The sequence below is a fragment of the Haliotis rufescens genome, unplaced genomic scaffold (assembly GCF_023055435.1).
Source record: "Haliotis rufescens isolate VD_foot unplaced genomic scaffold, xgHalRufe1.0.p SCAF_18, whole genome shotgun sequence".
In the NCBI taxonomy this organism is placed as follows: Eukaryota; Metazoa; Mollusca; class Gastropoda; order Lepetellida; family Haliotidae; genus Haliotis; species Haliotis rufescens.
This window is the reverse complement of record NW_025963868.1, coordinates 12,298,217-12,370,305: the sequence shown is the minus strand read 5'-3', so window position 1 is coordinate 12,370,305 and position 72,089 is coordinate 12,298,217. Positions and strand designations below refer to the sequence as shown.

The following is a 72,089-nucleotide window of genomic DNA, read 5'->3' as shown; positions in this document are numbered from 1 at the left end:
TACTACTGGTGAAAGTCATTGTCACTAGGGAGAACGATCCACAGTACTACTGGTGAAAGTCATTGTCACTAGGAAGAACGATCCACAGTACCACTGGGGAAAGTCATTGTCACTAGGAAGAACGATCCACAGTACTACTGGTGAAAGTCATTATCACTAGGGAGAACGATCCACAGTACTACTGGTGAAAGTCATTGTCACTAGGAAGAACGATCCACAGTACCACTGGGGAAAGTCATTGTCACTAGGAAGAACGATCCACAGTACTACTGGTGAAAGTCATTATCACTAGGAAGAACGATCCACAGTACTACTGGTGAAAGTCACTATCACTAGGAAGAACGATCCACAGTACTACTGGTGAAAGTCACTATCACTAGGAAGAACGATCCACAGTACTACTTGGCAAACTCATTGTCACTAGGGAGAACGATCCACAGTACTTCTGGGGAAAGTCATTGTCACTAGGAAGAACGATCCACAGTACTACTGGGGAAATATTATCACCAGGAAGAACGATCAACAGTACTACTGGTGAAAGTCATTGTCACTAGGGAGAACGATCCACAGTACTACTGGTGAAAGTCATTATCACTAGGAAGAACGATCCACAGTACTACTGGTGAAAGTCACTATCACTAGGAAGAACGATCCACAGTACTACTGGTGAAAGTCATTGTCACTAGGGAGAACGATCCACAGTACTACTGGGGAAAGTCATTGTCACTAGGGAGAACGATCCACAGTACTACTTGGCAAAGTCATTGTCACTTGGAAGAACGATATACAGTACTACTGGGCAAAGTCATTGTCACTAGGAAGAACGATATACAGTACCACTTGGCAAAATCATTGTCACTAGGAAGGACGAATGGCAATACCTAGTTCAGAAAGTTTTCCGTGGTTAAAAAGTGTCATACAATGTTGTTTTAGTTATAAAGTTTTTCAACAGTACTACTGGTGAAAGTCATTGTCACTAGGGAGAACGATCCACAGTACTACTGGTGAAAGTCATTGTCACTAGGAAGAACGATCCACAGTACCACTGGGGAAAGTCATTGTCACTAGGAAGAACGATCCACAGTACTACTGGTGAAAGTCATTATCACTAGGAAGAACGATCCACAGTACTACTGGTGAAAGTCACTATCACTAGGAAGAACGATCCACAGTACTACTGGGGAAAGTCATTGTCACTAGGGAGAACGATCCACAGTACTACTTGGCAAAGTCATTGTCACTTGGAAGAACGATATACAGTACTACTGGGCAAAGTCATTGTCACTTGGAAGAACGATATACAGTACCACTTGGCAAAATCATTGTCACTAGGAAGGACGAATGGCAATACCTAGTTCAGAAAGTTTTCCGTGGTTAAAAAGTGTCATACAATGTTGTTTTAGTTATAAAGTTTTTCAACAGTACTACTGGTGAAAGTCATTGTCACTAGGGAGAACGATCCACAGTACTACTGGTGAAAGTCATTGTCACTAGGAAGAACGATCCACAGTACCACTGGGGAAAGTCATTGTCACTAGGAAGAACGATCCACAGTACTACTGGTGAAAGTCATTATCACTAGGAAGAACGATCCACAGTACTACTGGTGAAAGTCACTATCACTAGGAAGAACGATCCACAGTACTACTGGTGAAAGTCATTGTCACTAGGGAGAACGATCCACAGTACTACTTGGCAAAGTCATTGTCACTTGGAAGAACGATATACAGTACTACTGGGCAAAGTCATTGTCACTAGGAAGAACGATATACAGTACCACTTGGCAAAATCATTGTCACTAGGAAGGACGAATGGCAATACCTAGTTCAGAAAGTTTTCCGTGGTTAAAAAGTGTCATACAATGTTGTTTTAGTTATAAAGTTTTTCAACAGTACTACTGGTGAAATTCATTGTCACTAGGGAGAACGATCCACAGTACTACTGGTGAAAGTCATTGTCACTAGGAAGAACGATCCACAGTACCACTGGGGAAAGTCATTGTCACTAGGAAGAACGATCCACAGTACTACTGGTGAAAGTCATTATCACTAGGAAGAACGATCCACAGTACTACTGGTGAAAGTCACTATCACTAGGAAGAACGATCCACAGTACTACTGGGGAAAGTCATTGTCACTAGGGAGAACGATCCACAGTACTACTTGGCAAAGTCATTGTCACTTGGAAGAACGATATACAGTACTACTGGGCAAAGTCATTGTCACTAGGAAGAACGATATACAGTACCACTTGGCAAAATCATTGTCACTAGGAAGGACGAATGGCAATACCTAGTTCAGAAAGTTTTCCGTGGTTAAAAAGTGTCATACAATGTTGTTTTAGTTATAAAGTTTTTCAACAGTACTACTGGTGAAAGTCATTGTCACTAGGGAGAACGATCCACAGTACTTCTGGGGAAAGTCATTGTCACTAGGAAGAACGATCCACAGTACTACTGGGGAAATATTATCACCAGGAAGAACGATCAACAGTACTACTGGTGAAAGTCATTGTCACTAGGGAGAACGATCCACAGTACTACTGGTGAAAGTCATTATCACTAGGAAGAACGATCCACAGTACTACTGGTGAAAGTCACTATCACTAGGAAGAACGATCCACAGTACTACTGGTGAAAGTCATTGTCACTAGGGAGAACGATCCACAGTACTACTGGGGAAAGTCATTGTCACTAGGGAGAACGATCCACAGTACTACTTGGCAAAGTCATTGTCACTTGGAAGAACGATATACAGTACCACTTGGCAAAATCATTGTCACTAGGAAGGACGAATGGCAATACCTAGTTCAGAAAGTTTTCCGTGGTTAAAAAGTGTCATACAATGTTGTTTTAGTTATAAAGTTTTTCAACAGTACTACTGGTGAAAGTCATTGTCACTAGGGAGAACGATCCACAGTACTACTGGTGAAAGTCATTGTCACTAGGAAGAACGATCCACAGTACCACTGGGGAAAGTCATTGTCACTAGGAAGAACGATCCACAGTACTACTGGTGAAAGTCATTATCACTAGGAAGAACGATCCACAGTACTACTGGTGAAAGTCACTATCACTAGGAAGAACGATCCACAGTACTACTGGGGAAAGTCATTGTCACTAGGGAGAACGATCCACAGTACTACTTGGCAAAGTCATTGTCACTTGGAAGAACGATATACAGTACTACTGGGCAAAGTCATTGTCACTTGGAAGAACGATATACAGTACCACTTGGCAAAATCATTGTCACTAGGAAGGACGAATGGCAATACCTAGTTCAGAAAGTTTTCCGTGGTTAAAAAGTGTCATACAATGTTGTTTTAGTTATAAAGTTTTTCAACAGTACTACTGGTGAAAGTCATTGTCACTAGGGAGAACGATCCACAGTACTACTGGTGAAAGTCATTGTCACTAGGAAGAACGATCCACAGTACCACTGGGGAAAGTCATTGTCACTAGGAAGAACGATCCACAGTACTACTGGTGAAAGTCATTATCACTAGGAAGAACGATCCACAGTACTACTGGTGAAAGTCACTATCACTAGGAAGAACGATCCACAGTACTACTGGTGAAAGTCATTGTCACTAGGGAGAACGATCCACAGTACTACTTGGCAAAGTCATTGTCACTTGGAAGAACGATATACAGTACTACTGGGCAAAGTCATTGTCACTAGGAAGAACGATATACAGTACCACTTGGCAAAATCATTGTCACTAGGAAGGACGAATGGCAATACCTAGTTCAGAAAGTTTTCCGTGGTTAAAAAGTGTCATACAATGTTGTTTTAGTTATAAAGTTTTTCAACAGTACTACTGGTGAAATTCATTGTCACTAGGGAGAACGATCCACAGTACTACTGGTGAAAGTCATTGTCACTAGGAAGAACGATCCACAGTACCACTGGGGAAAGTCATTGTCACTAGGAAGAACGATCCACAGTACTACTGGTGAAAGTCATTATCACTAGGAAGAACGATCCACAGTACTACTGGTGAAAGTCACTATCACTAGGAAGAACGATCCACAGTACTACTGGGGAAAGTCATTGTCACTAGGGAGAACGATCCACAGTACTACTTGGCAAAGTCATTGTCACTTGGAAGAACGATATACAGTACTACTGGGCAAAGTCATTGTCACTAGGAAGAACGATATACAGTACCACTTGGCAAAATCATTGTCACTAGGAAGGACGAATGGCAATACCTAGTTCAGAAAGTTTTCCGTGGTTAAAAAGTGTCATACAATGTTGTTTTAGTTATAAAGCAAATTTTTTTATTAAACATGTACACACAACATGAATACTGTTAATACAGATTGGAAATTACAAAGCTTTTCACGTTCCACGAGATCAATTCACAATAAGCACATATTTGTGTCTTTTATGTCACAACATCAATACACAATTAGCTTGTAGTAATAGGTTCTTTCTTATTATACGATCAATAAACACTCACCGAACCATGTTGTCAAATTTTACATTAAAAGATCAATAAACATTTAGTGTGTCATTGTTCCTCTTACATTACAGGTCCAATACACAGTTAGCGTATGTTCACATTGTCTTTTTCACGTTAACGATCAATGAACAATTTAACCAAGCCTGACATTGTTGCTTTTGTTTTCGTCTCATTTTTGTATACTACGTGTGGAACCAAGAATACACTATTTTTGGATTCCTATTTGTTTCTGAATTCATGATAAGTCGGTGCTATTACATACGGTCCAATAGAGTAACGTGTATATTATTTGCTGTGTGTAGGCTGGGAAGATAGTGATATTACTGATATCTCCCCCCATAAACTGGTACACCATGATATAACTAAACAACTAACTGCACGAAACTCACAATAACCAAATTATCCATTTTCTAATGATATAGTACCTTACGTTTTCAAATTATTTAACGCTTAAACTGGTGTTAAATCGATTCACATAAATCGAAAAACACTGGGAATCGAGGAAGACAATAACCAACCGTGTAGCTGGTTGGAATGGAATAAATGGAATATAGACCTATTCTACCCATGAAGCCCCAATAATTAAACAATATCGGACTAAACCAAGGATGGTCCTCAAACAAAGATTCCTTCCACAACTGCGTCTGAATGAGCTGGGTTTAACGCAGGTTTGAACACTATATATGTCAGTTATATCACGGCCTGTCAGCTTCATGTTGAATGAAGATATGATATAATTAGACGTTTACCACTTCGGTGAAACCTACGAGTGCGGTATGGTGCCAACAAACCTAGAAACATAATCTTGGATTGGAACCCACGATCATAGGTTTCAGGCAGGCCTAAGAGGCGCAAGTCTGCAAATCGAAGTCCTGCGCCTCAAGACAACGGGTGTCCCCTCTCCCCTGACTCGACCAACCATCTGCCCTGAGGATTAGGAAATTAACATTTGTTTGTTTGTTTGTATGTTTTCTAACGCCGCATTACTCGAGTTACATGACCTGTTAATAATCGAGCCTTGACTATAAATTGGTAAGGTGTGCAACGATCCACGCCTTCGAGGTAACCTGATCAATTGCGTCGCCTTTTATGACCACACAGGGTGCTGTGGAGTTGTTCTAACCCGGAACACCAACGGGGGTCAACATTTAACATGAATCATGAAACGTTACCAGTCAGTTCGTTAGCAATGATGTCGAGCTCTGTCGAGTCTCAAAGTGACGGATGTCAGATTAAAATAAAAAAATGAAGCAAACGAGGGTTTGGGTGATCCTTGCACAGTCAGGCTGGTTAGCCTCATCATCGGCTCAGGGCCCTTGCCCCATCTACACGCAGCCCAGACAACGGATGGGGCTCTCCCAGGAAGCGCTGCCTAGTCGAACCCACCCAGACCGTTTCGAAGAATGTGAAGAGTCCACAACACTGCAGCCTTTCAGAAGGGCTGTATTCCTGGTAGCAAACCCGGGTACTCTCCCAATGTCAGACAACAGATTTGGAGGTACCAAACCTAAGGCACCGAGAACAAGGGGGAGTCGGATAACTCGGTATTTTGGATGCAAGCGTGATATTTCGAAAGCGAGGTCCGCATATTTACCTTGTTTTTCCTGAATACTGCAAATCACATTAGTGTCAAAAGGGACAGAAAGTTTAATGATACAAATGATTTCATTGGATTTATAAAAAGAAGAAGATCAGGTTTGTTGGCCTGATTTGTTTGAGGCTGTATACGGGCCTATTTCAAAGAATTTTGTATTTCTCATTTTCCATGACGCCCTCTACATATTCAGGGTCGTACCATGGACGGACCTCTGTGTCAAAACCACAAGCATGGCGACGACGGTAATAAAAGAACCGAGCCACTCCATCGTGTCGCTTAAGATACTGTGGCATACACTGACAATGTGTTGGACAGTCTCATTAAATTTATTGCATAATCTACATTTCATATTCAAATTTTGATGCAAAATCCAACATTGACGGTTTCGAGTGGGAAGTGACTGGTCCTGAGCAGCAAACAGATAAGGACTCTACAGGGTTGCTGATCTTCTCAACACACTGCACATAAACTCGATATGAAAGGTATAAAAGGGCAATATAAACACGGCGATAAACTCATCTCACTTCCTTTGTCTCTCCTCTATTTGCATTTCAGGGTCTGTCGAAACCGTTGTTTTAAAGATAACTATTCCACTCAAGACATAGTTTACAAAACTGGACTAACTGTAATAAATCCAAGGCAGTTAAATGACTTGAGTAAATGTGGCCTTTGATGCCTCAGTCATAAGGATGACAAAAACTAGACTGTAATTACAATATCAAAAAGCAGTGTCCTATATCTTATATCATGCAAGGAAAACAGAATCCGCCTTGCATTGTGTGACCAGAATAGTACACTAAACACTGATGCAGTAGGCACCACATAATAAAACAAAACTACAATGTATGTGCAAATATGTACAAAACAAATTTGGAGAATTGAATTCCTCTTTACGTAAAAAATGGGATATCAAATTAGGAAAACCATCCACGGATGGTTTTCCAGAGATTTTTGAAGAAATTGGCCAATTTCTCCCAGAACGATTTTGGTAGGTGTTCAATGTCTTCGCCAAGTTTCATGATGAATCTTTCAGCATCTGTACGAGATCCGTGATTGCTCTGTCGGTAGTCATCCAAAACGGTACGTTCATAGTTTCCCACATCGGTATTACATATTAGTGACACGGCGCCACTAGACATTGACACAACACTACATACTGAATCCACAAAGGCACAAAACTGTCCGCATGACTCAAAGTCGCTAGTACATTCTCTGACGGCAGTGTAGGCTCCGCACCCAACTTCCTTGATGGCCTTCAAAACAAAACGTTTCTGCCTTGTATGCTCTTCGTCTGAAGAAAAAAACACACATTAAGAAAGACAAGTAAAATACATAGCTCAATGAATCAGCTTGCTTTCACGAGGTTTAATTATTCAACAAGGTGTCAGCTTCATATGGTAAGAAATCCCGAAGTGAGCCATTTATCAGACGTATAAATACCCCATGGTCATGGTGCTGACAACTTGGACGCATAACTGGGATTCGAATCAACGATCATGGGTTTCTGGCGTGCCTTGGAGGTAAACGGCAAATTATTGCGTCTTAGACGACTGAACTGAGCGATAATTCGTCACGCCGAAGACCTGGGTTTGATTCTCCACAACCACAAAGCATGTATTGTAAAAAGAGGGGTTATTTTACATACCTCGTCTTTGCCTGAAGTGAGCGTCATTGTTGACTGGCTTCCCAATGGAGACAGGCGTAAGCACGGCCACAAGCACCAGAAATAGCAGCGTAGGTCTCATGTTTTTTAACTGTTAAAAAACGGCACAAATATCCTTAGATTATAAATGACCTTTCATTCGAGGTGATAGACACACAAAGAGCACTGGTTTCAAAAGCCTAGAGCTATACAGACCAGGGTACATTACATTTACCCGAGTGAGTAGGTCAAACAGCTCAGTAAATATCCCTAGAGTTATCTTGAAAAGCATACCTATTTTCGAAATAAAATTCCAAATGTTTATAATACGTCCATGGGTCCACCAACCAGTACCTATTATAGCGATGATACCTACATAGCTCCACCAACCACGAGATATGGTATGGATGATACTAACATGATATGGATGATACTCACATGATATGGATAATACTAACATGGCTCCAAAAACCACTACCTATATTATAGCGATGATACTAACATAGCTCCACCAACCACTAGATATGATATGGATGATACTGACATGATATGGATGATACTAACATGATATGGATGATACTAACATGATATGGATGATACTAACATAGCTCCACCAACCACTACCTATTATAGCGATGATACTAACATAGCTCCACCAGCCACTAGATATGATATGGATGATACTAACATCATATGGATGATACTTACATAGCTCCACCAACCACTACCTATTATGGCGATGATACAAACATAGCTCCACCAACCACTAGATATGATATGGATGATACTAACATGATATGGATGATACAAACATAGCTCCACCAACAACTATCTATTATAGCGATGATACAAACATAGCTCCACCAACCACTACCTATTATAGCGATGATACAAACATAGTTGCACCAACCACTAGATATGATATGGATGATACTAACTTGACATGGATGATACTTACATAGCTCCACTAACCACTACCTATTACAGCGATCATACTTATATAGCTCCACCAAACAACTACATATTATAGCGATGATACAAACATAGCTCCACCAACCACTAGATATGACATGGGTGATACTAACATGATATGGATGATACAAACATAGCTCCACCAACAACTACCTATTATAGCGATGATACTGAATTATTAACTCCACTAACAACTAGATATGATATGGATGATACTTACATAGCTCCACCAACCACTACCTATTATAGCGATGATACTATCATAGCTCCACCAACCACTAGATATGATATGGATGATACTAACATGATATGGATGATACTAACATAGCTCCACCAACCACTACCTATTATAGCGATGATACAAACATGGCTCCACCAACAACTACCTATTATAGCGATGATACAAACATAGCTCCACCAACCACTACCTATTATAGCGATGATACAAACATAGCTCCACCAACCACTACCTATTATAACTATGATACAAACATAGCTCCACCAACCACTACCTATTATAACTATGATACAAACATAGCTCCACCAACCACTAGATATGATATGGATGATACTAACATGATATGGATGATACTTACATAGCTCCACCAACCACTACCTATTATAGCGATGATACTTACATAGCTCCACCAGCCACTAGATATGATATGGATGATACTAACATGACATGGATGATACTTACATAGCTCCACCAACCTCTACCTATTATAGCGATGATACAAACATAGCTCCACCAGCCACTAGATATGATATGGATGATACTACCATGATATGGATGATACTAACATAGCTCCACCAACCACTACCTATTATAGCGATGATACAAACATAGCTCCACCAACCGCTAGATAGGATATGGATGATACTAACATGATATGGATGATACTAACATGATATGGATGATACTAACATAATATGGATGATACTAACATAGTTCCACCAACCACTACCTATTATAGCGATGATACAAACAAAGCTCCACCAACCACTAGATATGATATGGATGATACTAACATGATATGGATGATACTTACATAGCTCCACTAACCACTACCTATTATAGCGATCATACTTATATAGCTCCACCAACCACTACTTATTATAGCGATAATACTAACATAGCTCCACCAGCAACTAGATATGATATGGATGATACTAACATGATATGGATGATACTTAGATAGCTCCACCAACCACTGCCTACTATAGCGATGATACAAACATAGCTCCACCAGCCACTAGATATGATATGGATGATACTTACATGATATGGATGATACTTACATGATACGGATGATACTAACATGATATGGATGATACAAACATAGCTCATCCAACCACTACCTATTATAGCGATGATACAAACATAGCTCCACCAGCCACTAGATATGATTTGGATGATACTAACATGATATGGATGATACTAACATAGTTCCACCAACCACTACTTATTTTAGCGATGATACAAACAAAGCTCCACCAACCACTAGACATGATATGGATAATACTGACATGATATCGATCATACAAACATAGCTCCACCAACAACTACCTATTATAGCGATGATACTGAATTATTAACTCCACTAACAACTAGATATGATATGGATGATGATTACATAGCTCCACCAACCACTACATGTAATAGCAATTATACTTATATAGCTCCACTACCTGTTACAGTAGTGATACCTATAAAGCTCCAGCAACCACAAGATATGATATGGGTAATACTAACATGATATGGATGATACTAACATGATATGGATGATACTAACATGATATGGATGATACTAACATGATATAGATGATACTAACATGATATGGGTCATACTAACATAGCTCCACCATCCACTAGATATAACATGGATGATACTAACATACATTTTGTAGCTCCACCAACCCCTGAATCCCTATAACTATAACTATATATATCCAAACTATCATAGTGTGACACTGACATAGATCCACCCGCAACTACATCTGATAATGGTGATATTCCCATAGCTCCACCAACCACTTAATATGATAATGATGATACTCCGTTAGCTCCACCTACCACTTAATATGATAATGATGATACTCCCAAAGCTCCACCTACCACTTAATATGATAATGATGATACTCCCATAGCTCCACCTACTCCTTAATATGATAATGATGATACTCCCATAGCTCCACCTACCACTTAATATGATAATGATGATACTCCCATAGCTCCACCTACCACTTGATATGATAATGATGATACTCCCATAGTTCCACCTACCACTTAATATGATAATGATGATATTTCCATAGCTCCATCTACCACTACATGTGATAATGATGATAGTCTCATAGCTCAACCTACCACTACATGTGATAATGATGATACTCCCTCAGGTCCACCTACTACTACATGTGATAATGATGATACTCCTATAGCTCCACCTACCACTACATGTGATAATGATGATAGTTCCATAGCTCCATCTACCACTACATGTGAAAATGATGATACTCCCTCAGGTCCACCTACCACTACATGCGATAATGATGATACTCCCATAGCTCCACCTACTACTACATGTGATAATGATGATACTCCCATAGCTCCATCTACCACTACATGTGAAAATGATGATACTCCCTCAGGTCCACCTACCACTACATGTGATAATGATGATAGTTCCATAGCTCCACCTACTACTACATGTGATAATGATGATACTCCCATAGCTCCATCTACCACTACATGTGATAATGATGATACTCCCTCAGGTCCACCTACCACTACATGCGATAATGATGATACTCCCTCAGGTCCACCTACCACTACATGCGATAATGATGATACTCCCATAGCTCCACCTACTACTACATGTGATAATGATGATACTTCCATAGCTCCATCTACCACTACATGTGATAATGATGAAAGTTCCATAGCTCCACCCATCACTACATGTGATAATGATGATAGTCTCATAGCTCCATCTACCACTACATGTGATAATGATGATACTCCCAAAGCTCCACCTACCACTAAATGTAACAATGATGATACTTCCATAGCTCCACCTACTACTACATGCGATAATGATGATACTCCCATAGCTCCACCTACTACTACATGTGATAATGATGATACTTCCATAGCTCCATCTACCACTACATGTGATAATGATGAAAGTTCCATAGCTCCACCCATCACTACATGTGATAATGATGATAGTCTCATAGCTCCATCTACCACTACATGTGATAATGATGATACTCCCAAAGCTCCACCTACCACTAAATGTAACAATGATGATACTTCCATAGCTCCACCTACTACTACATGTGATAATGATGATACTCCCATAGCTCCAGCTACCACTACATGTGATAATGATGATACTCCCATAGCTCCACCTACCACTACATGTGATAATGATGATACTCCCACAGCTCCAACTACCACTACATGTGATAATGATGATACTTCAAAAACTCCACCTACCACTACATGTGATAATGATGATACTCCCATAACTCCACCTACTACTACCTGTGATAATGATGATACTCCCATAGCTCCACCTACCACTACAGATGATAATGATGATACTCCCATAGCTCCACCTACTACTTCATGTGATAATGATGATACTCCCACAGCTCCAACTACCACTACATGTGATAATGATGATACTTCAAAAACTCCACCTACCACTACATGTGATAATGATGATACTCCCATAACTCCACCTACTACTACCTGTGATAATGATGATACTCCCATAGCTCCACCTACCACTACAGATGATAATGATGATACTCCCATAGCTCCACCTACTACTTCATGTGATAATGATGATACTCCCACAGTTCCACCTACCACTACCTGTGATAATGTTGATACTCCCATAGCTCGGTCTAGCACTATATGTGATAATGGTGATACCTATAGCTCCACCTACCACTACATGCGATAATGTTGATACTCCCATAGCTCCGTCTATCACCATATGTGATAATTATGATACTCCCACTGCTCCACCTACCACTACATGTAATAATTGTGATACCTATAGCTCCACCTACCGCCACATGTGATAATGTTGAGACTCCCATAGCTCCGTCTAGCACTATATGTGATAATAATGATACTGATTAGCTCCAAAAAGCATTTAACAATTTATGTCAACTATATAGAATTCAAAATATAGCAAATGATTTAGCACATCACTACTAACAGACAACGAGGTAGAAATACCATTACCCGCATGGCAACAAGATATACAGAGACCCCTAACTTCTAAAGAAGCATGTTTACTATAGACTGCAGCGATACAGTTCATACAGTGTAAGACGACAACGTCGTGTCTATATAAAGATACAACACATAGTATGTATTTGGCTTCACTATTTTCGTATCAAGTTCTCTGACTTGAATCATACCTCTACAGCATATTCATCTAAGCAACAAAAGTTTATTTGTATATCCAACACACGATAAGCCCTTTAAATATACACCTCCGTCATAGGTTTCTTTGTTATATATTTCTTTGGTGTTTAACGCCGAATTCAGCAATATTCCAGCTATATGACGGCGGTCTAGAAATAATCGAGTCTGGACCAGACAATCCAGTGATTGATGTCATGAGCATCGATCCTCGTAAATGTATTAACCAAGTCAGCGAGCCTGACCACCCGATCTCGTTAATCGCCTCTTTAGATAAGCATAGTTGCCTTTTGCGGCAAGCATTCAGTTGAATATGGTGAAGCTATGGAAGTATGGAATATTTAGAGAATAACCAACGGACCAAGAACATTTTTTGTGAATTAATGTTGGTCCTTTTTTTAGCATTTTAGAGTTGGTTATTCTAAGTTTATATTATGCATTGATACTTCTTGAAGGTAAATACAACACACACACACACACACACACACACACACACACACACACACACACACACACACACACACACACACACACACACACACACACACACACAAATAAAATAAAAATGGTATTAAGTATCATCTCTACAGACAATGCAGTCCGCGTATTATTACGTTTCGCCATAAATTGTTGACGACATGACTAACTATAACGTCATAGTATTTTGATATTAACACTAATCAGCATATAAAGAACCCTACCATCATAATGCATATGTGCCGATATCGGAATGTTTCAACAAATTCACGTCAAGTTCAGATACTGCAACTACAATACATACCTCCCGTTACCACAACCGCCACAGTACTGAATTAAAACCGAAAGTGCGTAGTATTTTATAAAGCTGTGACGGTTCAAGATACACTTCTAAAAATAGACCATGGGCCAGTCCCAGTTGTGTGCAGGATCTTTGTTCAATTTGGATGCTGTGTAACGTGCGCGAGACTGAGGTTAGTGCAGTTGTTAATGCATGTGTGTATACAAGGGAGAGCGCGGTTGTAAATGCAGTTGTAAATGCAGTTGTAGATGCATTTGTATATACAAGGGAGAGAGAACGAGAGAGCTTAGTCTGCCATGGAGACTATCCCAGTTATTTTTAGCCAAGCATTGGAGCTTGTTTCACTGTCAGTGCGTAAAAAAGCATCCTCGGAGAATTCCCTGGCAGTGCACTTGTATCTATGCACGAATGTCATCATGACTGAGAAAGCACGAAGGGATGACCCAGGTGGATTTTGTTTTGCAGCATAGTGAGTGAGAGAATTAAGATTTATAGTACATCGACACTATTTCAGTCATATCGTGACTATCGTGTTGATTCTTCCTCAGACCAACCAAACACAAGCTATTTGAAAATGATAATACTCCCACTGCTCCACCCATCACTACATGTAATAATGATGATACTCCCATAGCTCCACCTACTACTACATGTGATAATGATGATACTCCCATAGCTCCACCTACCACTACATGTAATAATGAGGTTACTCCCATAGCTCCACCTACCACTTCATGTGATAATGATGATACTCCCATAGCTCCACCTACTACTACATGTGATAATGATGATACTCCTATAGCTCCACCTACTACTACATGTGATAATGATGATACTTCCATAGCTCCACCTACTACTACATGTAATAATGATAATACTCTTATAGCTCCACCTACTACTACATGTGATAATGATGATACTTCCATAGCTCCACCTACCACTACATGTGATAATGATGATACTTCCATAGCTCCACCTACTACTACATGTGATAATGATGATATTCTTATGGCTCCACCTACTACTACATGTGATAATGATGATACTTCCTCAGGTCCACCTACTACTACATGTGATAATGATCATACTCCCATAGCTCCACCTACTACTACATGTGATAATGATGATACTTCCGTACCTCCACCTACTACTACATGTGATAATGATGAAACTCTTATAGCTCCACCTACCACTACATGTCATAATGATGATACTTCCTCAGGTCCACCTACTACTACATGTGATAATGATGATACTCCTATAGCTCCACCTACTACTACATCTGATAATAATGATACTCCCATAGCTCCACCTACTACCACATGTGATAATGATGATACTTCCATAGCTCCACCTACTACCACATGTGATAATGATGATACTCTTATAGCTCCACCTACCACTACATGTGATAATGTTGATACTTCCTCAGGTCCACCTACTACTACATGTGATAATGATGATACTTCCATAGCTCCACCTACTACTACATGTGATAATGATGATACTCTTATAGCTCCACCTACCACTACATGTGATAATGATGATACTTCCTCATGTCCACCTACCACTACATGTGATAATGATGATACTCCCATAACTGAAACTACCACCACATGTAATAATGATGATACTCCCATAGCTTCACCAACAACTACATGTGTTAATGATGATACTCCCATAGCTCCACCAACCACTACATGTGATAATGATGATACTCCCATAGCACCAGCTACCACTACAGATGATAATGATGATACTCCCATAGTTCCACCAACCACTACATGTGATAATGATGATACTCCCATAGCACCAGCTACCACTACAGATGATAATGATGATACTCCCATAGTTCCACCAACCACTACATGTGATAATGATGATACTCCCATAGCACCAGCTACCACTACAGATGATAATGATGATACTCCCATAGCTCCACCAACCACTACATGTGATAATGATGATACTCCCATAGCACCAGCTACCACTACAGATGATAATGATGATACTCCCATAGTTCCACCAACCACTACATGTGATAATGATGATACTCCCATAGCACCAGCTACCACTACAGGTGATAATGATGATACGCCCATAGTTCCACCAACCACTACATGTGATAATGATGATACTCCCATAGCACCAGCTACCACTACAGATGATAATGATGATACTCCCATAGTTCCACCAACCACTACATGTGATAATGATGATACTCCCATAGCTCCAGCTACCACTACAGATGATAATGATGATACTCCCATAGTTCCACCAACCACTACATGTGATAATGATGATACTCCCATAGCACCAGCTACCACTACAGATGATAATGATGATACTCCCATAGTTCCACCAACCACTACATGTGATAATGATGATACTCCCATAGCACCAGCTACCACTACAGATGATAATGATGATACTCCCATAGTTCCACCAACCACTACATGTGATAATGATGATACTCCCATAGCACCAGCTACCACTACAGGTGATAATGATGATACTCCCATAGTTCCACCAACCACTACATGTGATAATGATGATACTCCCATAGCACCAGCTACCACTACAGATGATAATGATGATACTCCCATAGTTCCACCAACCACTACATGTGATAATGATGATACTCCCATAGCACCAGCTACCACTACAGATGATAATGATGATACTCCCATAGTTCCACCAACCACTACATGTGATAATGATGATACTCCCATAGCACCAGCTACCACTACAGGTGATAATGATGATACTCCCATAGTTCCACCAACCACTACATGTGATAATGATGATACTCCCATAGCTCCAGCTACGAGTACATGTGATAATGATGATACTCCCATAGTTCCACCAACCACTACATGTGATAATGATGATACTCCCATAGCACCAGCTACCACTACAGATGATAATGATGATACTCCCATAGTTCCACCAACCACTACATGTGATAATGATGATACTCCCATAGCACCAGCTACCACTACAGATGATAATGATGATACTCCCATAGTTCCACCAACCACTACATGTAATAATGATGATACTCCCATAGCTTCACCAACAACTACATGTGTTAATGATGATACTCCCATAGCTCCACCAACCACTACATGTGATAATGATGATACTCCCATAGCACCAGCTACCACTACAGATGATAATGATGATACTCCCATAGTTCCACCAACCACTACATGTGATAATGATGATACTCCCATAGCACCAGCTACCACTACAGATGATAATGATGATACTCCCATAGTTCCACCAACCACTACATGTGATAATGGTGATACTCCGATAGCACCAGCTACCACTACAGATGATAATGATGATACTCCCATAGTTCCACCAACCACTACATGTGATAATGATGATACTCCCATAGCACCAGCTACCACTACAGGTGATAATGATGATACTCCCATAGTTCCACCAACCACTACATGTGATAATGATGATACTCCCATAGCACCAGCTACCACTACAGATGATAATGATGATACTCCCATAGTTCCACCAACCACTACATGTGATAATGATGATACTCCCATAGCACCAGCTACCACTACAGATGATAATGATGATACTCCCATAGTTCCACCAACCACTACATGTGATAATGATGATACTCCCATAGCTCCAGCTACCACTACAGATGATAATGATGATACTCCCATAGTTCCACCAACCACTACATGTGATAATGATGATACTCCCATAGCACCAGCTACCACTACAGATGATAATGATGATACTCCCATAGTTCCACCAACCACTACATGTGATAATGATGATACTCCCATAGCACCAGCTACCACTACAGGTGATAATGATGATACTCCCATAGTTCCACCAACCACTACATGTGATAATTATGATACTCCCATAGCACCAGCTACCACTACAGATGATAATGATGATACTCCCATAGTTCCACCAACCACTACATGTGATAATGATGATACTCCCATAGCACCAGCTACCACTACAGATGATAATGATGATACTCCCATAGTTCCACCAACCACTACATGTGATAATGATGATACTCCCATAGCTCCAGCTACGAGTACATGTGATAATGATGATACTCCCATAGTTCCACCAACCACTACATGTGATAATGATGATACTCCCATAGCACCAGCTACCACTACAGATGATAATGATGATACTCCCATAGTTCCACCAACCACTACATGTGAAAATGATGATACTCCCATAGCACCAGCTACCACTACAGATGATAATGATGATACTCCCATAGTTCCACCAACCACTACATGTGAAAATGATGATACTCCCATAGCACCAGCTACCACTACAGATGATAATGATGATACTCCCATAGTTCCACCAACCACTACATGTGATAATGATGATACTCCCATAGCTCCAGCTACCAGTACATGTGATAATGATGATACTCCCTAGCTCCATAAAGCATTTAGCAATTTAGGTGAACTATATATATATACTATATAATTCAAGTATAGCTTACAGACAGCGATGTACTCGTATAAATACTACACCTCTCATGGGCACAAGATATAAAGAGACGCCCCAATTTCTAAAGAAGCATGTTTACTATAGACCGCATCGACACAGTTCATACACTGTAAGATGACAGGAGTGTGTCTATATAAAGATACAACAGATAGGATATGTATTTGGCCTCACTATTTTCGCTGACCTGAATCATACCTCTACAGCATATTTATCTAAGAAACACTAGTTTATTATTGTATACAACACACGATAAGCCCTTTAAATATACACCTTCGTCATAGGTTTGAGTAGAATACTCGGAAGCTAGGGAAGCTGTAAGTAAGGAATATTTAGAGAATAACAAACGAACCAAGTAGCATTTTCTGTCTCCAGTCAATTAATGTTGGTCCTTTTTCTCATCGAGTTGGTTATTCTAAGTATATATTACGCATTGATAGTTCAGGAAAGTAAATAAATAAACACACACACAGAAATATAATCGGTAAGTATGGAATATTTATAGAATAAAAAACGAACCAAGTAGCATTTTCTGTCCCGAGTGAATAAATGTTGGTTATTCTTCATATATATTACATTACGCATTGATAGTTCGCGAAAGTAAATACAAGACACACATACACACACACAACAGTATGATGTATCAACCCAACAGACAATGTAGTCCGTGTATTATTACGTTTCGCCATAAATTATTGACCACCTGAATAACTATAAAATATGCCAAATCATTTTGTTCTCAACAAAGGGCAATGTGACGTCATATCACTAATCAGGATATTAAAAATCCTATCAATATCGTTCTTATGTGCCGATATCGGAAGGTTTGATCAAATTAACGTGAAACTCAGTTACTGTCACTACAATACATACCTCCCGTTCCCACAACCGCCACAGTGCTGAATTAAAACCGAAAGCTTGTGGGATTTTACATAGCTGTTACGGTTTAAGGTACACCACTAAAATACACCATGGGCCAGTCCCAGTTGTGTGCAGGTTCTTTGTTCACAGTGGTTGCTAGGTAATAAGTGCGAAACTGAAGTAAGTGCAGCTGTAAAAGCGTGTGTGTATACAAGGGAGTGTGAAGTTGTAAATGCATGTGGGTATACGGTTATCTCCCAAAACCCCTACATCCCATTTCCCCTACAACCCAGTTCCCCTACAATTAGTTAAAACAACACGCGGCATTTACCTGTCTGGTATTATGAACTCACCTAAAGGAGAGATTAAGGTCTGGAGTAGAGGTAGTAGAAATGAAAGGGGTAGAGCTTTAGGGGACTAGGGGATTTTAAAAAAAAAAATTTAAATAATGTAAGTGTAATGAAAGATGCCTATATGATGAGAAGACAATTTTTAAAAATTACAAAAATAACAATAGGAAGAAACAATTATTACACTGAGAAACTGAGATGGACGATTTACAGTTGAGATGGCTAGGTTTAGTATATAGATACTTGAAACTGACTAACATGACATCAACATGTCTGGGCTTCGCTATGTTGAGTTTGTTATGTCACAGAGAGGAAAGCCCCAAGTCCTTTTTGATGGTTATCTTCACACTAAGAACGTCGAGAGACTGACTTGCGTACACTGGTAGTGTGTCAAGTCCACATGTAGAGGAAGACTCACGACAGTAGTAACCGTGATAAGGAATGCTACAGAGGACACGTGGGTTGACGCAACGGACACCACACCAGATGTACCGAGAGCATCGTCACTACCTGGGTCGACCACGGAGCACGATTCCCCCTACCACTGTGGAAACATCACGGTACAACAGATCCCAGGACGACCAACAACCTGGAAGGCTTTTATAACCGACTCAACCGAGGTCTCCCTCACCGACATCCCAACATCTACTGATTTGTGGAGGTAGTCAGGAAGGTGGAACAGGCAGAACGAGCTAAGATTTTACAGCTCGACTTTGGAGCAGCTCCAAGAGGCAGGAAGAGAGTGTACAGAGAGGTGGAGAACCGTCTTGAATAGACGAGTTGAATAGAGAGGTGAAATCCCCAATGCAGTTTCTAGATGCGGTTGGCCATTTCCTCAGGCTGGGATAAAGAGTGAATTGAACATTTGAGATGAAATTTATTATAATGTAGTATGAATTTTGAAAAATGAACATTTTGTTATAATGTATTATGAATTTTGAGAAATGAACATTTTATTATAATGTATTATGCATTTTGAAAAATGAACATTTTATTATAATGTATTATGAATTTTGAAAAATGAACATTTTATTATAATGTATTATGAAATTTGAATAATATCGTAATCGTAATTTAATATTTATCTCAATCTATTCGTATTTCTTGGGTTGTTCCATTGTATGAAATAGGTAATAGACTAGGGATTAGCAGTGCCATGGACCGTGAACTTTGTTGTCTTAAGCTGTAGGGGATATGGGATGTAGGGGTTTTGGGAGGTTACCGGGTATACAGGGGAAAGTGAAGTTGTAAATGCATGTGTGTATACAGGGGAAAGTGAAGTTGTATATGCACGTGGATATACAGGGGAAAGTGAAGTTGTAAATGCATGTGTGTATACAGGGGAAAGTGAAGTTGTAAATGCATGTGTGTATACAGGGGAAAGTGAAGTTGTAAATGTATGTGTGTATACAAGGGAGTGTGAAGTTGTATATGCACGTGGATATACAGGGGAAAGTAAAGTTGTAAATGCATGTGTGTATACAGGGGAGTGTGAAGTTGTAAATGCATGTGTGTATACAGGGGAAAGTGAAGTTGTAAATGCTTGTGTGTATACAGGGGAAAGTAAAGTTGTATATGCACGTGGATATACAGGGGAAAGTGAAGTTGTAAATGCATGTGTGTATACAGGGGAAAGTGAAGTTGTAAATGCATGTGTGTATACAGGGGAAAGTGAAGTTGTAAATGTATGTGTGTATACAAGGGAGTGTGAAGTTGTATATGCACGTGGATATACAGGGGAAAGTAAAGTTGTAAATGCATGTGTGTATACAGGGGTAAAGTGAAGTTGTAAATGCATGTGTGTATACAAGGGAGTGTGAAGTTGTAAATGCATGTGTGTATACAGGGGAAAGTGAAGTTGTAAATGCTTGTGTGTATACAGGGGAAAGTAAAGTTGTATATGCACGTGGATATACAGGGGAAAGTGAAGTTGTAAATGCATGTGTGTATACAGGGGAAAGTGAAGTTGTAAATGCATGTGTGTATACAGGGGAAATTGAAGTTGTAAATGCATGTGTGTATACAGGGGAAAGTGAAGTTGTATATGCATGTGGGTATACAGGGGAAAGTAAAGTTGTATATGCACGTGGATATACAGGGGAAAGTGAAGTTGTAAATGCATGTGTGTATACAGGGGAAAGTGAAGTTGTAAATGCATGTGTGTATACAGGGGAAAGTGAAGTTGTAAATGCATGTGTGTATACAGGGGAAAGTGAAGTTGTAAATGCTTGTGTGTATACAGGGGAAAGTGAAGTTGTAAATGCTTGTGTGTATACAGGGGAAAGTGAAGTTGTATATGTATGTGTGTATACAGGGGAAAGTGAAGTTGTAAATGCATGTGTGTATACAGGGGAAAGTGAAGTTGTAAATGCTTGTGTGTATACAGGGGAAAGTAAAGTTGTATATGCACGTGGATATACAGGGGAAAGTGAAGTTGTAAATGCATGTGTGTATACAGGGGAAAGTGAAGTTGTAAATGCTTGTGTGTATACAGGGGAAAGTAAAGTTGTATATGCACGTGGATATACAGGGGAAAGTGAAGTTGTAGATGCATGTGTGTATACAGGGGAAAGTGAAGTTGTAAATGCGTGTGTGTATACAGGGGAAAGTAAAGTTGTAAATGCTTGTGTGTATACAGGGGAAAGTGAAGTTGTAAATGCATGTGTGTATACAGGGGAAAGTGAAGTTGTAAATGCTTGTGTGTATACAGGGGAAAGTGAAGTTGTAAATGCATGTGTGTATACAGGGGAAAGTGAAATTGTAAATGCTTGTGTGTATACAGGGGAAAGTGAAGTTGTAAATGCTTGTGTGTATACAGGGGAAAGTGAAGTTGTAAATGCTTGTGTGTATACAGGGGAAAGTGAAGTTGTAAATGCTTGTGTGTATACAGGGGAAAGTGAAGTTGTAAATGCTTGTGTGTATACAGGGGAAAGTGAAGTTGTAAATGCATGTGTGTATACAGGGGAAAGTGAAGTTGTAAATGCATGTGTGTATACAGGGGAAAGTGAAGTTGTAAATGCATGTGTGTATACAAGGGAGTGTGAAGTTGTAAATGCATGTGTGTATACAGGGGTAAGTGAAGTTGTAAATGCATGTGTGTATACAGGGGAAAGTGAAGTTGTAAATGCATGTGTGTATACAGGGGAAAGTGAAGTTGTAAATACGTGTGTGTATACAGGGGAAAGTGAAGTTGTAAATGCTTGTGTGTATGCAGGGGAAAGTGAAGTTGTAAATGCTTGTGTGTATACAGGGGAAAGTGAGAGAGCTAAGTCTGCCATGATAAACTAAGTTCCTTTCACTAAATGCGATAACGCTTCGCTGGAGACTATCCCAGTTACTTTTAGTTAACTTGTTTCACTGAGAGGGGTGGAGGTAGCATCATTGGAGAATTCCCGGGCAGCAAGCACGATATAAACAATGAGTGCACTTGGATCTATGCACGAATATCATCATTACTGAACAAGCGCACAAGGATGACCAAGGTTGATTTGTTTTGCAGTATAATTAGTGAGTGATCTAATTAGGTATGTTTATGAAAAGGCTATACGTTAAACACAGTGGATTGAATGTTGGAGTGGGATGTGAGAGGCAAAAGAGAATTCCTCCAAATGAGGACGGAACAGTATGTAGGGATGAGGGTGTCGTCCCAGTGAGATGGAGATCAGAGTACGAGAGTTTATTGAACTGGAATGATGAAAAAGCGAAGATAATACTCAGCTTCAGTCTGGTGAATATGATAATGATGCATCGTGAGGGAATGATGGCGTACCATTCAATGTTGATATAACAGAAAGCAGAGTCCGATAAGGCGCCCGGTGTTGATGGAATCCTAATACAATTGTTAAAGGGAGACAAGCTGCAGTAGCGTGTACACCTAAACTATGGTCAAAAGGACTTATCAAACCTATCCCTGAATCTTCCTCATCTGACCCAGGAGACCAAGTGAGCTATCGGGCAATAACTCTGGCGCCTGCAGTTTACAGGTTGTATTGTAGCGTTTTGAACGAACGTTTGTCGACATGGGAGGAAAGAAATGACATTCGTTGCGATGAGTAGAACGTCTACCGCCGTGGGCGTTCTACTATGGACCACATTGGATCTATTACCAGCATAATCGAGATGAGTAAATAAATGAAAAAGTCTACTTTTGCTGCCTTCATAGACTGAAAAGCCTACGATGGTATAGATAGAACCTAGTTGTGGGAGAGACTACAAGAATGTGGCATTAAAGGAAGGATGCTTTAAGCTATAAAATTTTTATATCAGAATGTCGAATGTTCACTTCGAGTTAATCACTTACAGCCATCATGGTGTAGACGACATAGTTTTATTAGTAGAAACAGCGGAAGACCCGAACAACTTACTCGGCTGTCTTGACCGATTGTGTAAACACTACAGGATGATTATTAAACAGGATAAATTCAAAATGGTCCATTTCAGGGGACAGTCAGCCTCAAGAACCAATGTAGTATTTTCATGTGGTGATAATGCACTGGATATGGTTGATTGTTACCATTAGCTGGGAGTGCTACTGACAGAACACTTAATCCACAACATGATAGCGAAATCAGCTGCAAAGCATCAGAGCACTAGGATTTCTATTCGCTAAGTGTAAAGGAGTTGGTGGACTGCCTTTAATGTATACTCTAACCTCTATGACACTTTGGTCTGGCCAGTCATTAGCTATGGCTCAACAATATGGGGAACGACGATACACTCTTCTGTCAATGCTGTTCACTACTATGCAATACGTCTTCATCTTTGACAAGGACAGTATACTCCGAATCTGGCGGTGAATGGAGAATCGGTTTGATCCCACCTGAGGTCTGTCAGTGGTCAAGCGTTGCTAGAATGAAGAACACCTCTGAGAAGAGAATTAACAAACGAATATTTAAGTGGGCAGATAAATAAACAAGAAAGAACTGGAACTGTAGACTCAGAGCTTATCTACAGAATATTTTACCGGATATCACAAGTTCGGCTTGTGGCAAAACGACTTTTATATAAGTAAAGACTTTACAAAACGCTGCTTTTGATAAGTATATAACCATTGGGGAAACTAACGTCCAGGCGGAAACTGTATTGAGTGGGTCAGGGGGGAGAAAGAAATTTCGGAAATAGAAGTCTTTCAAGAAAAGCTATACAACAGAGGGTTACGTCAGCTTCCCCCTACCAAAAGCACAGAGAAGCGCTATGGCCAAGTTTAGATGTGGAGTGGCGCCCCTCCGAATTGAAACCGGACGATATGAAAATATTCCTTTAGAGAATAGACTGTGTTTTAATTGTTTGAATACCATTGAAGATGAGAACCATGTCCTCTTAACATGTCCTCTTTATACAGATCAGCGCAGGGATCTCATCGAGGCTAGCAGAGAAATGTGGCCAGATTATGATATTTTAACAAATAGAGTAATATTTAACTGCTATTTACTGCTAGAACCTGCTATGACATTTCAACTAAACGCAGAGGCATTTTATGCTGTTAAACTTTGCTGACTTTTACATTTGTATATATGTACTTTTTAGCAGAGTTGTTTTTTTACAATTAATGTCTCATAAATCGCTGAGCGATTGGTTGTTTTATATGTTGCATAATGAGTATGCATACACTGTGGTATATGTCCATGTACAAAACAGAAATAAAACCTTCTTCCTTCAGTTAGTACCCTCTCTGACGCTCGGCGTTGAGGTTGGTTGGTTGGTTTGGTTGGTTGGTTGTTGTACGCCGCACTCAGCAATATTCCAGCTATATGACGGCGGTCTGTAAATAATCGAGTCTGAACCAGACAATCCAGTGATTGACATCATGAACATTGATCAACGCAATTTGGATCGATGACATGCATCAACCAAGTCGGCGTTAAGGGGATAACACGGTGAACTGTCGGCTTAAGAGTCTGAGTGGGGCATTCATGTTTAACCCTGGCATGGTATCGCTGTTGACCAACACCATAAACCACCAGTCACACAAACACAATTTCAGCTCACCTCAACACAAGGTACAACTGTTTCAAAAAACCGTTTAGCATATTTGTGCATGATGAATGTATAGATATATAAACACCATGAAAACGATAAAACAGAGGAAATTTTTATTGATGAGAAAACCAAGAATAGGAAGCATATTCTTATAGCATATGAATCAGATATTTTAATAGCTTTAATGTCCATATGTCAAATGAAATAGAACTACAATGAAATTAATGAAAAATACAAACATCAGTGAAACAATGCATTGGCGAATGAGCGTCATCATTTAACAATCAATAATGCATATTTCCTCGAAATCTTGTCGGAATGGTGTCACAAGAATGCATATATAGCCAGAGCAATCTGAAATAAGCTACCACACTAGGTGATCTGATAAAGGATAGGAAATGAGTGAAATACCATTGGTAGTGGAACAATTGAAAATAAAATGTCAAAGCCAGAGAATAACTGGTCTTGATTTTCCAACTAAACGTGTTCCATTGCACGGAAAAGCCAAATACAGTAAACTTCGTTTATAAGGGAATACTTATTTTAGTTCGCTATAACCGAAATTTGTTATAAGCATATATACAGTATAACTACAGATAATAGTCGGGACTAAAAGGTTAGTTCGTTATATCCGTTAGTTCGTTATAAGCGTGTTCGTTATAACCGTAGTTTACAGTAGTGGTGAAACATGACATGAATGGATTTCTGAAGGTCTGTGATGACATAGCACACATACACATACACATACATCATAGTTTAAAGGAAAGGCACATAACACCCATGGTACTTTAACCGTTAATCTTGTAGATGGAAATCCTCGATTCTCCTCCACACATCATGTTGTTGTTACCTGAACAGGGCATGCTGCATTCCTTCTCGGGTCTCTTGGCGTAGTCAGCTTTGATGCCATTACCACAGAAGCATTCACTCGCGCACTGTAATCAGAAAAAGTATGCATCACATATCATGAGTTATTTAATTTAGATGATAGCAAACATTCTTACGTCACAGGATGTGACAACCAGCGTACCAGCCATCCCTGAACAAATCTGCACGAGACGTTCAAACCGAGGTCCTTTCTGACTATACCCACAACATTTCAAAACGATATTTCAAAATTTTCTAAAAGATTTCTAAAGTGGAAGTGTTGAATCCAGTGACGGGCATTGACAAGTGTTGTGTTTAATAACACTTCCTGCCCGTGCTTCATTTGAGTAGTAATTTGTAGTAGTAAGTACTTATGGGACTATTTTGACGACAGCGTAGTTTTCGTTTACGCTTTAAATGCATACCCATCACAATACTTAGGGAATTAGCTGATAGTGGGAAATAACTGAATGCTATTTATCATCCAAAAACCGGCCCTCACAGGATATATCGCTTGGGTGAGATCAAGCGATAGCTACATTGTATATATTACTGGAATAAAATTGCATCACAGTGCGTTGCAGACCATTGTGACGTCATTGTTACAATGACGTCACAATCAAATCTGTTAGCAGTACCTTTTGCACTTAAGATACTGCTTATTACTGTCTACAAACTGAAAATGTTGGCAGAATGATGTTGGCTGATAAATAGAATGTCTCCCTTGTGCCCTTTGATATCACATATACCAACATTCGTCAATAAAAGTTTAAAACGTTTAAACTTTTATCGACCCGTGTAGACATATCTGATATCAAAAGACACTTGGTTGAGATTCTCCATATATCAGCGACTATTGTAACCTCATCAATGCTCTCAACATAAATAAATAGACCGTACAAAATATATATTTCAGGATAGATAAACTTGACATTTTATTGAAACTTATCATATTATCATATAATTATCAAGAAGAACATGATGTTATAATGACTGACGTTCTATTGTTCTATTCTATTCTATAAAAGACTGTGAAAGTGGGGAAAATGTTATCAGACTTCAGTCTAGAATTGCAAATTCTCATCCTGGTTTATACCAAGGCACTCCGAAAGACGGAATATCCCTCTATTGTGAATAAATATGATTTTACTGCTATAATAACCAACTACTTTCGATTACTCATTCATATTGTATATACCTATAGCCACAAAATCCGCACTCATATGAGTAATGGTTTGTGTAATTGGGTCTAAACGTACCCGTTCAAAATCCGAACGCATGGCAATAACATGTTGTTTTGGTAGCAATGTAGCTGCCAGGGCCAAATATATTTCAGAAAGTAGATCATGATCGAAAGAGGATATCATGATGGCAGGTGAATACAAACATGTACAATTGTGTGTGAAGCAGATGGCATTTAACAAAACACTGGTCTTCTCATTGAGCTCCATATAAAATACAGTAAAGTACGGTTATAACGAACTCAAATGGATCACTAATTTAAGTTCGTTATAATCGTAGTTCGTTATAACCATACATACAACATCAATACAGCAAATGGCGGGACCAAAAATTAAGTTCGCAATATCCGTCAGTTCGTTATAAGCGTGTTAAGGTATTTTACTGCATCTGCGTTTCGCCTACCTCGGTTCAAAGTAGATGTAGTTGTTTCTATAGCAGTGTAGCCTACAGGTTTTAATTGTCAGGCCTGTTCTGTTAGTCATTGGACCGTATCGAAGTACTCGGCTCCGGTTATCTTCGTGACAACCCATGTATGATGAATTAACTGCATGATGAAATATATCATGGCATGAGGTAGATATTATATACTCACTGCTTATAATAAGTTTGTTTGTTTGTTGTTTAACGCCGCACTCAGCAATATTCCAGCTATATGACGGCGGTCTGTAAATAATCGAGTCTGGACCAGACAATCCAGTGATTAATATCATGAACATCGATCCACGCAATTGGGATCGATGACATGCATCAACCAAGTCAGCGAGCCTGACCACCCGATCCCGTTAGTCGCCTTTTACGACAAGCATGGTCGCCTTTTACGGCAAGCATAGGGTTGCGGAAGAGCTATTCTACCCCGGATCTTCACGGGTCCTGCTTATGATAAAGACGAGTTGGATGTTGTCATATATGGACAATTAATGTAATTATCAAGACAACAGTGATGATTTGGATGACTTTAATGGGAGAAAAATATGTATGAAATGGAATATATGTTACACTAAATATATTAGTTTAACAAACTACATAAGATAAAATACATATTTATTTATCCAGTATAAAAAATCAAACAACTTAAACTACCACGTTTCATGGCCACACTGAAAGAGGTATTTGATGTTAAAAAAGTTAATTGCTAGGAAAAGCAACAAATTGAATATGTTTGAAAAGAAATGGAGATACTTCTTAAGAATGTATTGTCTATTAAAGCCTTAGATCTTTGCTGTATTGATATTGATGCTATTCTAACAACTTTCTTGTACATCCTTTGCACTATACATATATTTAAAGTCAATAATACCTATGTACATTTAGAATAATACCAAGAATGTTCATCTTTTGCCAACACTTGACGTCTGTACCACAAATGTGTATCGTCTACCAAAGATGTGTATCCTGCCATGTAACCACCCTTGAAGTGAATAAAAACTTTGAAAAAACAACCAAATAAAACTACATCACACTGGATTTCATGTCATTCTGTATACAATACTACTACTACTACTACTACTACTACTACTACTACTACTACTACTACTACTACTGCTACTACTTCTACTACTACTACTACTACTACTAATGATGATGATGATAACAACAACAACAACAACAACAATAATAATAATAATAATAATAATAATAATAATAATAATAAACAACCTGGATCCTGAAAAGAAAATGTTTGTGCCTGTTTTGAACATTCCTAACCCTACCTATTAGTATGGTCCGATTTCCTACTATGTTGCTCTCATGCATCTCAGTGCTTGCTGTCCAGTTTTATATGTACAGTGTAACGTTTTGATTTTTGATACTATTGTGACTATATTTTCAAAATATTTTCAGTGATGTTTACGTACATCAGAGACAATCATTCTCTTGTATGTTTCATCATACGCTCAGTAGCATATATCTACGCTGAGCCAACTGTAAAATAAATGTTTGGGCCGAGACATTAACACTGCCCCAACGATTATATTTCTTCAAAGTTTGATTTTACTTATAAGCATCAGAATCTCTGAACTTGTACACATCAGACGTAATTCAAACTTAACATATCGATTTTATTAGTTTCAACAAAGCAGTAAATAGACTATCGTTTCATTGGTTCAAGCATTACCCTTTTCGCGAACCCCTGGTGACAATACTGATTTTCAGTGGTCCATTCGTACAATTCTGACAGCTATTTTCCCATTAAGTCTCCTACATTGACGTAGTACATGTTCTTGGAGTAGGTGACAGATGGGTCTGATGCTGTTGTGAACTCTATTGCATTTATATTAAAACATTTTGAGGTACGACATATATTAATGTGGTGCAGGATCTGTCACAACGATCACATGTTTGAGTTATGTCAAGACAAATAGTCACCACGAGGATATTATATAACCTATACAAACACAAGACCTGCATCATCTGTCTGAAGTAAAAGCTTCAAAACTGCCTTATTTCAATGTTTTTCAGTCGATGTTTGTTTAAGGATTGTATTGATTCAACTTATTATAAATTTATAACTTTCAAACATTTCACAGTGTAGACAGTAGGAGGGATTGCAGAGCAATGTTTATTTTTACGTATCTGATTATCTGCATGCGTCGACAATGAATATGATGTGGAATATCTCAAAAAGTGTTGCTTGCCCTTTCACCTTGAAATATGTATAATCTGACCTTCTTTTTGATATTTACACAGATTGTTTCGACAGAAGAGACATTTTGAGAAAGTGGTATTAATAATAATAATAATAATAATAATAATTCCATTTGTATGGCGCCAAACTCCATACCAGCTCGTGTGCTCATGGCGCTTACATTATTACCCCAGTCAATGGATCAGTGGGCACTCGATTTTAAGTTCTCAGCTCCCTGGGGAGTATACAACCCAAGCTGCCTGTGGGGCGCTAGAAGGTTAACAGCCACATTACCATCTCATCCTACCGGGTACCCACTCTATTAAATAGACAGGAATGATTGTGTCCGACAATTGAAGAACAATACACATCAATATCCTTTTGCCCTCTGAGTCGGATTGTATACAGATGAATACAAACTATATAACGAGGTCCTCACAGATAAAACAGAGTGGTTTTTTTACACACGTAGGTATGTTTCACGACATAAATAAAAATCCAGAGTTAGCGGTTTAGTTGAAGTGGCTGTAAATACAATACAATATTTTCCTGATGCAGTTACAACATAACTCAACGGCTGTTGAAGGTAGGAAGAAAAGATAAGATCTTACTTGTTCCGAGCTTTGCTGTCCATAATTCAAAGCCTTTCGCCTCCTCTAGACACTGACAAAATCCAGCTTTAGAATAGAAAAAGCCACACATAATGACTGTTTTGCAGCAAGTCATTGCACACATCAACCTCTTGGTGACATTAAAATGTGAGTCATCGGAAAACTCCACAGTTTCACTATTTCTCGTAAAAAGTCCTTGTTCAACAGCGGCATAAATGGAACAAATAATACAAAGACCACAGATTGGGGCGCTGTTGATCATTTCCACTGTTGGTCGCCAACGGCTCGCTTTTCATCTGAGGTTTTTAATCTACATTCAAGGTCCAAGATTGAATTGGAATATTTCTGTTATCAGTAAAAGCAGAACTGATAAGTACCCAATTATGTATTTAACACTCAGCTAAAGAACCTCTTGATTACCTTGATTAAGGTAGGCCTTGGCAGTTTGAATACAATCACAAAGATTGATTACCGTGTGCATATCTTCATTTAGGAAATGCAGACCATGGAATATTTATATACATAGATAAAAGGCACAATTGTAGAAGGTCGCCTGACGACTTGAAGCAGGAATTTCACAATCAGCTTTTGGAAGGGCAACGAATGGGTCCCAGAGACTTTGGTATAGGAATTAATCAGATCAAGTGTTACAACGAATGCCCAGGGTGGCATCATATATACCTCTTTAGTACTAAGGCGTGCAAAGGTGTACAAGCCAAGCAACAATGCGATTGGTATGTAACCAACAGGTTCATATGTGCTTTGATGTGTTGAACAGTCATTAGTTATGTCTTTTTCTTTTCTAAATTTGGACATTATCAGTGTCTAAAAGAGTACGGAGGCATTGATTTATGGACAAGAACCATCGGAACCAGTCAAATATTATTTCTTCTGACTACTGTTAAGATAAATTGTTAACTGCCCCCTGAAAACTGGCCCCTGACAATCCCGTGTTCGATCTACGCAATTGGGATATGATAATATGCATCAACCAAGTCAGCGAACCTGACCACCCGATCTCGTTAGTCGCCTCTTACGTCTAGCATGCGTTCCTGGAGAGCTAAGCTGACCCGGATCTTCGTGTGTAAAAGTACTTTGTTTTATCTGTGAGGAGCTCATAATATGCGTATTCTTTTGTACACACTCCTACTTCAACTGGCATACCAAATCTCGCCTATTTAATCGCAATTGCTCACACTTTACGCTTTCTAAATGTTCTTTTCAATTTTTCTTTTTTCTATGAATGGACGCTCAGTAAATAAGGAAAAACTCCCAATGTGATAGAAAAACCTCGTTTAAGCTGACAGTTTCATGACTATATTTCATATTTTGTGGTCAAATTCACGTACAACGACAAATAATGATATCAACAGTACAATTACGCAATGATAATGGTATATCCAACATGAAACCCTGTTTACTCTAATGATAGATGTGTTTCGTCACTGTCACTTTTTTATCGGATGACATCATTGAGGTTGGTAGCACCTCAAACCCTAATAGAATATGAACCCTATGGTAGATGTAAACTGTTTGATGGTGACTAAGAGTGAAACAAACAAGAAATGGAGAATATATGTTGATGTACGGGTATTCATACGGGTATCATAGTTGTATTTTGAACCTTATTTTGCTAATAGCTGGACAAAAAAAATATACGTTTGAAAATTGGATTTTACAAAAACATTAAGAAAGGTTATCCAAACATTACTGGGCTGTAAACATCGAAACATTGCAAAATAAAGGTTCAAAATACAAGTATGATACCCGTCAAATAATAATAATAATAATTGATTTGTAAAGCGCCTAATATCCATCGACAGTTGCTCACTGGCGCTGTGACAAAGTTAAAATGTAATGTCTATGTACATATGCCAACAATCAGGAGATCTATTGAAAAGCTGAAGTGAAGAAGTGGGTTTTGAGGAGAGACTTAAACGTTTCCTTAGAAGCAGAGTTTCTCAGATTCAAAGGCAAAGAGTTCCATAACTGTGGACTGCAAAAGGAGAAGGCACGGTCAGACATAGCAGAAGTAGACAGAGGCAGATACAGTAGAGTTCCACCAGAGGATCGGAGAGCACGCTCTGAAGAGTACAGGGATATAAGATCTTTGAGATAGTCTGGATAGTCGCTATTGTTGAGGCAGTCGTGAGTGATGATACATATCTTATAGTTTATACGAAAGGAGACTGGAAGCCAATGTAGTGCTTTGAGGACAGGACTGATATGATTGGATCTTGGAACTTTAGAGATGCATCTAGCTGCAGAGTTCTGAATGCGTTGTAGCTTTGATATATATGGCTTTCATGGGAAGATTAGCATACAATGCATTGCAGTAATCCAGTTTGGATGTCACAAGACATTGCATCAACAATTTAACTGTTGGAGTATCAAGTAGATGGCGGACACAGGGAAGTATACTTTCTTTCTTTCTTTTGTCAGGCAGTTTACATCTACTTTAGGGTTCATATTCCATCATGGTTTGAGGCACTACCAAAGTCACTGATGTCATCCGATAAAAAAATGTGACAGTGACGAGCATTATTGCTTGAAACATCCTTCGATCACTAGTTTAGCATGCACTTATATGATGTTTAAAGGATTTGCTTTGCAAAATTGTTTGACATGACAGAATTTGTTTAAAGCATTGGGTTTTATTGCTACCTGAAGCAAACCTCAATTGATGAGCTTAACAGAGCAATATTTGAAGTTTTGTTACCAGCGAAATTCTGGTGGTATGTATATTTGTATATAAAAGAAACGTACAAAAATCTACTTAATCAGTTCAATTACATTTATTCATGACATACAGGTTTTTGAAGGAACATATTTGTAAAAATGTAAATGGTGCGATATCAAACGTCCAATATACTGTTATGAAGGTGATTTGAATAAACATTTATGAACCTCAAAGGGAAGCCACGACGGGGATGTTACCGGGATTTTAACCTTATTTTGTATTTGAACACAATTTAAATGAGGAAATGTGCACGTGACGGATGTCTCCCGTATATTTCAGTGGAACTAACTTGCAACCTTCTGTAGCCTTGTGAGTGAACCACTGGGTTAGTGCTGATAAACCACAATGCTTTTGAGACTCGTATTCTAATACATGTACACTAGCAGGAAATAATTTACATAAAGTGTTCTTAAAGTTCATAGAAACTATTTGTAAAACATAAAATTGCTGACAAATGTTGTTTGAGATAATTATTTTGGTTTAAAGTAAGATAAACACTTCCCTCAGTTGTTTGGATGATTTAAATCCCAACGACGTGTTTCATCCTACACATATATAATTCTCGTCACGATATGGCTAAAATACTGCCGATGTGACGTTAAATATTAACTCACTCACTACACATATATAACTGATGATAGCCTAACCTATAACACTAACAAATTTCCGTTACCCTATCCCTAACGCCCTTGGTTTCATCCCTACAATTGGGGTTTTAAAAAATCTAAAATTCCCGTCAGTTGCCTCATACGACAAGCACAGTCGCCTTTTATGGCAAGCATGGGTTGCTGAAGACCTAATCTACCCCAGATCTTCACGTGCCCCATACGTAGACAATTTCTTTATCAAAACCTCGTTGGATCGAGGTCTCATAGTGTTTTCCCCGGGGTTAAAAGGACAGGGTGACAGAATTTCAAAAAGGGCACCATTATTCCAAAAACGGGCGCCCAACATCAGATTTCAATCACAATGTCCTGTTATTCGTACATATCATTATTAATGGCCAAAAGAGCACAGTTATTTCACTTGACTTTAACAAATATTAAGCACAAAAAAATCACCAAATGTTGACAGGGCTCCAGGCCATATCGGCGTATGTAAATATGCACTATGTGGTGGGGAATAATTTAGTAAAATATAATTTAACAGATACTCCTCACAGCATACACGTACGGTCTTACATTAATTTACAGACGTATTTCCCAGAAATTATATTGTGATTTCAAGCAGCGTATTTTCTTGTGACAAGTGCGCACGTTTGTCCAGAAATAAAACAGCTGTGTAAAGGGGGTGCGCATTATGCACGCAATAATGAGTTTTGTTTCCCTGACACAAAGACATTACCTCGAGCACATAACACCGTGTCAACAAATCCGTACTGAAATACGCAAATTAATCATGTAATGACACTGTCTGGCTACAAAGAGTGTTCATTGTATATCTGGACTTGTGTTACCTATTGTATTAATTTTATTCACAATTTCAATCAATGTCGTTTACATTCAATTTTGGCGAAATCGCGTGTGAAGTGATCGGTAGATCGCACAACTTACCTTGATTTAACAGTAACCAAGGTCAGACTTCCGTCATTGAGATCTTGAAAGGAACTTAAGTTGCCAGAAATAGAGACATATATACAAAGTTAAGCACACCCTAATATATTTCTTTCTTTTTTTTGTCCCAATATTTGTAACAGATAGATATAATTACAGGAAGAATTATGTTTTCTCGAGATGACGTAATCAGTCATGCTTGACGAAAGCTCACGTGCCATGCATGGTATTGCCTTGCAGCATGCTACCATCGAGAATCTCTAAAAGCAGTATATCCAAACGTTAAAATTGCTTTCTTAAGCTCGGTTTTAAACAGTTATTACATGACATTGTGTGACCATGGCACGAAGGTGATTATCGAACGCCACAAGATGGCAAATAATCGGCATGCATAACGCAGGAATGTCTTGTAATACCATTGGGGTATCATCACACTGTCGTAAGCCGTTTAGTCGAGAAACATGCTCAGACCGGGACCTTCGTCTCATATGTATACGCCGGGAACCCTTTTTAACAAGTACTCGTCTGAAACAGCTGTGGTTGCCAATCGTCGGTACAGCGCCAGAACCGTCAGGAACCGGCTGAAAGCAGCAGGACTGAAGGCTAGAGAAGTCATAAAGCATCCCTTGTTGAGAGATCACCACAAAACTGCTCGTTTAGCATGGTGTATTGCGCGACAGAACTTGAATCTGAGAACTTGTAGACGGATCAGACGAAAGTCGCTTTCTTTATACTGTTTATATTGCTAATTAGCGGACATTTCCACTCGTGTAACCTATTTGAAAGTGATACGCTTGCGTCAAAATACCTGACTACTAAGCCTGTTCATGTAAACAAACATTTTATATCGTTATAAAAGCCAAACATAGTCATATGTTGATTTGTTTTGTTGTTTTATTGATTTTAAAAAGAAGTAAGTACCTGTTACATAAAATGAGCTTCCGCCCATGGTAGCAGAAATCAATATTTTGAAAGCAATATCTTTTTTCAATGTTGTATCGTGACATAGCTTCCTTTTTATAAACATGAAAATAAGGTTTTGTATTTTGGAATTTGCATCTAAAAATAGAGAATTTTGCAATTAGTAAAAGTAAATCAAACACTTTGTCTGTTTTTATATTCTCTTTAACTCCAAAAAGAATCAATTCTGCACAAAATGTCATATTATAAACACGAAAGCACTGTTGTTCCTATGTGCAATAAATTAAAATAAGATTATTTTTGTTATCACGAAATTAACAGCACATTGCGGCCAACCTCGCGAAGAAATCTAGAAGTCGTCCACACTTCCTGGCTTCAGCCCTCGCCGCCTGTTCCCTTTTCCTCTTAGCCGATTCCTTGGTAGGCATTGTGAATAAACACGCAAATAATGTTTAGAGTTAGCCATCGGTTTAATTAAAATTCCGATTTGATAGTGGTTATAATCATAAATCATGCTGACATTTGACGGTGGAACGAAAATAGCATTTTAGACAAAGAGATTAACAACGACAGATTATGTTTTTGGTGCAAAGCTAACTTGTAAACGTCTTCTTGTTAAAGTAAAATAGGAATTAAATCTCTATAGAACACTTTGAAAATATTCCTTTCTGATTGGTCTTTGAAACCTCAGTTTGACCAGAGGTTTCAAGAACAACTGATGTGACGACTGCGTCAACGCGGAAGATACTTTTCATGGAAATTGATTTCTTCTTCATTCATCTTTGGATGACATTTTGAAATAATCATATTTACAATTACAGCTAATGGTTGGTTGGTTTGTTGTTAAACGCCGCACTCACCAGAATAGGTCCTCAGCAACCCATGCATGCCGCAAAGGGCGACCATGCTTGTCGTAAGAGGCGACTAACAGGATCGGTTGATCAGGCTCGCTGACTTGGTTGATACATGTCATCGTTTCCCAACTGCGTGGATCGATGCTCGTGATGTCAATCACTGGATTGTCTTGCCCAGACTCGATTATTTACAGACCGCCGTCACATAGCTGGAATATTGCTGAGTGCGCCGTTAAACAATAAACAAACAGAAACTTATAATCCCCATTAGTCATGTCATGCTTGAATTACTACCTAATACCCTGCCTTCTACCAATGGTCAGACTGTCACTGACTGGTACCACCCTTTCATTTCAGTGATACGTACTGATACCTTCCTGTTTAATGAAGAATTGATTTCAATGTGTATGGGGTTTAAGTTGGTGTACCCGCCAAAATGGATGTTCATACTCTGCTAACATCTAAAACTCCATAAACTCAAACAGATACGGATGTTAATTCTTATAAATAAATGCATCAAAAGTTATAACTTTGTTCATCGCTCACATATAATACTGTAAATAACAATATGAAATCATCGTTAATAACAATCAACAATTTCTCACTGTTATTTGCAAACAAAAACATTTCAAGGCTGTTGACATCATCACATTATATATCGTGGTTAATGTGACGTCCCGGTGTTTTTCGGTGGGCGGGGAAAAGGGTCGGTAAAACTTATTTTTTATTATCACGGGACCAGCAACAAATTAAAAAAGGCGAATAGAACACGTTCTGGTTTAAAAAATGAACTTGATTCCTCAGATGATGAAATAGTTGGTCTCTTGTGTTATTCAGAGAGATACACTCGAATGTTGGCGCTCTCCTGGTGGAATGCCAAACTCTTGAACAAGCTGCAACATTTCCTAAATCGAATTTACGTGCATATATCAAGATCAAAAGTTTTACTCATAGATCCCTAAATTTCAGTAATGGGATCATCCGTGACCGTGATCGTAGTTTCAATGACTGCTGAGTTGATGAATTGTTTCTCAGCTCACAGGTCAAGGTGTCATTGGATCTGAACGTTTTAAGTTCATGAAGGATGCACAGATTTTGTCTTCAAACACTTACCGATGTTTCATACGTCTAAATGAGGATTGCTTTGTTCAAACTGACGCCTATCGGCTGCTTCAAATGGTAAATGTTTAGTCATGGTAAAAACTCTTGTTTGTTGTCGCTGTGGAGATAGAGTTCATGAAAGCCCTGCTTGTGACACACACACACACACAGAGAAAAGGAAGAGGGTAGAGGTAATGTACCTGTTCGCCCTTCTTTAATCAGAAAATCATACAGTGGAACTAGTTTAAAGTATAATTTCAATGGCGTTACTTTATCACAGCAATACATCCCCATGCCTTCTATATTTTAGAAACACTTTCAAACGAAACTGACAAGATTAATTTCACATGTTATGTACAATAAATAATCATGGAACGAGGGAAGGGTATCGAATGGATCTTCCATTCTTGTCAAAGAAGGGATTTGAGGGCTGGTCAAAAGGTTCTAAAACCACAATTGTGAAAGTGTATTTTTTAGACCTAGGGTCATCATCAAGGTTTGTTCCCCCAGCCTTAACACAGCTGAGTAACAGTGGAATAGCATGGACACGTATCCCCTTATACTTGTGACGTGCGATCATGAACGTCTTTTCTCTAAAATCAAAAACTTGGTCACTGCTTGGAACTCGTCCTTTTCCATTCCTGTGTCAATTTGGACCCCTATGACGTTCAACTGGCTGTCACAAATATACAAATGGCCTCAACAGACCAAATACACTTGCTTTCGTTTGTTTGTTTGTCTGTTGTCTAACGCCGCACACAGCAATATTCCAGGTATATGACGACGGTCTGTAAAATAATCAAGTCTGGACCAGACAATCCTGTTATTGACATCACGAGCATCGACCCATGTGTCAACAAAGTCAGCGAGCCTGACCACCCGATCCCGTTAGTCGCCTTTTACGACAAGCATAGTCGCCTTCTACGGCAAGCATGGGTTGCTGAAGACCTATTCTACCCCGGAATCTTCACGGGTCAAATACATTTGCAATGAACTGCTCAAACAATGTACTACATTGACTAATTCACTATGTTATGGCCCATATTTGAAAGTTAGTCAGGCTCAGAACATTTTGATCGTCCCTCGTAATTCACAGTCCTCTATATTTAACTAATTTGCAGGTAGTGGTTGTTAGGTTGACACTGCACGTGGCTTTAACACTTGGTTCAATTGATATCCCGCGATCTGCTGCCCCCTCAACTGATAGATCTAGAAAATGTGGTTCCAAACCCACCATCTTTCATTTTCATTGGGAGATTTAAGTGGTCACAATCCATAATGGAGAAGTGGCACTCTCAATGATAAAGGGAGAAACATTGAAGAGCTACTTCAAAAATGTAATCTGTATATGTTTAATGATGGATCCTGTTGGAATTATTCAATAAAGCTGATTGTGATAGATTTAATATTCTATGCAGAGACAAACACAAATGAGAATAATTTCTAACCTATGCTAATCTAATCAGAACGTTTACGGATCAGCTGACTGAAATCTAAAACCCTGATATCTCCAAGTATGCATAAGCCATAATTACCAACGAATGCCAACAAGATAGACAAACCAGGGAAAAAGATAATCCCATATCTACCAACTTCAAATATCTTTGGATATTTAGAGCCAAGGCTCGTCGTGCTATATAACCACAGAAAAGAGATAGTCGGAGGAAATATGTTTCTACATTAAATAATCCCACTCTGGAATTTTTTTATATGATCCAAGAGATAAAAGGGAAAGGTTCTATGACAATTTTTTTAACATTTTAAAAGATGGGAATACGTTATTAACAACTAGGAGGGATTTATCAAAAACAAAATGTCTGCAACATTGGCAAAACCGACCATCACCTATGTTCAAGCATTTCAACTCAATGAAACCAAAGAAGATAAGAAAAAGTTCAAGTTTCACACGGACAACTCATAAGATTATATTTGAAGTGTCACTAAATAAATCCCACGACTCTGCTGCTCTTGGGTCAGACACAAGTCATCAACGCTCTTGGGTCAGATACATGTCATCAACACTCTTGGGTCAGACACAAGTCATCAACGCTCTTGGGTCAGATACAAGTCATCAACGCTCTTGGGTCAGATACAAGTCATCAACGCTCTTGGGTCAGACACAAGTCATCAACGTTCTTGGGTCAGATACAAGTCATCAACGCTCTTGGGTCAGACACAAGTCATCAACGCTCTTGGGTCAGATACAAGTCATCAACGCTCTTGGGTCAGATACAAGTCATCAACGCTCTTGGGTCAGATACAAGTCATCAACGCTCTTGGGTCAGATACAAGTCATCAACGCTCTTGGGTCAGATACAAGTCATCAACGCTCTTGGGTCAGATACAAGTCATCAACGCTCTTGGGTCAGATACAAGTCATCAACGCTCTTGGGTCAGATACAAGTCATCAACGCTCTTGGGTCAGATACAAGTCATCAACGCTCTTGGGTCAGATACAAGTCATCAACGCTCTTGGGTCAGATACAAGTCATCAACGTTCTTGGGTCAGATACAAGTCATCAACGCTCTTGGGTCAGATACAAGTCATCAACGCTCTTGGGTCAGATACAAGTCATCAACGCTCTTGGGTCAGATACAAGTCATCAACGCTCTTGGGTCAGATACAAGTCATCAACGCTCTTGGGTCAGATACAAGTCATCAACGCTCTTGGGTCAGATACAAGTCATCAACGCTCTTGGGTCAGATACAAGTCATCAACGCTCTTGGGTCAGATACAAGTCATCAACGCTCTTGGGTCAGATACAAGTCATCAACGCTCTTGGGTCAGATACAAGTCATCAACGCTCTTGGGTCAGATACAAGTCATCAACGCTCTTGGGTCAGATACAAGTCATCAACGCTCTTGGGTCAGATACAAGTCATCAACGTTCTTGGGTCAGATACAAGTCATCAACGCTCTTGGGTCAGATACAAGTCATCAACGTTCTTGGGTCAGATACAAGTCATCAACGTTCTTGGGTCAGATACAAGTCATCAACGCTCTTGGGTCAGATACAAGTCATCAACGCTCTTGGGTCAGATACAAGTCATCAACGCTCTTGGGTCAGATACAAGTCATCAACGCTCTTGGGTCAGATACAAGTCATCAACGCTCTTGGGTCAGATACAAGTCATCAACGCTCTTGGGTCAGATACAAGTCATCAACACTCTTGGGTCAGATACAAGTCATCAACGCTCTTGGGTCAGATACAAGTCATCAACGCTCTTGGGTCAGATACAAGTCATCAACGCTCTTGGGTCAGATACAAGTCATCAACGCTCTTGGGTCAGATACAAGTCATCAACGCTCTTGGGTCAGATACAAGTCATCAACGCTCTTGGGTCAGATACAAGTCATCAACGCTCTTGGGTCAGATACAAGTCATCAACGTTCTTGGGTCAGATACAAGTCATCAACGCTCTTGGGTCAGATACAAGTCATCAACGCTCTTGGGTCAGATACAAGTCATCAACGCTCTTGGGTCAGATACAAGTCATCAACGCTCTTGGGTCTGATACAAGTCATCAACGCTCTTGGGTCTGATACAAGTCATCAACGCTCTTGGGTCAGATACAAGTCATCAACGCTCTTGGGTCAGATACAAGTCATCACTTGTAACCGGAACCATGTCTTTAGGTTATTTTAGACATTTTAATAGAATATGGGAATATGGTTAATTTCCCATTTCTTGTAGAGATTCTATAATATCGCCCCATTACCCTCATTTTTTGCGTGTGTAAAAACCATGGTGAGAGTGAATAATGGCAGGGCTATTTGGATTTTGGAATAAAAAAACCTGATCACTGATATTCAGTGTGGTATCAGGCACTAAAGAAGCACCGATTTAGTTTGTTTAAAAACTTTTATTAGAAATGCTTTTATCAATTACCAGCATGCTGTTGCAGTATTCCTCTTGAAGAGGCACATGACACAACTTGGAAACATAGCATTGTGAAAGATCTTCATGATATGAGATTACGTGGTACCATGCCCGAATCTATTCTTAATTTTCTCAAAGATAGACAGCTCCATGTGAGGGTTGGGCCTGCTTTATCCGTCTCTTATGATCAGGAAATGGGAGTTCCACAAGGAGGTATTTTCTGTCAGAGTAAAAATCAATAGTATTGATAAGGTATTAAAAGATGAGACAGACGGCTCATTGTATGTTGACGAATTTTGCATATGTTATCGTGCAAAGTACATGACTTATGTTTAAAAGAAACTCCAAATGTGTCTTAATAGAATTCATAAGTGGTCATTGGATAATGAGTTTCATTTTTCCAAATCCAAGTCACGATGTATGCATGTTTGTAAGTTGCGCAAATTGGATAATGACCCCGACTTAGAATTTGATGGAACTCCTTTAGAGTTGTAAAAGAGACCACATTTTAGGACTGTTATTTGACAGCGAACTATCTTTCCTGCCACATGTTAAGGCACTTAGAACAAAGTGCTTGAAAGCGTTATAATATATTTTTTAAACGTAGTACCCAATGCTAACTTCGGTGCCGACTGTTGTACACTTCTTCGTCTATATACAAGAATACTAAGTGTAATGAGATCAACAATGGACTATGGCTGTCCATGGCTCTGCTCGGGATGCGTGATGCAATACATAATTAAGGAATACACTTGATATCACCTCTCTCTCTCTCTCTCTATCTCTCTCTCTCTCTCTCTCTCTCTCTCTCTCTCTCTCTCTCTCTCTCTCTCTCTCTCTGACAAACGAACTAAACTGGTTTCAACCAATCAAACTGTGCTTTGGAGTGCTTGTGTTCCCTACGCCCTGTGCAGATATGTTTGAACGGAATTAAACAGCCATTCCACCATTGGAATATGGCTGAGGTCAATCTTCAAAGATGTTGATATCAATGAAAAATGTACCAATAGCCCCAAACTGTACTGGAGATTATGTAGCTTCTTCGAAGTCCTGTCGAAAGTGCAAATTTCAACTTCAGATTGTTAAATCAAAACATGAAAGAAACATAACCTTCCCTGTAGCAACCACAGCTGTGACATTCACACCTTTTAAATCTGTCCTGTCTGTCCATTGCCAGACAGATATGACTTGGAATACAACAGAAACTTATTCCTTATAACAGTCAAATTCTTCTTCCTAAACAGACAATACACCACAATTAGCAGCTCTGTCAACACCATCAATGGCAACAGCATTGAACCCCAGCCTTATCCAGCAGAAAAATTTATTATTAAAAAATCGTGTGCGAAAGGATCACCGTGACCCTATACAGATTTAAAATCGTTTTCAAACCTTGGAGGACATGGATGTCTCTTCTCATACTCACGGGAGCAACAGAGGTAAGTCGCCGAGAAATGAGAGACATAGTTCACCTGTTCACCAACCTGTAACATGAACATCTCCAATCCACTAGTTCAGTGGAATTGCAGAGGTCTCAGGACGAGTTACATCTTAATACAAGATACAAGATTTTAAGCCTTCGACAATCTGTCTCCAGGAGACATGGCAACAAACAGACTGACACCTTTGATTTGCATCAATACAGTTCAGGTTACTGATAATATGCTACCTTGTGGGACACCCTGATCTTGATCGTACAAATCAGACATGGCGGATCCCACACGTACCTGGAAATTTCTATCTGTTAAGAACTGCGATATAAAATGAGCGATACGCCCTCTCAATCCAGACCGCCTCATGGTCTAATGGTAGAGCGTCCTCCCGTAGAGTGGAAGGTCCGGGGTTCCATTGTGGACTGACCATTCAAATCCATTGAGTAAGTTACAGTCTGTAAAAGACAAACTAGAGAAGAGTAAGTGCCGGTTGCAGGATGAAGATTTAGTACTTGGGGCATGTATTTTACTTAAGTATTAGTTCTTGTGCCACTCCATATCGGTTATGGATAACATCCTGTCTCACAATGATTAAACGTTTCCGGTATGTCACCCGTGACGATCCGGGGTAGAATAGGTCTTCAGCACCCCATGCTTCCCGTAAAAGGCGACCATGCTTGTCGTAAGAGGCGACTAACGGGATCGGGTGGTCAGGCTCGCTGACTTGGTTGTTGCATGTCATCGGTCCCAATTGCATGGATCGATGCTCATGATGTCACTTGATTGTCTGGTCCAGACTCGATTATTTACAGACCGCCGTTATATAGGTGAAATATTGCTGAGTACGGCGTTAAACAAAAACACAAGTATAATATTACCCATGAGGGTAGAATGATCGTGTTTATTAACATCGCAATGAGAGGGATAACTTATGGGTGTCCCCTCCTTTATTGTGCCGACTCTTTCATCAGGTGAATGAAAGCATTCTAAGATGCAGAGAACATATATATGTACATTTAAAAATCAACAAAATTGATTAGATAACAAAGGTGTTACTTTCAAAGAGTTTATTGCTAGACATGTTTTCTTGCTTTTTCACATGAACAATTTTCTTGCCTCTGCATGTGTTTGTGATGGCTGCCACCGTTTACCTTTTCGCGAACACCTGGTTCGGGAAGGGAAGCCAATAGTTAAGTAGCGATGTTTGGTGATAATTGGGACAAATTGAAGCCAGAAGTTAAACTAGCACTGATTGGTATTAAGGAATGGAAACAAACGGAAGGCAACTGGAATAATTAGCCTTGATTGGGGCATAACACGACAGACAGACGGTGGCACAAATTAATAATTCCCAAGCAAAGATATGGCCCCCTGGTCACGGTTCATGGCTGTCTGGTACCCCCTGATGCCAATGACCTCTTGTAGTTTCCAGTGACGCCAGTTGTTGGTGGTGGACTTTGGTGGCTTCCCACGTGATGGTCATCTTCCCGAGGCAAGGGAGTTAACTGACTATAAAAGTGGGTTTCACCGAAGTTTTAAACGTCTGCATCACTTCGGGCTTTCCTCCCACATTAAGCTGATGCGCCGCGATACTACCGGAATACTGTAAAAAGCGGCATTAAACCCAACTCACTCACTCACTCACTCACTGAGGTAGTGATTCAAATTGTTTTTATTCCTAATGCAGGAAATTTTAAATTCCAGAAAACATCTGTGATAACTTCCTATCGTCGAAAACATATCCTGAAATACCTCGTCGGTGTGATACGAATTACATATTCTGTTATAAATACTAAAACATTTATTCTTGCAAAATTCACGTTTCTAAACAGTGGCACAAATGGTGGCACAAATGGTAATCAAAGTATAACCTCGACAGAATCTGAGGAAAATCAATTGTAATAACTATTTCAATGAGAAAATGAACGAAATCTTGACACGCAATTTGTATTTATTCGTTTATACTTTATATGACGTTATACTTGAATGATGGATATACCAGTTGACACATTGTGACTGCAGGGGTGTGGAACCTCATCCAACGATAGGAGCATTCCCAGACGATATCCACTGTCTAATGAGACGCCGGATATGGTTTCGTGCTTGCTTCAGCTGGACATTATCCATGGGTGAAGATTTGAATAGGTCTGCGACATGACCCACACCTGTTGCAGCGAATGAGTGAGTGAGTGATTATTCAACGGCGCCCCGTCACCAATGATGTGGATGGTGATTTACGGCAATCTCTTCGTGAACACATAATGCAACGAAGATCCATGAATGCTGTTTGACATTTGTCTTCCATTGGCTGGTATCGTGATTTATATATATATATATATATATATATATATATATATATATATATATATATATATACCCTTGAGTGAGTGAGTTGGGTTTAACGCCACTTTTAACAGTATCCCAGTTATATCGCGGCGTTATATACTCTTGAAAATCACATTTGTATACATACAAAAGTATTAATTTTTTTGGATATTTTTTTGTTGTAAATTTTTCGTAATTACATTTCCCATCATATTTTACATTTCAATGACATACATGGGGTGTGCATGGATTAATTGTTACTTTTAGCATAATTATGATAGCGAGATATAGTTCATTCCATATCGACCAAAGGTCAAATTAAAAAACAAAAACAAAAGTGCATTATGCGCATGTTTGTAGCATGGACAGATCATATATCATAGTTGAATAATAATAATATATGTAAAGAAGACCAGAAGGCATGATATTGTGAAATTCAAGACGTATCCAACATTCAACTGACTCGCTGCGATGTAACTCAAATACTGTTTTACTCTGATTTACTCGTGATGTATTTGTTTCCAAGCAAGAAAGGATACCATTATATATCTCTACAAATGTGTCAATGTATTTAACAATCACCATGTCCTTAGGCCACAGGTTGGGAAATCATAATGACGTACCTTGTATGACGTCGCAGTGACCATGGGAAATCATAATGACGTACCTTGTATGACGATCACAGGGGCCATGGGAAATCCTAATGACGCAACTTGTATTACGATCACAGACGCCATGGGAAATCCTAATGACGTAGCTTGTATGACGATCGCGGTGGCCATTGGAAATCCTAATGACGTACCTTGTTTGACGATCGCAGGTGCCATGGAAAATCCTAATTACGTACCCTGTATGACGTCGCAGTGGCTATGGGAAATCATAATGACGTACCTTGTATGACGTCGCAGTGACTATGGGAAATCATAATGACGTACCTTGTATGAAGATCACAGGGGCCATGGGAAATCCTAATGACGCAACTTGTATTACGATCACAGACGCCATGGGAAATCCTAATGACGTAGCTTGTATGACGTAGCAGTGGCTATGGGAAATCCTCATTAAGTACTTTGTATGACGATGGGAGTGGCTATCGGAAATCCTAATGAGGTGCCTTGTATGACGATCGCAGGTGCTATGGGAAATCCTAATGATGTACCTTGTATGACGATGACAGGGGCCTTTGGGTTTGGATCCTTGGTGAAACCATACTTGTGCCATGGATCATATGAGCCCTGGGTGTACACCACGTTGGTGGCCTGAATCCCTAGGCCTCCGTAGTCAACCAACATCTCCCGCTCGCCTCTGGTCAACAGGGTCACGTTGAATGCTGGACCAAAGTAGGCTTGGCAGACCCTCTCAACATAACTGTAACGTAAGAGTTTTAGATCTAGACAAATCACAATCTAAAGTTACTTGTCAACATTGTTACTTCATCAACATTGGGAGGTGGAACCAGTCGTCTTTGGCGTTGCAAAGACGCCAAGCAGAGTGTCCTCCCTTGTGCGTGTCAGAATCCAATGACTGTTGATTCGAATCCCATTCGCCCTGATAATGTTTCTCGGTTTGTCAGCACCATGCCCGTTTGAATAACCCATGTGTGAACCAGTGGAGATTCCAGGAACTGACACAACCCAGCAATATATGCATGTTGTAAGGGTAGACATAAATAAATGGTGTAGTCAGGCCCAGTAATTTGGATGATAGCGCGTTATTGTGCACTTACGGCGTAGGAAGTTGCTCACAATATCCACCACTGGTTTAACTGGCCCCACTCAATTATTTACAGGCCGCCGTTGTCTTTGTTCGTTTGATGGAGCTGGAATACTTCTGACTGCGTCGTAAAACACCAACATAAGGTTTGGATGACAACTTACTCTTCACTGATGACGTGTCCAAACGGCTGATTGTCAGACGTTGATGTGACGAAGGCTCCGAGCTGAGAGCACATTTGGTACATCCACTGGCGTCCTGCAAGGAAACGTTAACCTCATTTCTTCCCATTAACTTCCAGATATTATAAACTGTCCGCCAGTCTCGGGGGACATTGGCACTGGTACCCTCTCTGTTAGACAAGTTCATAAACCAACAGACCCGTTAAAATCCTGGGTGGAATAGGTCTTCAGCAACCCATGCTTGCCGTTAAAGGTGACTATGCTTGTCGTAAGAGGCGACTAACGGGATCGGGTGGTCAGGCTCGCTGACTTGGTTCATACATGTTATCGTATCCCAACTGCGTAGATCGATGCTCATGATGTCAATCACTGGATTATTAATAGCCCGCCGTCATATAGCTGGAATATTGGCGTTAAACAACAAACAAACAAATCATAAACCAACATACAGGGTACGTTAAACTATGTCACCCGGGGTACTGGTGCGAAACGAATTTATGTTATAAAAAACCTACTAATAATGCATGTAGTTGCATTAACTGAGTGAGTGAGTGAATATGGTTTTACAACGTTTTTAGCAGTATTCCAGTATTATAACGGCTTCACACATTGTACCCATGTCAGGAATTAAACCCCGGTCTTCAACTGACCATTTCAACAACTAAACATCATTAAATGTTATCTTTCCCCTGTATTATTTATGTCATTTGTTTTTTGCTTGATTTTTGCAAACTGTATTCAACAGGGAGCGCAGAATGACCAAGAGTGGGAGGTGTGGGGTTTGGGTGTCTGCGGGGGTGGAGTGTGGGGTGTGTGTGTGGGGGGTGTGGGTGGATTGAATCCAATCATCAAATGAAGGTGTAAGTACTGGTACCAAGTGGAGATGATGACCAAAGTTATCGGAGACGACTGCGATGACGTCGTCGGGAAACGGAACGTCGTTAGATCACTGAGCTGGTGATATACATGGAGATTACTACACGGGTGGCTGACAGATATCATTTATCTTACAAGCTATTTTAAAACGTATCTAGAGAATCAAAATGGGATTTCTCGCCCACAGGCGTTTCAGACAAGATGGATACATACGCTAATTATATAACGTAAGCTCCAGGGTGCCGTTGTACATAAAATCTTAGCGCTACGACTGTAGTAAGTCCATGTTAAGGTATGGGAGTTTCGATCACCTTAGCGCTTAGATCACTTTGTACAACGGTACCCTGGGAAATGAGCAGCAGGAAGTCGTTACCGTGAGCGATGTCTCCGCTCTTGAACGTCATGTTCTTGGCGTTGTTTACCATGAAGGTGAAGGTCACGTCGTTGCAAGGATCTCTGACATGTGTATAGTTGTTGTAGACGATTGCCTGATAGTCAGCCAGGCGGTGCAGGGGAGTTCCCCTGCTGGTGTCTGTCATAACCCGGCACATGGACGCTATAGAGAGGGGATCTGTCTACAACACAAGCAGATTGATTGATACACACGCGGCAAACTTACCCTGGCTAGATTACAGAATACCGTATACATTCTGTCATTTTGTGTACTTTTGTTTTGGGGTAATATTCAATGTTTTCGATGTTTATGAATAGCTTGATATTCAGTCTAACCATATTTAACCATACCAATACAAGCCGAGTCATGTTTTCTGGGTTTGGCTTCGTTACACTGTCACTTCCGGTTCGTTAGTAGGCTCAAACAAACATGGCGGACTGGTATTCGGTAGGTCCACCTTGACCTTAAGTGATTGAGTATAGTTTTACGCCGCTTTTAGCATTATTCAAACGATGTCAGGGCGAGCGACACCAGGTAATTAATGGGCGCCACACACTGTACGCAAATGGTGAATCGAACCCAGACTTTCGTCGGCGTGACGAGCGAACGCATTAACCACCAGGTTACGTCACCGACCCAGTAACCATACAAAAGTGAGTCTTTTAGAGATATGCTTCGTTACTATAACCAGCTCCATCCGAGAAAAGGGACCACCTATTCTTGTTGTGGTCGGCACTCTTCAGAAAAAAACAAGATAAAAAACCTCAGGATTTACGCCCCCCAAAATGAATGTGTTGTTGGGTCATCAAACATTGTTTGACCCTTCTGTTGGGGACAGACCAAGAAACATCATCAGTAGCATCCTTGATAGGGATAGTGGCAATATTGCTAAAAGCGGCGTAAAACCATGCTCACTTACTCACTCATGTCAATTACTACGCGCATTCTCCATCAGTTCCCAAAATTGCGTGAAGAAAATGCTTCCCAAAATCAGTTGTCCTTTCAAAGAATAAAATATACTCGTATCTGCTGAAAGAGTTGACTGAACAAATAAGATGTGGCACCCCCTCTATAAAAAAGCACCCTTCGAACCACCACACCACCACGTGGTTTCAATACAGTGAGTTTTGAACAGTGAGTGTTGGTGTATTTTCTCTGTTCACTTACCAAGTGAGTGAGTGAGTGAGTTTGGTTTTACGCAATATTCCAGCAATATCACGGCGGGGGACACCAGAAATGGGCTTCACACATTGTACCCATGTCGGGAATCGAACCCGGGTCTTCGGCGTGACGAGAAACGCTTTAACCACTAGGCTACCCGACCGCCCCCACTTACCAAGTACCCCATGTTATCGTTACTATACTGCGCTGTGTTAATGACAGGTGACAGCAGTCCATCCATCAGGTTCTCCACGTCCAGCTTGTCTGTGCGATCAAAAGCACACAGCCTAGAAACGTACAGAAAGGCAGTTCAGACATGAATGACAGACCAACAATATGATGATGAGAGCGACTTTGGGATTCGGACCGATTATCACAATGCTGGCATAACTAAGGGAGGCAACTCGGTGGAGCGACAAAGCTTGTCTTCACACAGTATGTATTAATCGACTGGTAAGGCATGGCAGTGTACCCAACGGCGTGAAACGTTGCTCCTAATAACAACCACTAGTTTGACTGACCTAGACTCTATTATTCACAGACGGTCTGGATATAGCTGTAATATAGCTGACTGCGGTGTAAAATGGTCTACCACGGGGAGATATAGAGGGGTATTGGATGACATCTACCTGAACAGTGACTGCAAGTGTTGGGCGCCAGTGTCAGTCTTGAGATGCTCCCTCACATCATTGAAGGCATCACCAACTGCCTGGTAACATCCGGGTACAGAGCGAAGAGATTCCCCGATACTTACTAGGAACTCTGAAAAACGTCCAGGTTATAGTATTAATACTTAACTTCCCCTTTAATAATCACACAAATATAACAAGACCTGTCACCTTGTCTCCCACTCATGATGTGTTAAGGAGAGCGAGGTATAAATTTAGGTATGTTTTGTTTAGTATCGCCTTTAATAGTTTTCCTTCAGTTAAACCACGCCATGTTAACTTTCACGGATGAAAACTAGCTGGTTTTGGACACATCCTAAACGTTGTGGACATGAACTAGCACTGTTGGACACATCCTAAACATGGCGGAAATGAACAAGCTGTGTTGGACACATCCTAAACGTTGCGGACATGAACTAGCTGTGTTGGACACGTCCTAAACATGGCGGACATGAACTAGCTGTGTTGGACATGACCTAAACGTTGTGGACATGAACTAGCTGTGTTGGACACATCCTAAACATGGCGGACATGAACTAGTTGTGTTGGACACATCCTAAACGTTGCGGACATGAACTAGCTGTGTTGGACATGACCTAAACGTTGCGGACATGAACTAGCTGTGTTGGACATGACCTAAACGTTGCGGACATGAACTAGCTGTGTTGGACATGACCTAAACGTTGCGGACATGAACTAGCAGTGTTGGACATGACCTAAACGTTGTGGACATGAACTAGCTGTGTTGGACAAATACTAAACGTTGCGGACATGCACTAGCTGTGTTGGACACATCCTAAACATGGCGGACATGAACTAGCTGTGTTGGTCACATCCTAAACGTTGCGGACATGAACTAGCTGTGTTGGACATGACCTAAACGTTGTGGACATGAACTAGCTGTGTTGGACACATCCTAAACATGGCGGACATGAACTAGTTGTGTTGGACACATCCTAAACGTTGCGGACATGAACTAGTTGTGTTGGACATGACCTAAACGTTGCGGACATGAACTAGCTGTGTTGGACATGACCTAAACGTTGTGGACATGAACTAGCTGTGTTGGACAAATACTAAACGTTGCGGACATGCACTAGCTGTGTTGGACACATCCTAAACGTTGCGGACATGAACTAGCTGCGTTGGACATGGCCTAAACGTTGTGGACATGAACTAGCTGTGTTGGACACATCCTAAACATGGCGGACATGAACTTGTTGTGTTGGACACATCCTAAACGTTGCGGACATGAACTAGTTGTGTTGGACATGACCTAAACGTTGCGGACATGAAATAGCTGTGTTGGACATGACCTAAACGTTGCGGACATGAACTAGCTGTGTTGGACATGACCTAAACGTTGCGGACATGAACTAGCTGTGTTGGACATGACCTAAACGTTGCGGACATGAACTAGCAGTGTTGGACATGACCTAAACGTTGTGGACATGAACTAGCTGTGTTGGACAAATACTAAACGTTGCGGACATGCACTAGCTGTGTTGGACACATCCTAAACGTTGCGGACATGAACTAGCTGCGTTGGACATGAACTAAACGTTGTGGACATGAACTAGCTGTGTTGGACAAATACTAAACGTTGCGGACATGAACTAGCTGTGATGGACACATCCTAAACGTTGTGGACATGAACTAGCTGTGTTGGACACATCCTAAACGTTGCGGACATGAACTAGCTGTGTTGGACAAATACTAAACGTTGCGGACATGAACACGTTGCGTTGGACACATCCTAAACGTTGCGGACATGAACTAGCTGTGTTGGACATGACCTAAACGTTGCGGACATGAACTAGCTGTGTTGGACACATCCTATACGTTGCGGACATGAACTAGCTGTGTTGGACACACCCTAAACGTTGCGGACATGAACTAGCTGTGTTGGACACATCCTATACGTTGCGGACATGAACTAGCTGTGTTGGACACAACCTAAACGTTGCGGACATGAACTAGCAGTGTTGGACATGACCTAAATGTAGTGGACATGACCTATATATGGCGCACAAGAACTATTTCAGAACAAAGTGAAAGAAGATTATCTTGGCTATCAAGTATTCATAGGTTATATCGTGTAAATGCATGGTTGATAGACGTCAGGTGAAGACTGCGTCATACACATAGGATCAAGGTAAGTTTTTAGCTTGATTGAGCAGCCTCCTCTTTTGAAAAAACCCCCAAAAGGTTTGATGATTTTACGAGTGAGTTTATTGTGTCTCACATACCTTTGTAAACATGAATCTCACCTGGAGAAAACACAGACACGCCAACAGGTGCACTGGATGCTAATGCCCCGGCAACCAGATGGGGGAACTTGTAGCGTAGGTAGGAGGACAACATACCTGCAACCAGAGATGAGGCCGAGTTCACATCATACGAGAGGCAACAGGGACATTGTGGGGTTCATATTCATCTTAATTGACCATATCATCACAGGGGCAAGAAAATAACAGCACACAGCAGACTTCGGATGAAAGAATTGTGTTTGGAGCCACAGTTAGAGAGATTCCAGTTTTACGCCCAAAGACAAAATGTAGGCACCTCTTACTTTGATTTCCAAACATATGTTGTAATCGTATCCTTTTTAAATTTTCACACGAAACACATTTGTTGTTTGTTGTTTACAAAGTGACATACTCCAATTCAAATACTTAAACCGAAAACGGTTTGGCTATAGTTATTTGGCTATCCTTACTATTCCTACCTCGGCGTCTCTGCATCAAATGGCAGGACCAAGTGCTTGTGACTGTCCGGAGGAACACACACTGTTCTCATGCAGGGTTTTCGATTAAATGTTACCCATTTGTCGAAAAATTCAAAAAAGTGTAGATCTTTACAAAAACCGCATAGAAGTTTGGTAGATATTGACTAACACGGCGACCTGTGCATAATCGAGTCTGTACCAGCCAAACAGGAGCTAACACCCAGGGCAGCCGGACGCTTGTCAGGTTACGTGAACATACAGTCGCGGAGCCTGACCATTCGTTTCCCAGTCGATCGAATCTTAAGACAACAATGAGATACTGGGAAACTACGGCGAATAGTATAAATTCATAAGGAGACAAAAGGTGTTTTTTTTAAGTGGGTTTTGCAACGTGACACCAAACACTCAATTTACGAATTGACCAAGTGGACCCACCTCCCTGATAAAATCCTGGATCCCCCCACTGTTTATAGATATCATATATCAAAAATACCCAGTGGGTAGTGCAGGATAGACTGGCCCCATGTCACCTATGCTGGCCGTAAAAGGTCTCTAACGTGGACGGCCAGGTCTTTTGGGTGACGCGCGTCATCGTACATGATACAGTTGGAATATTGCTAAGATCGGCCTTTAAGACCTTTCACTCACTGACATTAACGGACGATGGGGTAGCCTAGTGGTAAATGCGTTCACTTCTCAAGCCGGAGGTCCGGGTTTGATTCCCGCCAGGATTCCGTTTGTGGTGTTCCCCGCCAATAATTGCTGGATTATTAAAATCGACGTAAAACCCAATTCACTCTCTCACTCAAAAGTCCTACCTGAATAGGACCCTCCGAATGCGATCCACTTTGTGTCAGTGAGGTTGTGTTCCTTGTTTGCCGCTACTATGAAGGTGGCGAAGTCCTGCAAGGCTTGCTCTACAGTCAAGTACTGCAGGTTAGGTGTGCTCAGGTCGCTGGCAACACACAACACAAACACAAAAACATGGGTAAAGACAGAAATCAAATACACTATTGGAACAGGCTCGACGTAAACTGAAGAAGTTTTGAAATTTCGATTTGACCAAAACATTACAAACGTTATCAAAAAGTTACCAGGCAGAGAGCAGTCGCCGAAACACTGCAAACTTCCGGTCCAAACCCTTACTATGATACATGTAACATGTACCAGTATCAATACACCACCATCGAAAACCCATTTCTTATTTGTTTCATTTTTAGTCACCATCAAACTTAGGTGTATGCTGTCTTTTGCCCGGCAGTTTATGAACGTGTTTAAGACTTATCCTCTCCTCATAGGGGTCTGTTCCACACTGTGGGGCGGTCGGGTAGCCTAGTGGTTAAAGCGTTCGCTCGTCACGTCGAAGACCCCGTTCGATTCCCGACATGGGTAAAATGTGTGAAGCCCATTTCTGGTGTCCCCCGCCACGATATTGCTGGAATATTGCTAAAAGTGGCGAAAAACCATACTCACTCACTCACTCACTGTTGCACAATGTAAACTCAAGGCAATGGATTCAGATCTTTCAGCACAACTGGACATTGCCACTGGACTAATCTTTATTTTCAAATCAGACTTTTTATGAACCGTGAAGATCCGGGGTAGAATAGGTCTTCAGCAACCAATGTTTGCCATAACAGGCGACTGTGCTTGTTGTAAGAGGCGACTCACGGGATCGGGTGGCCAGGCTCGCTGATTTGGTTGATGCATGTCATCGTATCCCAATTGCATTGATCGATGCTCATGATATCAATCAGTGGATTGTCTGGCCCAGACTCGATTATTAACAGACCGCCGTCATATAGCTGGAATATTGCTGAGTGGGGCGTTATCTTGCCTCTTACGGTAAGCATGTGTTGCTGAAGACCTATTCTAACCCGGATGTTCACGGGTCCGCTGGGGAGTGATACTATTAACCAATGACAGGTACTGACGGTGTGGGGTGACTTTCGCCATAGTAACGATGTTCCACGGCAAAGCCTATGGCATGGTACGCCTGAATATAATCCATCCAGGCCCCCTCCTGCACGTACACCCCAAGGGCACCCTCTCCCCCGAGGGTCAGGAAGGCCGGACCGCCGGGCTTGTAGAACTTGTCGAAGACGTAGTATCTCTGAAACAGGCAATTAAATCAATAACTGGGATAACAAGCAATGAGACAGCTTTTCGGAAACGCAATGGTGCATTTGTGATATGGTAATTCGCCTTCAGCAATAATATGTTTCGTCGAAAATAAAAAATAATAATTTAAGAATAACCTTCTCTCACCTCTAAATATTGCCCAATGTCTAAATGTCTTCTACAGAAAGGTTGTAATCTACCCCCTGCACCCGTCCCCACTCGACACCACTCTTGACCAGCCAATACCCACCACAACCACCTGAAACAGATTTCAGGCAAAGAAGGGGCGCACTTTCTGATCACAAGTCAAGATACCAGTGTTAAATGGATAATGTGTGTGTGCTTGTCTCACTAAACGTGCCAGTAACAATTAGGATCGATGACATGCATCAAACCAAGTCAGCAAGCCTGACCACACGATCCCGTTAGTCGCCTATTACGACAACCATAGTCACCTTTTATGGCAAGCATGGGTTGCTGAAGACCTATTCTACCCCGGATCTTCACGGGTAAGCAGTAATGTTGAAATACGTTTACACTTCGTATACCCGTTGAGTGATAGTACGGTATGAATATTAAGTATGTTTCAAGAAGGTGGTACTTTCCGTTAAATAATAATTTCCTTGGTGATGCGGATATCATTTGATGTATATATGTGCTGTTTATATGTGTTTGTTTGTTTGTTTGTTGTTTAACGCCGCACTCAGCAACATTCCAGCTATGTGACGGTGGTGTGTAAATAATCAAGTCTGGACCAGACAATCCAGGCCTTGATAGCAGACAAAATACATCAGTGCATTCTTTTGATTTGTTGTTGTTGCTGTTGTTTGCTGTGTAACGACTCACACCGCATGTTTCAGCTGTATGTATTTATGTCTGTAAATAATCGAATCTGGACCTGACAATCCAGTGATTAATATATTTGAATCTCGATCTACGATGATATTCACTTGAATCACGCTGGCTTGCAGTGCACTTACCTGAAACATCGGCAACCTGGAACCCGTTTCACAAAGCCAATGTAGCAGTATGATTATTTTAATTCCTATACTGATTCCGACTGTCGTAGCTCTGTAGCACAACCCAAACGGTATTGACTTTTTTCCATTACACTCTTCAACAAAAGAAACGCACTGGTAGTATGTAGTTCATTGAACCTGACAAAAATCAGGTATTTAAATTGGATATATGTTATTGGTGGCCTGATATTCGACAAACGGTGCATTAAAACGCAGCCATTGTCGATTTTCAATGTCTTAAACAGCATTGTTTTAATTTCACACTCGTTCAAAACTGTCATGGAGGAAAACAGTAACGCAAAATGCACGTGCAACTTATGGCATTCGTAACTCGTGGTAGTGGCTATATAAAGGCAAGCATAAGCCAATAATTTGTTATTCAATTGTCAACATTGCTGATCGGAACATAGGACGTATCCAAAGTGAGGAATCGCAGTCTTCTGTTGCACGCCACTTCAACGTCCACCACAGCACCATTTGCCGCCTTTGGTACCGATACACACAGTTCAATTCCACTGCAGACCGTCCGGGAACCGCCCGACCAAGAATTACCACCCATGCACAGGGTCGGTACATTCGACTGTTCCACCTACGTCATCGGAATGCCACAGCTACGGAGACTGCAGGACGCATACCTGGTTTGAGGAGGATATCGGACCAGACTGTCAGGAACCATCTTCGCGAGGCTGGGATCCGACCTAGAAGACCAGCTATCGTCCCTGTCTTGCAACAGATCCATTGACAGCGACGCTTGCGTTGGTGCCATACCTTACAGCCTTAGGAATTTGAGAAACTGGAGACGAGTGTAGTTTAGCGATGAATCACGATTTCTGCTTCACCGGCGAGATGGAAGACGTGTTTATCGTCGTCGAAATGAGCGTTTTGCCCCACATTGTGTACGTGAATTCGACAATTTTGGTGACGGTAGTGTCATGGTGTGGGGTGCCATATCCTACACCACGAGATCTGACTTGGTTGTGGTTCAGGGAAATTTGACAGCAAATCGCTACATGAATCAAATTCTTCAATCTCACCTTCTTCCAATCATATGATCGCCAGAGGCAGCTGTTTCAACAAGACAACGCTGATGATAGACTACATCATAATGCCAACATGAATGTCTTGTCCTGGCCGTCGAGATCTCCAGATCTCATCCCAATCGAACTTCTCTGGGATGAACTCGATCTCCGTGTACGTCAACGTCAGAACACGCCGCAGACATTCCCATACCGCAGGACAGAATTCGTATACTTATCCACTCAGTGCCGAGGTGATGCAGAGCCGTGATTGCTGCCGGGGCGGTCACACGAAATACTGAGTTCAGCGCAACCTTGTGGCCTTATGTGACATGACAATGAACAGTTTTCAGTGCGTCTGTACAACGACAACATTTGTACAGCTCCAAATTTTGATATTTGTATCTATGATATTAAATTAAATATATCGACTTTATTAGGTACAATAAATTTACTACAAATCTACCTGTGCGTTCCTTTTTTTTTTAAGAGAGTATATGGTAAAGGCATACCATTAGATATGGCAAGATGCTGAGTACGTTAAATGTAACGCGATTTTAGTGAAATCACAACCTTCTAATTTATGATAGGCGTGAATCAGGAATTCGAATTCGTGATCAGCGGATCCTGACCTGGCTCAGAGACACAACTCTGCATTATGGAATTATGGCGCCTCACATCACATGGCCACGTGTGCCGAGATAAGTTATTCAAATTACACACATCATTTAAACCACTTTACACCGTAACATGTTAACTGACGGGCAAACTAAAGTATACACCCATGTTTGGTGGTGGCTAAAAATGAAACAAACAAGAAATGTTTTTTTCGATGGGGATGTGTTTAACACGGGTATCATGGTTGTGGTTTGGACCTTAAGATTGCGGTGTTTCGGCGTCTATTTTCATCCTACTAATAATAGTACTGTTTGGTCAAACCACATTTGAATTATACTCAGTTTTGTAAGACAATTTACATCAACCCTGTCAAAGGGAGAGTGAGTGAGTTTGGTTTTACGCCGCTTTTAGCAATATTACAGCAATATCACGGCGGGGGACACCAGAAATGGGCTTCACACATTGTACCCATGTCGGGATTCGAACCCGGGTCTTCGGCGTGACGAGCGAACGCTTTAACCACTAGGCTACCCGACCACCCCTGTCAAAGGGAGTACCTCAGGTGGTACACTCTACCTGTTTCCAGTAGCGATTGTCATCAACATTAAAGTGGTCCAGCTTCTGATGGATCCAGTATTCAGGTGATATCGTCGGAGGCGGCGTTGGAGCATCCCTTGATAACCGGTGGGAACCAAGGGATCTAACAGCATCTGCTACATTCGCTGGTAAGAAAATACCAATCCAAACAACGAACAAGAAATTGCCATATTCCATTCTCTCTTAAAGAAATCTCTCGAACTGCAATTCCAGTAACCATACTATGTTAATATGTAGAGGGGACAGCAGTGTGTATATTAACAGTCATTGCTTCTATTTACTTTAGATAATATCCTGATGTGAGAGTCTACCTACCTAGATACGCCGTGTTGTGTGTTACTGAGACACGCATGTGTACCAGTGAGTTGCCATGTACAGGGTAACATCACATTCCTAATTGGCTGGAACAACGATGCCCTCGTCAAACAAAACTATGGCATGTGGCAATTTAAAGGCTGACAAACATGGTACGTTTCTTAGCCTTGATTGATAACGTATAAACAGTCAGACGCAGGGTGGTATGAGAGTACTGTAATAGGGCCGGTTCATAATCTGTACACTTTTACACTGTGTAGCGTCCTATATTTGACTGAGGCGATGATTGAAATTGATGTTTCGCTGATCATAACCTGTGACAGTCTACACTGTGTAGCGTCCTAAATTTGACTGAGGCGATGATTGAAATTGATGTTTCGCAGGGTTATAACCTGTGACAGTCTACACTGTGTAGCGTCCTATATTTGACTGAGGCGGTGATGAAATTGATGTTTCGCAGGGTCATAACCTATGACAGTCTACACTGTGTAGCGTCCTATATTTGACTGAGGCGATGATTGAAATTGATGTTTCGCTGATCATAACCTGTGACAGTCTACACTGCGTTAGTCCCTCCATATCACGGATGAGGAATTCAGGAATGGGTGTCACACATTGTACCCATGTTGGGAAATGAACCCACAAGACAACCATAGCGCCCTCCTCTCTACATTCGAGCGCTGGTTTGTCTTGCTGTTGGCACCGACTGGAATAATTGTTTCTTTCTGTATAATTGTCGGTTCTGCCCTTCCCAGAACCGACAAACTGCGCATTATTTGCTTTATTGCTGTCAGCAATATGCCAGCTGTATGACGGCGATCTGTAAATTGTCGAGCCTGGGCCAGACAGTCCAGTGATTGACATTATGAGCAAGCATCTACGATTTGGAAACATATGTGCATCTAGGGTCTGGCCACCCGGTCTCGTTGGCAAGGGTTGCTGATGACAGATTCTCATCTGGATCTTCAACAGAGTTGGATCATAATCTGTGACAGCCAACACTCTGTAGCGTCCTATACTAGTATTTGTCTGAGGCGATGATGAAATTGATGTTTCGCTGATCATAATCTGTGATAGTCTACATTCTGTGGCGTCCTATACTAGTATTTGACTGAGGCGATGATGACATTAATGTTTCGCTGATCATAATCTGTGACAGTCAATGCTCTGTAGCGTCCTATACAAGTATTTGACTGAGGCGATGATGACATTAATGTTTCGCTGATCATAATCTGTGACAGTCAATGCTCTGTAGCGTCCTATACAAGTATTTGACTGAGGCGATGATTGAAATTGATGTTTCGCAGGGTCATAATATGTGACAGTCTACACTCTGTAGCGTCCTTTACTAGTATTTGACTGAGGCGATGATGAAATTGATGTTACGCTGATCATAATCTGTGACAGTCTACACTCTGTAGCATGCTATACTAGTGTTTGACTGGGGCGATGTTGACATTGGTAATTCGCTGATCATAATCTGTGACAGTCTACACTGTGTAGCGTCCTATATTTGACTGAGGTGATGATGAAATTGATGTTTCGCTGATCATAATCTGTGACAGTCGTCTACACTGTGTAGCGTCCTATACTAGTGTTTGACTGGGGCGATGATGACATTGATGTTTCGCTGATCATAATCTGTGATAGTCTACACTGTGTAGCGTCCTATATTTGACTGAGGCGATGATGACATTGATGTTTGGCTGATCATAATCTTTGAAGTCTATACTCTGTAGCGTCCTATACTAGTGTTTGACTGAGGCGATGATGAAATTGATGTTTCGCTGATCATAATCTGTGACAGTCTACACTGTGTAGCGTCCTATGTTTGAGTGATTATATAACTAGTGCCTAGTGCCTAGGCTGGTAACGCCTTCATAGGCATGTGATGTTTGACGTTTTCGAAGTGTTCTCAAGAATAGGTTCATAATTTCGGTTCCTCATGATCCCCTTACTACACATTACTTATATTTGACACGAGGCTAAACATGCAGCGGCAGCATTCAACATTAAAAACATGTGTCTTCTCATTATTATATTTTTTAATGATTGCATCGACCTTCCTCTGTTAAACATCTTCCTTTCATTTTCTAAATCAGTAATATGAGAAATATGTTATGGACACACTACTAAATTCATTGCATGCGTTTGTAAAAGCGTAAACAGTTTGCAGAAAAGAAGATGTTCCTTGCGCAACGCCGCGCTCAGCAATATTCAAGCTATATCGACAATCCACTGTGGACCGGACGATCCAGTGATTGATATTGTAAGCAAAGATCCACCCCGTCGGGGTACGATGACACGCAAGCAACTACGTATCTGGGCATGTCCACCCGATTCCTTATGTAGCCTCTCACGACCAGCATTGGTTGCTGGAGACCTAGCATCACTCCGAGTCCCCATACAGCTGGAACTAACTGCTTGTTTTTACTTCTAACGTTAAATACTACACTGTATGGATAGGAATCTGGTTAAGCTGCATATTGCATTACCTGTGCATTGCTAGAAGCGTCAGCATGTTTGCAGCATCTTTTAACAATATCAGAAATATATTTTCTTCAGTATCATAATTGCTCTGCACTGTTTTGAGCATCAGTTACACGTCAATGCAAGTACCATTAATATCAGCGTTGTGACGGATTCAATACTAAAATCAACGTTACCAATGTTAAGAGCAGCTATGCACTAAGGACACCTTTCGTTGGGCACTGATATCAATATTAGTCATAAATTTATGTCTCATCTGTGCATCAATATAGGCGTTAGTCTTGAATCGATATCAGACATAGCTATGACACGATATAAGGCTTAGAATGGTATCAATATCCGCCTTAGTGATGTATCAATATCAGCCTCAGAATGTATTAATATCCGCCTAAGCGATGTATCAATATCAGCCTCAGAATGTATCAATATCCGCCTTAGCGATGTATATCAATGTGTATAAATGTGTATCAATGTCAGCCTTAGATATGTATCATTATCAGCCTCAGATATGTATCATCATGAGCCTTAGATATGGATCAATGTCAGCATTAGACATGTATCAATATCAGCCTTAGACATGTATCAATATCAGCCTTAGAAATGTATCAATATCAGACTTAGACATGTACCAATATTAGCTTTAGAAATGTATCAATATCAGCCTTAGACATATATCAACGTCAGCCTTAGACATGTATCAATATCAGCCTTAGACATGTATCAATATCAGCCTTAGAAATGTATCAATATCAGTCCTAGACATGTATCAATATAAGCCTTTGACATGTATCAATATCAGCCTTTAAAATGAATCAATATCAGCCTTAGACATGTATCAATAACAGTCTTAGACATGTATCAATATCAGCCTTAGACATGTATCAATGTCAGCATTAGACATGTATCAATATAAGCCTTAGACATGTATCAATATAAACCTTCGGCATGTTTCAATAACAGTCTTAGACATGTATCAGTATAAGCCTTGGACATTATCAATATCAGCATTAGACATTTATCAATATCAGCCTAAGACATGTATAAATGTCAGCCTTAGACATGTGTCAATATCAGCCTTAGACATGTATCAATATCAGCCTTAGACATATATCAATATGAGTCTTAGACATGTATCAATATCAGCCTTAGACATGTATCAATATCAGCCTTAGACATGTATCAATAACAGTCTTAGACATGTATCAATATCAGCCTTAGACATGTATTAATATCAGCCTTAAACATGTATCAATATCAGCCTTAGACATGTATCAATATAAGCCTTAGACATGTATTAATATCAGCCTTGGACATTATCAATATCAACCTTAGACATGTATCAATAGCACTAGACATGTATCAATGTCAGCCTTATCCATGTACCAATATCAATTGTGGCTCTGATTCAATATGAATGTCACCCATGCATGAATACCAGCCAGAGCGTCACCGTTATCCGTAGTCAGGTATCAATATTAGCATCATATGTGCATCAATAGCAGCAGCAGCAGCAACAGCTGTGCATCAATTCCAGCCCTAGCTAGACATAAATCAATACCACCGTTATGTATTTTGCATTTACAATTTCCAGATGTCCTTGTCAATAAGGACACCCATTACATTCAAACCACCAACAACACATAATGGGGACCTCGTGTCCCACAATTGTGCACAGTGGCAGATTAAAAAGTACTCGCACATTCCTTTGGCCTCAATGTGTTCAATAATACGTTAACACAGTCCTTATATCCCTTGTATGTAGCTCTGTGCAGAGGTGTGTCACCTCTCTTGTTCTTCACTCTAAGATCAGCCCCAGCTTGAAGTAGCGTCTCAATGTTTTCCGCAGAGCCCTGTTCCGCTGCTCTGTGTAGAGGCGTGTCGCCTCTATCGTCCTGTACGTTTACATCTATTGAGGTACCAGAACTTCCATCCCACCACTTTGTCTCATCTCCAGGTAACATGTTACTGTCATCCATCCTTTGTTCCAGCATCAGCTTAAGGCATTCATGGGAATTTCTTCCGGCTCTGTGAAGTGGCGTTGAACCCCTCATGTTCTGAATATTTGCATCCGCTCCAGCCTTCAACAACTCATCTACACACCTACAATGGCCCCTCCCTGCGGCTTTGTGGAGTGGTGTGTTACCTATCGTATTCTGGACGTTAACTTCACCCATGTCCTTCAGCAATGCAGCGACACATTCTGGAACTCCCATCTCGGCTGCTGAATGGAAAGCTGTGTTGCCTGCCATGTTCTTTAGGTATCGGCTAGCGCCTGCTGCCAGCAGTACGTTTATATACTCAACTGACCGCCTCTTGGCACCTCGGTGAAGTGCTGTGTTTCCCACGTTGTTCCGTTCGTTCACCTTCGCTCCGAATTTTATTAACAGCCTTATTGAGTTTGTTGACCCTCTCTCGCTAGCTATGTGAAGTGGTGTGTCGCCAGCATTGTTCTTCAGATCCACGTCAGCTCCAGCTTCAAGTAGGAGCTCTACGCAGTCCACAGATCGTCTTCCCGCTGCCTTGTGGAGTGGCGTGTCACCGCTGCTGTTCTGAGCGTTCACATTAGCTCGAGACTTCAACAAGATCTCAACGTTATATTCAGACCCATACTCGGCCGCTATGTGAAGAGGTGTGTCACCTTTATTTGTATACATGATAGCACAACCATTAGATCGCTTTATAACGGATCTTTTTCCCAAGGGGCCACTGCTCTTGTTGTTCTGCTGAGTCTGTTCCCGCCAATACGTCTGTATCTGGAAATACACAAAATGTTATTGGAGTACCCTTGAGACATCTAGAGATGCTATTACATATTTCCGTTACAATTTCATACATGCGTTAAAAAAACAACTACATATTTCCTGAGACGGTCATGCGTACGTCATGAGACGCGTGTGAATATGTCGTAGCTTCTTCAAACGTACGCTATGATACGCTATTGTATATCTCGTAACACCTTCATACGTACGCCATAAGACTCTCTTGCATATCTAGTTACACCTCCATACGTACGCCGTAAGACTCTATTGCATATGTCGTAACACCTTCATACGTACGCCATAAGACTCTCTTGCATATCTAGTTACACCTTCATACGTACGCCGTAGGACTCTATTGTATATATCGTTACACCTTTATACGTACGTCGTGAGATTAAATTGCATACCTCGTACACGTTCGAACGTACGCCATAAGACTCTATTGCATATCTCGTAACACCTTCATACATTCGTCATGAGATTAAATTGCATACCTCGTACACGTTCATACGTACGCCATAAGACTCTATTGCATATCTCGTAACACCTTCATACGTACGCCATAAGACTCTATTGCATATCTCGTAACACCTCCATACGTACCCCATGAGACTCTATTGCATATCTCGTAACACCTTCATACGTACGCCATAAGACTCTATTGCATATGTCGTAACACCTTCATACGTACGCCATAAGACTATATTGCATATCTCGTAACACCTCCATACGTACACCATGAGACTCTATTGCATATGTCGTAACACCTTCATACGTACCCCATGAGACTCTATTGCATATCTCGTAACACCTTCATACGTACGCCATAAGACTCTATTGCATATCTAGTTACACCTCCATACGTACGCCATAAGACTCTATTGCATATGTCGTAACACCTTCATACGTACGCCATAAGACTGTATTGCATATGTCGTAACACCTTCATACGTACGCCATAAGACTCTTTTGCATATGTCGTAACACCTTCATACGTACGCCATAAGACTCTATTGCATATCTCGTAACACCTTCATACGTACGCCATAAGACTCTTTTGCATATCTCGTAACACCTTCATACGTACGCCATAAGACTCTATTGCATATCTAGTTACACCTCCATACGTACGCCATAAGACTCTATTGCATATGTCGTAACACCTTCATACGTACGCCATAAGACTATATTGCATATCTCGTAACACCTCCATACGTACACCATGAGACTCTATTGCATATGTCGTAACACCTTCATACGTTCGTCATGAGATTAAATTGCATATCTCGTACACGTTCATACGTACGCCATAAGACTCTATTGCATATGTCGTAACACCTTTATACGTACGCCATAAGACTCTATTGCATATCTCGTAACACCTCCATACGTACCCCATGAGACTCTATTGCAGATGTCGTAACTCCTCCATACGTACGCCATAAGACTCTATTGCATATGTCGTAACACCTTCATACGTACGCCATAAGACTCTATTGCATATGTCGTAACACCTTCATACGTCCGCCATAAGACTGTATTGCATATCTCGTAATACCTTCATACATACGCCATAAGACTCTTTTGCATATGTCGTAACACCTTCATACGTACGCCATAAGACTCTATTGCATATCTAGTTACACCTCCATACGTACGCCATAAGACTCTATTGCATATGTCGTAACACCTTCATACGTACGCCATAAGACTCTATTGCATATCTCGTAACACCTCCATACGTACCCCATGAGACTCTATTGCATATGTCGTAACACCTCCATACGTACGCCATAAGACTCTATTGCATATGTCGTAACACCTTCATACGTCCGCCATAAGACTGTATTGCATATCTCGTAATACCTTCATACATACGCCATAAGACTCTTTTGCATATGTCGTAACACCTTCATACGTACGCCATAAGACTCTATTGCATATCTAGTTACACCTCCATACGTACGCCATAAGACTCTATTGCATATGTCGTAACACCTTCATACGTACGCCATAAGACTATATTGCATATCTCGTAACACCGCCATACGTACACCATGAGACTCTATTGCATATGTCGTAACACCTTCATACGTTCGTCATGAGATTAAATTGCATACCTCGTACACCTTCATACGTACGCCATAAGACTGTATTGCATATCTCGTAACACCTCCATACGTACCCCATGAGACTCTATTGCATATCTTGTAACACCTTCATACGTACGCCATAAGACTATATTGCATATCTCGTAACACCTTCATACGTCCGCCATGAGACTCTATTGCATATCTAGTTACACCTCCATGCGTACGCCATAAGACTCTCTTGCATATGTCGTAACACCTTCATACGTACGCTATAAGACTCTATTGCATATGTCGTAACACCTCCATACGTACGCCATAAGACTCTATTGCATATGTCGTAACACCTTCATACGTACGCCATAAGACTCTATTGCATATGTCGTAACACCTTCATACGTACGCCATAAGACTGTATTGCATATCTCGTAACATCTTCATACGTACGCCATAATACTCTATTGCATATGTCGTAACACCTTCATACGTACGCCATAAGACTCTATTGCATTTCTCGTAACACCTTCATACGTACGCCATAAGACGCTCTGGAACACGTACAGTAGACGTTCGTAGATCAAGACATGGATTTCGTGTTACCGCTCAGTATAAACAAAAGTCTGTAATCGCGTTTAGTCATCCCCGGCACGGTAAGCAGATACATAATATCGATAAGACGTTTAGGGTCGCTTGTCACAGCAAGGGTAGATGATAGAGTGCTGTCACAGGGAGTATCCCCCGGGGGTGCATTCTTTAAGCTTCTGGACTGCCACAGGTCTCCCAGGTGTTTGGGGCTGTGCCGATATGTCAAGGGTAAAAATCAACAGTGATTTGTATATTTTATGGGTGTAGTAGGTTCATGTCATGTCGGGGCGGTCGGGTAGCCTAGTGGTTAAAGCGTTCGCTCGTCACGCCGAAGACCCGGGTTCGATTCCCGACATGGGTACAATATGTGAAACCTATTTCTGGTGTCCCCCGCCGTGATATTGCTTGATTATTGCTAAAAGCGACGCAAAACCATACCCACTCACTCACTCACTCTGATGTTAAGCTTTTATTTGCAGAAATTATAATGAATTCAAAATGTCAGGTCAATTACTACGCGCTTTCTCCATTCTGACATATGAGTGTTTGTTTGTTTGCTGTTTAAAGCTGCGCTCAGCAATATTCCAGCTACAGGAGTGAGGGCGGTGTGTAAATACTCGAGCCTGGACCTGATGTCATGAACATCGATCTACTCAATTGAGATTCTCGTACAATAACATGCATCAACCAAGTGAGCGAGCCCGACCAACCGATCCCGTTGGTTGCCTCTTACGACAAGCATCGTCGCCTTTTATCGCAAGGATGCATGATATTCTTTTTCGGGAGGGACTATTTTCTGTCATTCATTAACGGCATGTGGTGGTTTTACAGGTATTCTGTTCTTCTTCGTGGTCTAGTGGATAGAGCGTCTCTCGCAGTCAGCATACAGTATACTGTCACTATACTATATATATATATGGGTGTGTGTGTGTGTGTGTGTATACACTTCGGTACATAATACCAATACTCCCGAACGCGATGTTCTACCCCATTTCACCTTAATCCTACCATGTTATATTTTAGTATATATTGTGGAAACCGGGTCAATCCGTTCTGGATGAGTGGACGTAGTGCATATAGCCCAAAGCCTGCTCTCGCAACAACGTAAAAACAAGTCGGCCTATTGTGAAATTACCTTCACTGAGAATTGTAGGGTCCCCCGGGTGCATTGACTTTCTCCTTCCCCTCATGACCCCGACCCCTCGTACACATAGGACCAGATATTCTCTGTAAACATACTTGCCCCTTCCCAAACAAGCACAGTCACACGACACACATGACCCCCCCCCCCCCCCCCCCCCACACACACACACACACACACGCACACACAAGGAAAGACACACGACACACAGCACACTTTCCCCCCCACACACAAACACAGAAACACAGCACACTTTCCCTTCCCACACACACAGACACATCACACACACGCCATTTTCCCTCCACACACAAGGACAGACACACGACACACATGACATCCCCCCCCCCCCCACACACACACACACAAGGACAGACACACGACAAACAGCACACTTTCCCTTCCCACACACAAGGACAGACACACGACACACATGACATCCCCCCACACACACACACACACACAAGGACAGACACACGACACACATCAGACTTTCCCTTCCCACACACAAGGACAGACACACGACACACATTACACTATACCTCCACACACAAGGACAGACACACGACACACATGACACTATACCTCCACACACAAGGACAGACACACGACACACATGACATCCCCCCCCCCCCACACACACACACACACACAAACACACACACAAGGACAGACACACGACACACAGCACACTTTCCCTACACACAGAAACACAACACACAGCACACTTTCCCTTCACACACAAGCACAGACACACGACACACATGACACTTTCTCATTAACACACAAGCACAAAGACACAACACAGAGCACACTTTCCCCACACACAAGCACAGAAACATGCCACACAGTAAACATGAAACATTCCCTCCGCACACAAGCACAGACACATTCCATACATGACGTTTTCCCTCCAAACACTAACACAGAAACATGCCACACATGACGTTTGTCCTCTACACACAAGCACAGAAACATGCCACACAGTAAACATGAAACATTCCCTCGGAACACAAGCACAGAAACATTCCATACGTGGTGTTTTCCCTCCAAACACTAACACAGAAACATTCCATACATGACGTTTGTCCTCTACACACAAGCACAGAAACATGCCACACAGTAAACATGAAACATTCCCTCCGCACACAAGCACAGAAACATTCCATACGTGATGTTTTCCCTCCAAACACTAACACAGAAACATGCCATACATGACGTTTGTCCTCCACACACAAGCCCAGCAACACGACACACATAACCACCTGTCACCTCCAGTGACAACAGCGGCAATGAGATCTGAGATCACCCAACCTACTTTTGTCGATCATCGAGCATCACTGCATCACCCAACACTGACACAACTAAACAAAGTACATCAACTAACCGACATACCTGTATAGCTAATGACAGTGACAGTCCGTCTCTGGCGAGTTGACTCCCACAGGCATCAGCAAGGCGTCTTGCGTCGACTACAGCCACGTACGCACATGATAACAGTCATACCGTGACAGTCGACGAGAGGTCTATATGGTTCACATACGTTATGAATGCTGAATAGACGTTTTCTGTAACGCCCTGTCATACTATCTAGAACATAGCGTGGATTGTGTGTAATCGCTAAACCGGTTACATTCCACGCAGCTGTCAACGGCGCTCATATGTCTCGACAATGACAAGATAGCTGAATGCCTGTATGAAAGCCCTTGTGTTGTAAATACTGCCTTGTGTAATGCAGCTTGATACAACATGGCAATATTACTATGAAGGCACATGCAGGGACAAGTAAGGACATATTGGGACATATAGGGAATGCATGTTGTTTAACGCCGCTGTCAGAATTGCTCCGATGTATCGAGTCTGGAATGAGGAACAAGCGGCTGGCGTCATGATCAACAATCTACGGCGTCGGGACATATTGAAAGGGATATATCCATGATACACAAAAATGATTCTCATATTATCATTGTATATTTTTTTTACATTGCTTATTATTGCAGTATTATTTAAGAAATGACTTTCACTTGGAGTGGTGAACGTCGGAGCTTGCTCACTCTATGAAGGTTCATGCTCCAATGAACGTCGGAGCTTCCTCACTCTATGAAGGTTCATGCTCCAATGAACTCACACAAAGTGAAAGTCAATTCTTATAAAAAAAATTATATCACTATTATTATTTTACCTTGAAAGACGAAGTGCTAGATCTGTGCACAATTCTAATTTGAGTGAAACATGTGATTTCATATTTGTAAGACTGACAGACATACAACAACCAGCCGTATAATATGAAATAAAATAGTTCCTCATAAAGAGAGGTGACATGAGAGTATATATGCTGCAACCTGCTGTACAGGAATATCTGTTGCTGTTTGTTTACAAGAAGTGAATTCAAATAATAGCATCATTGGGTGAGGAAGGTCTGTTAAGAACTACCTCAGTAAGTCGGTCACAAAGGCAGCGCGTCGTAATACATTTACATCAAGTACAAGACGTCAAACTGGCCGACACGATAAATGTGACGGAAGAGATTTCCGAAGTTATCAATGTTATTACATGTGTTAATCATCATTGATCAATTGGTCGATCTTTGACAGGTGGTTATAAAGATGTGTCAAACAGGTACTAAGGTAAATTCATCGAATGCTCCAGGCTTTCACTGTCAATCTAGACACGGATCGAGTCGACACTACGATAGTGCGGATGTGCATTTCCTCGTTTTGTTCACGAGCATGGGTCGTAGCGAGGATATTCGTGAACGATCATGCAGTCAAACTCTCTCGTTTTTTAACGTATGCTTAAACGCTGAGTTTAAGATTAGAGAAATTATCAGAAACAAAGCTTCTGTATGTATTCGTGTTGGGTAATTTCCAGTGTTTACCCAGGAATGTGGAAGTAATCCGTCAGTGCTTACCTCATTTAAAGAACACGGTCTCGTGAATAACGCATGAACGTCAAGATGTGTCGCTCATGCACTTATGAACGTCAATGTTGCGGTTGCGTGACCGACCGCTCGTCCAATGGAAAAGCCCTATATCGTGGAACGTTTACATTAACAAAATATGACAGGGTAAATGTGATCAACCAGATTATATATATATATATATATATATATATATATATATATATATATATATATATAACGTATCTGCAGTGAAAGGGTGAATATGGCTTTGTGCCGCTTTAAGCAATAGTCAAGCAATATTACTGCTTGGAACATCGGACATAGTGTTCTTTGTAACCATGTGTGGAATCAAACCCGGACTTTCGGCGTAAGGAGCGAACCTTTCAACTACGAGCACACCCTCCATCCTTTTTATTTCCATTGAACCATACTGTGATAACTTTTACCTGCTATAAAATGGAGCTAATTAAGATAATTCGGTTATCGTTACATTTGTAAAGCATTATGTATTCCTTTAGCCGCCAATGTTCACTCTTCTTTTAAACGACGAAATCACTATAACTAAAATATTATAACATGATACCTGTAGTTTTTTTCTACATGGAAAGAGTTCCAAACTAATTATGCTATTAAACCTATTGTAACGATAATTGTCGTGTCTCATAAGCCAGTAATGGCTGGAAAGTGTGTTTATATTGTATTTTATATATTGGTTTATTCTTAATGAACACATTGTGATACGTTAATAAACTATATCTTATTATCTCATCTCATGTCATCTCATGTCATCTCATCTCATCTCATCTAAGTCTGTCATCTCATCTCATCTCATCTAAGTCTGTCTTACAGACCCTGATACAAATATATATGAAATACAGCCCATGCAAGTCTATAATGTTTGGCAAGTCTAGATTACTGCAGTATCTGAAAATGAAGAGAAT

General features: G+C 40.7%; 4 protein-coding genes across 5 annotated transcripts; 1 reads left to right on the top strand and 3 right to left on the bottom strand.

Moving 5' to 3' along the window:
• Positions 1 to 5,987: 5,987 nt before the first annotated feature.
• LOC124127102 lies at positions 5,988 to 14,047 on the bottom strand. 2 transcript variants are annotated; one of them, XR_007221839.1, is made up of 3 exons: positions 13,910 to 14,047; positions 7,710 to 7,818; positions 5,988 to 7,355 (listed from the first exon to the last, which is right to left on the bottom strand). XR_007221839.1 is itself a non-coding variant. In XM_048398228.1 (3 exons), the coding sequence occupies exons 1-3, from the start codon at positions 12,795 to 12,797 to the stop codon at positions 6,979 to 6,981; spliced, it is 516 nt and encodes a 171-aa protein (XP_048254185.1). In that variant the 5' UTR covers positions 12,798 to 12,833; the 3' UTR covers positions 5,988 to 6,978. The 2 variants fall into 2 exon arrangements, 1 of the variants encoding a protein (XP_048254185.1); XM_048398228.1 differs by lacking the exon at positions 13,910 to 14,047 and adding an exon at positions 12,768 to 12,833.
• Positions 14,048 to 14,322: 275 nt separating this feature from the next.
• Positions 14,323 to 18,361, top strand: LOC125381605 (mucin-2-like). The gene is made up of 2 exons (XM_048398675.1): positions 14,323 to 14,353; positions 15,885 to 18,361. The coding sequence occupies exons 1-2, from the start codon at positions 14,323 to 14,325 to the stop codon at positions 18,359 to 18,361; spliced, it is 2,508 nt and encodes an 835-aa protein (XP_048254632.1).
• Positions 18,362 to 45,072: 26,711 nt separating this feature from the next.
• LOC124129371 (putative serine protease K12H4.7) lies at positions 45,073 to 59,081 on the bottom strand. Its single transcript, XM_048398053.1, has 10 exons — positions 58,849 to 59,081; positions 55,433 to 55,611; positions 54,317 to 54,453; positions 53,041 to 53,136; positions 50,732 to 50,864; positions 50,278 to 50,389; positions 48,921 to 49,122; positions 47,654 to 47,747; positions 46,936 to 47,144; positions 45,073 to 45,616 (listed from the first exon to the last, which is right to left on the bottom strand). The coding sequence occupies exons 1-10, from the start codon at positions 59,044 to 59,046 to the stop codon at positions 45,486 to 45,488; spliced, it is 1,491 nt and encodes a 496-aa protein (XP_048254010.1). The 5' UTR covers positions 59,047 to 59,081; the 3' UTR covers positions 45,073 to 45,485.
• Positions 59,082 to 61,216: 2,135 nt separating this feature from the next.
• LOC124129594 (serine/threonine-protein phosphatase 6 regulatory ankyrin repeat subunit A-like) lies at positions 61,217 to 69,795 on the bottom strand. The gene is made up of 2 exons (XM_048398227.1): positions 69,642 to 69,795; positions 61,217 to 64,427 (listed from the first exon to the last, which is right to left on the bottom strand). The coding sequence occupies exon 2, from the start codon at positions 64,326 to 64,328 to the stop codon at positions 63,357 to 63,359; it is 972 nt and encodes a 323-aa protein (XP_048254184.1). The 5' UTR covers positions 64,329 to 64,427; positions 69,642 to 69,795; the 3' UTR covers positions 61,217 to 63,356.
• Between the last annotated feature and the right edge of the window lie 2,294 nt (positions 69,796 to 72,089).

What these genes read in the sequence shown, in the direction of transcription:
- LOC124127102 (XM_048398228.1), bottom strand. Translation starts at nt 12,797, where the DNA reads ATGGGAGTCTCAACATTATCACATGTGGCG. An exon ending in CAACATTATCACATGTGGCG is followed by an intron (nt 7,819 to 12,767) that starts GTAGGTGGAGCT and finishes GTTTTTTAACAG; the next exon opens with TTAAAAAACATGAGACCTAC. An exon ending in TCACTTCAGGCAAAGACGAG is followed by an intron (nt 7,356 to 7,709) that starts GTATGTAAAATA and finishes TTTTTTCTTCAG; the next exon opens with ACGAAGAGCATACAAGGCAG.
- LOC125381605 (XM_048398675.1), top strand. Translation starts at nt 14,323, where the DNA reads ATGACTGAGAAAGCACGAAGGGATGACCCAG. An exon ending in AGCACGAAGGGATGACCCAG is followed by an intron (nt 14,354 to 15,884) that starts GTGGATTTTGTT and finishes ATACTCCCATAG; the next exon opens with CACCAGCTACCACTACAGAT.
- LOC124129371 (XM_048398053.1), bottom strand. Translation starts at nt 59,046, where the DNA reads ATGGAATATGGCAATTTCTTGTTCGTTGTTTGGATTGGTATTTTCTTA. An exon ending in GAGCGGAGACATCGCTCACG is followed by an intron (nt 47,748 to 48,920) that starts GTAACGACTTCC and finishes GTTTCCTTGCAG; the next exon opens with GACGCCAGTGGATGTACCAA. An exon ending in GGACACGTCATCAGTGAAGA is followed by an intron (nt 47,145 to 47,653) that starts GTAAGTTGTCAT and finishes CTTACGTTACAG; the next exon opens with TTATGTTGAGAGGGTCTGCC.
- LOC124129594 (XM_048398227.1), bottom strand. Translation starts at nt 64,328, where the DNA reads ATGTATACAAATAAAGGTGACACACCTCTTCACATAGCGGCCGAGTAT.